The sequence below is a fragment of the Antechinus flavipes genome, chromosome 1 (assembly GCF_016432865.1).
Source record: "Antechinus flavipes isolate AdamAnt ecotype Samford, QLD, Australia chromosome 1, AdamAnt_v2, whole genome shotgun sequence".
NCBI classification, from domain to species: Eukaryota; Metazoa; Chordata; class Mammalia; order Dasyuromorphia; family Dasyuridae; genus Antechinus; species Antechinus flavipes.
In genome coordinates, this window is record NC_067398.1 from 426,827,823 (window position 1) to 426,899,911 (window position 72,089).

Here is a 72,089-nt window from a genome sequence, read left to right on the forward strand (position 1 = left end):
TCTTTTTTTAATTTAATTTTATTTTATAATAACTTTATATTGACAGAATCCATGCCAGGGTAATTTTTTTACAACATTATCCTTTGCACTTGCTTCTGTTCTAATTTTTCCCCTCCCTCTCTCCACCCCCTCCCCTAGATGGCAAGCAGTCCTATATATGTTAGATGTGTTGCAGTATATTCTAGATACAATATATTTGCAGAACCAAACAGTTCTCTTGTTGCACAGGGAGAATTGGATTCAGAAGGTAAAAATAACCTGGGAAGAAAAACAAAATGCAAATAGTTCACATTCGTTTCCCAGTGTTCTTTCTTTGGGTGTAGCTGCTTCTGTCCATCATTTATCAATTGACACTGAGTTAGGTCTCTTTGTCAAAGAAATCCACTTCCTTCAGAATACATCTTCATACAATATCGTTGTCAAAGTGTATAATGATCTCCTGGTTCTGCTCATTTCACTTAGCATCAGTTCAGGTAAGTCTCTCCAAGCCTCTCTGTATTCATCCTGCTGGTCATTTCGTACTGAACAATAATATTCCATAACATTCATATACCACAATTTACCCAGCCATTCTCCAATTGATGGACATCCATTCATTTTCCAGTTTCTAGCCACTACAAACAGGGCTAAGGCTAATGTTTCTAATACAATATTGAATAATAATAGTGATAGTGGGCAACCTTGCTTCACTCCAGATCTTACTGGGAAAGGTTCCAGTTTTTCCCCATTGCATATAATGCTTACTGATGATTTTAAATATATGCTCCTGATTATTTTAAGGAAAAGTTCATTTATTCCTATACTCTCAAGTGTTTTTATTAGGAATGGATGTTGGATTTTATTAAATGCTTTTTCTGCATCTATTGAGATGATCGTATAGTTTTTGTTTGTTTGGTTATTGATATAGTCAATTATGCTAATAGTTTTCCTAATATTGAACCAGCCCTGCATTCCTGGTATAAATCCTACTTGGTCATAGTGTATTATCCTGGGGATGATTTTCTATAATCTTTTTGCTAATATTTTATTTAAGATTTTAGCATCAGTATTCATTAGGGAGATTGGTCTATAATTTTCTTTCTCTTTTTGCAACCTACCTGGTTTAGGTATCAGTACCATGTCTGTGTCGTAAAAGGAGTTTGGTAGGACTCCTTCGATTCCTATTTTTTCAAATAGTTTATTTAGCATTGGAGTTAATTGTTCTTTAAATGTTTGTTAGAATTCACATGTAAATCCACCTGGTCCTGGGGATTTTTTCTTTGGGAGTTGGTTAATAACTTGTTCTATTTCTTTTTCTGAGATGGGACTGTTTAGGATATTGACTTCTTCCTCTATTAGTCTGGGCAAGCTATATTTTTGGAGGTATTCTTCTATTTCATTTAAGTTGTCAAATTTATTGGCATAAAGTTGGGCAAAGTAACTCCTAATTATTGCTCTAATTTCCTCTTCGCTCTAATTTCCTTAGTGGCGAGTTCTCCCTTTTCATTTTTAAGACTAACAATTTGATTTTCCTCTTTCCTTTTTTTAATCAGATTTACTAAGGGTTTGTCTGTTTTGTTGGTTTTTCCATAGAACCAACTCTTAGTTTTAGTAATTAATTCAATAGTTTTTTACTTTCAATTTTATTGATCTCTCCTTTTAGTTTTAGAATTTCAAGTTTAGTGTTTGACTGGGGGGTTTTAATTTGTTCCTTTCCTAGCATTTTTAGTTGCAAGCCCAATTCATTGACCTTCCCTTTCTCTATTTTATACAAATAGGCCTCTAGAGATATTAAATTTCCCCTTATTATCGCTTTGGCTATATCCTATACATTTTGGTATGATGTCTCATTATTATCGTTTTCTTGGATGAAGTTATTAATTATGTCTATGATTTGCTGTTTCAACCAATCATTCTTTAGTATGAGATTATTTAGTTTCCAATTATTTTTTGGTCTACTTCCCCCTGGCTTTTTGTTGAATGTAATTTTCATTGCATCGTGGTCTGAAAAGGATGCATTTACTATTTCTGCCTTACTGCATTTGAATTTGAGGTTTTTATGTCCTACTATATGGTCAATTTTTGTATAGGTTCCATGAACTGCTGAGAAGAAAGTGTACTCCTTTCTATCTCAATTTTGTTTTCTTCAGGGATCTATTATATCTAACTTTTCTAGTATTCTATTTACCTCTTTGACTTCTTTCTTATTTATTTTGTGGTTTGATTTATCTAATTCTGAGAGTGCAAGGTTGAGATCTTCCACTATTATAGTTTTGCTATCTATTTCTTCTTGCAGCTCTTTTAATTTCTCTTTTAAGAATTTAGATGCTACACCACTTGGTGCATATATGTTTAATATTGATATTGCTTCATTATCTATGCTACCCTTTAGCAAGATATAGTGCCTTTACTTATCTCTTTTAATTAGATCAATTTTTCTTTTGCTTGATCTGAGATCAGGATGGCTAGCCCTGCTTTTTTGACTTCACCTGAAGCATAGTAGATGCTGCTCCAACCTTTACCTTTACTCTGCCTGTATCTTCCTGCTTTAGGTGTGTTTCCTGTAAACAACATATTGTAGGAGTCTGGCTTTTAATCCATTCTGCTAACCGCTTCCTTTTTATGGGGGAGTTTACCCCATTCACATTTATGGTTAAAATTACCAATTCTGTATTACTTGCCATCTTGTTAACTCCTGTTTATGCTTTTCTCCCTTCTTTCCTCCTTACCCCACTTCCCAGTATTAAGCTTGTGAGCACCACTTGCTTCTCACAGCCCTCCCTTTTTAGTATCCCTCCCCCCCATCTTAGAGTTCCTCCCCCATCTTACTCTTTTCCCTCACAGTGTCCATATTCCCTTCCACTTAGCTTACTCCTGACTTTTTCACTTTTCCCTTCTCACTTTTCAATGAGGTGGGAGAAGTTTCACCATAAATTGCATATGTTTAAAATTTTTCTCTTAAAGCCAATTTTGATGGCAGTAAGATACCCACTATATTCATCCTCCTCCATTCTTTCTCTCAGATATAATAGGTTTCCTTTGCCTCTTCATGAGATGTAGTACCCCCACTTTACCCTTTTTCTGGTACAATGTCCTTTCTACCTCTAGTTTCTAGAACAAGGTATACATGTATTCTTTATACATCTTTATAGCAGAAATATAGTTCCCAAATTTCTTTTTACCTTTTTAGGTTTCTCTTGAGTTCCATATTTGTAGGTCAAACTTTTTGTTCAGTTCTGTTTTTTTCATCAAAAATAGGTGATATTTGCTTATTTTGTTGAATGACTATCTTCTTCCTTGGAAAAAAGATGTTCATTCTGGCTGGGTAAGTTATTTTTGGTTGCATACCAAGTTCCTTAGCCTTTCGAAATACCATATTCCAGGTCCTTCAATCTTTTAATGTGGATGCTGCTAGATCCTGGGTGATCCTTATTGTGGCTCCTCTATATTTGAATTGGGTTTTTCTAGTCACTTACAGTATTTTTTCCTTCATCTGAGGGTTCTGGCATTTGGCCACTATATTTCTTGGTGTTTTGATTTTAGGATCCCTTTCAGTAGGTGATCGATGAATTCTTTCAATATCTATTTTATCCTCTGTTTCTATAACTTCTGAGCAGTTCTCTTTGATAATTTCCTGGAAAATAGTGTCCAGGCTCTTTTTTTCATCATATTTTTCTGGGAATCGAATAATTCTCAGATTGTCTCTCCTGCATCTATTTTCTAGGTCTGTTGTTTTCCTAAGAAGTTATTTCACATTTTTTTCCATTGTTTGATTTTTTTGGATTTGCTTGACTGATTCTTCTAGTTTCCTCGAGTCATTCAATTCCATTTGTTCGATTCTGATTTTCAATGAAGTATTTTCTTCACTTACTCTTTTAAAATATCTTTTTCTAATTGTCCAATTGAGTTGTTTTGTTCTATGGAATTTTTTTCCATTTCACCAATTTTATTTTTTAGAGAGCTATTTTCTATTTCCAGTTCGCTAATCCTATTTTTCAAGGATTTGATTTCTTTATCCACTCTGTCTTTAAATGAGTGGGATGACTTCTCCAGACTCTCTTCCCAAGCCTCCCTCTCCTTTTCTCATTTTTCTTCTAACTCTCTTGTGAGAGCCTTTTTAATTTCTTCTATGAGATTCATCTGTGCTGAGGAACAGATGATCTCCTCCTTTGAGGATTCACCTGGAGACAGTCTGTTTTTAGTCTCCTCAGCTTTAGAGTCTACTCTCTATCCATATAGAAGCTATCAAGGGTTAAGGTCCTTTTCAATTTTTTGCTCATTTTGTCAGAGAAGAATCAAAGACAAACTAGCAAAGAAAAAAAAAAAACAAATGGAATCTGCTTTTTTGGGGGGAGTGGTTGGGTGGTGTAACAAAGCTTTCTCTACAGACTGTGGGGAGAAGCAGCGAGGCACTAGCAGGACAGCAATGGCTGTGCTGCACTTGCGCTCTGAGACTTTGAGAGCATGCTGAGACACTGTGGGGAGGGGTGGTCAGGTCCCAAGACACTCCAGCTATTTGGGGTTGTATTCTTCACTCCTGTGTTTTTAGCTTCTCTGCTGGGCTACTACTGACTTGATGCCAGGGCAAAGTATCCAATCCTGTTGCAAATCTCCCCCTGCAAAGATGGCTGAGATCACACCCCACCCCTCTCCAGTCTTCTGACTGTAAGCTGCCTCCCGGGCTCTTGCTGCTGCTGGCTGCCCTCAGCCTGCACCCCATCTAAAATCATCCCTGTCCTTGAGCAAAAGCAGACCTTTCCTGGCAAATTTCAAGGATGTCTTCTCTTAGTAACTATTTGTGTGGTTTTTTTTTCAGTCAAGCATTAACTCAGAGGCTTGTAATGAAATGAATTCTGCGAGAAAACACGGAGCTTACACAGATGTGTGCCTCTTCTCCACCATCTTGATCAGAAGTCCAAGTGATCTCATTTGATATGCAAAGGTCAGCTTTACAAATTATATCACATATGACTTGGTGACTTTGCTTCATTTCCTTTTTTAGTTAAGGTAATTAATTTTAATACTAGGTGACCTTCAAAAGTTCTTTTTTTTCTTTTGTCCTGAGATAACTGGGGTTAAATAACTTGCCCAGGGTCACACAGGAAGGAAGTGTCTGAGACCATATTTTGGACTCAGATCCTCCTCAATTCAGGACTGGTGCTCTATCTACTTCGCCAGCTCGCTGGCCCTAAAACTTTCAATTTCAGCTCTGTAACCATACCCTGACAAGCCTAAATTAAAACATGGAGGTTATTGTGATATGGGTATGTTGTGATATGCCAGTGGCTGTTGGGGGTCTAATTCAGACCTATCGAATGGATCTCTTCATGTGAAAGGATGATGATTGAGGACAAGGAGACTGAGAGGCAGTTGCATTCTCTGACTTCTCTTCTCTTCCCTTTCCCCCCCAAATTATTTCATTCCCAATCCATAAGTAACACCTGTGTCATTAAAGGCTGCTTTACAACTTCTTCAAGTTTATGATTCACAGCTGTGGAGGCTCTTGGAGAATTGATCTGCCCCTTCATCTAGGTATGGTCCTTAACAATTCCAGGTTTTTTTTTTTTTTAATTTTGTTTTGTTTTGTTTTTAATGGGACTGTAATTATTTTTCCCTACAGCATGGTCAGTAAGTTTATGCATTGGTTATTATCTAAGTCCACATGCTAAGGTATCTGAGTCTGCATGCTAGGGAGTGCAAACAGCATTATAGCAGATGTTAAAGCTTGTGAGATGTCACGTATGCAAACTTTCAAACAGAGAGGAGGACTATAGTTAGAACAAGCATTTTTGATAAGTGTCTCCTCAGTCTCCTGGCTTGGCCTTTTTATGTGTTGGCTCATTTTATTACCCTGACTAAAAAAATCTTACCAAGTGTCTTCTCCCTTTCCTTCCCAGCAGGTTACCAAAGGAACTCCGGGAGAATCCTACTCACGTGATATCTTGGAAGGATCCTACTCATGAATAGCTCTCAAGTGCTGTTGCTTCTTTGTTTCTTGTGTTTCTTATGCTTCATGTGTCCCATGTTCAGGCGTCATAATGTAGTGTGCTTTCTTGAGCCCCTACACTTGGGTGCCAAATATACCCTGGACTAGCTCTCTGGAGCATCTCAGGACCAGCCTTGGTTCCAGTGGAGGAGTGAAGAAGGCAGGAGACTCATAAGGAGGATCAAAGATGGAGTCCTTATTTCAAGTCCTTAAATGCCTTAATATGATTACATCATTATACCACACTAAGCATGTGCCAACTAGAGAACTATTATATCATCACAGCACACTGTGCAAGTGCTGACTATGAGCATCCTGCTATTGATATGTAAATGCATCTCCTTACTGTAAGTATCCTTTGTTTCAAGTAGAATACAAGTGATCACACCCTCCTTGACTTATCAGGAAGGGTGAGAGGCACCAAAGGGAGATGGGGAGCCAAACCAGATATTGTCAGCAGGTTCCCTCGGGGCTGAAGGGTCTTATACCTTACCCACAGTTCCCCCACTATCTGCAGCTCTCTACATCTCCCACTTTCTTTGGTTTTAATTGAAACAGGTGTACATAAATCCATCAGCATGGGAAGTATTACACAAGCAAGTAGTAATTTAACAAACAATATGAGTCAACATGGTATTATAAAAGATTTCCATGAGTCCTAGAAGGAGTACATAAATAACAATCACACATACACCTCCTTCAACAGCCAAGAGGTAGTTCAACACTAATCTGTTGTACATCACTTCACATATCAAGGAATCCAATGATTCCTTCAGTTTTGAAGTCCTGCAATAGTTTCCTTAACAATTTTTGATGTTCATGAGTAAATTGTCATACACATTGGGTTAATAGCCATGCTCCTTCAGTGGTACATGTAGTCAGAGATTGAACAAACCAATGTTTCCTAGGTCTTCTCCTCCATTTCAAGGGTCTTCTCCATCTCTTTCCAATGGACAAGGCAGCACCTTGTTGTTGGCACCTATCTGATTCCTTCTCCAGCTGTAGAGATGCAAACAAATAAACCCTCTCCCCCAAGCAGTTAACCTATTTGGTCCCTTCCATCCACCATTTTCTGGATCTCTCCACATTACCTGGTGATTATTTAAAGATAGTGGAGCTCCTTGCACTGGACACTGCCCTTCCAGCATTATGAAACCTATCTCCCAAAGCTAGTGCATTTTCATCAAAAATCAAAAAAAAAATAATACTATAAAAGGCTAAGTTTAAAAGTTCCCTGGGGTTACCTGTGGGTTCCCATTTCTTTTGTTTTTGGAGGAATATCTTGATGTCTCTGTTTCTCCTCTCTACAATTGACTGTTCTTAAGGATTAAAGGGTATGCCATGGTGTGTAAAATGTTATACAGTGCACAAAAGTGTGCAAAATATTTAGAAGTGTATGCAGGTCCATTATCTGTTTTTCTTGCTTGTGGCACATCCATAATTGCAAATGCTTGTATAAGGAATTCAGTGACAGCTTCTGAGGCAGTCTCTTTTGCTGCTGGTATTGTAAAAGTGAATCCTGTAAAGATGTGTACTGCAATATGGATAAAAGACAGATGACCAAAAGGTTTATAATAGGTCATATACATTTGCCAAATTTCATTGGATCTCAAACTACAAGAGTTCTTCCCTGGAGGGAATGTAGGAGCATGGTAAGGAAGGCAAGCTGTATAGGCTTTTACTATGCTCCTAGATTCCTCTTTTGTTATCCCAAATTGCAAATGTAAAGCTCAAGCAGCCTGGAGAGTGGATATGCAAGATACATATCTTACCTGAATGCTTTCTCACTTGCTCTTGAAGTTCCTTCAAAAGCTGATATATATTGGAAGCTACAAATTTTATTTGGGTTGTGGCAATTCTTTGTACCACACCTTCTGAATAGGCTAAATACAATATTATATTTACATCTCCTGGACAATAAATAAGATCTAGCATGATTGTATACAATTCATTCTGCTGGGTGAACTGGAAGTAAATTCTAACTAATCTCTTTTTAGTTAAGTCATGAAAATATACAGCATAAATGTTATGTTTGGATGCATCTGTAAAGGTAGTTGGTCCTTTAAGAGGAACCTTAGAAAGCTTGTCTCCAAGAATCCATCGCCAATTATGTAATAGCTGTGTTATCTTTAATGGAGACCCATGTGTAAAATTTGGAGCTGTGGCCAAAAAAATTTGCCACTCTAGGATGGTTTCACAGTGTACATTAATTTGTGCATTGGTATAAAAGGTGTATATCTTATCAGGTCTTATCCGAGATAATTGTACTACTCACTTAATGGCCTTTAATAAGATTCTAGCCACAAGGACTAGGTAAGGAGTAAAGATTTGTTCTGGTTGTGCTGGGAGGGTCACACACTCAATCATTGATGAAGGATTGCTGTGGGTATCTCTTTTGTAGCAAAAACTGATATTTCCAAAGGTTTTTGGGTGACTCTTCCAACTACATTGGATAAAGCCAGTTCAACTTCTCTCAAAGCATTTTGAGCTTCTTTTGTAAGCTGGAGTAATAAGTCTAAAGCAATGTCTCTCCTTAAAATTTCATATAATCATTATAACTAATAGGTAGTCAAGCCTAACATTGAAAACATCCATTGGATATTTCCTATCAATTTCTAAAAGTCATTTAAGGTGTTCAAATTTTCTGTTGTTAAAGAAGGCTTTTGTACTGTAAGTACCTTAGGATATACTTCATATCCTAAATATTGAAAAGAGGTGTGCCTTTGAATTTATTCTGGGGCTATATACAATTGATAACTCAATATTTCTATGGTCTTTTATAGACATCCTTCTAACAGGTGCACACCCCAAGATATGACCCATGTAATGTAATAACATAACTTTTGGAAATGTTTTTGTTACAGGAGTAAGAGCAGCAGTCACATACATTTGACACATAATAGGTGGTATTTTTCATTCCCTGTGGCAAAACTGTCTATTCAAATCTTTTATAAGGCTTAGCTAAATTAACACTGGGCATTGAAAGGGCAAATCTTTTCATAATCTCTTATCCAGAGGGATAGAATAAAATGTCTATAACCCAAAGAGCCCATTTTTTAGGCAAATGAATAGAAGATTGAAGTCCAGGCTGAAGAGTTCCCATAATTTCCATCTGTTTATTTACTTTGCTCAAATCAGTCAACATCTTCCATTTTCCAAATTTCTTTTTTTTTTTTATAGCAAATACAGGGGAATTCCAAAGACTTAGAGAAATGTCCTTGGTCGAGTTGCTCCTGTACTATATCTAATAAGGCCTGATTTTTTTTTCACTTGTTAAGGGTCACTGGTCTACCCAAAGTGGTGTATTAATTTTCCATTGAATGGGAACAGGTGAGAGTGTTGGCAGACCTTCAATAGCAGCCCTGTCTAAAAAGCCAAAGTATTCAATTGTAATCCTAACTGTTGTAAGATGTCCCTTCCCCACAGATTAATGGGCCTTTTTTAACTACAAAAGGAGTAAAAACTCGTGTTTTATCTTCAAATTTCCATCTCAAAGGGGCAGCATTAAGTTCAGCTACTATTGTTTCTCCTATAACAGACATATGCGTGTCTGCCATAATCTTTGGCCAATGACTAAGCCAAATGGCACCTCTAATGATTGTACAATCTGCCCCCATGTCTACTAAACCTTTCAATAGTATACCATAAATCCACAACAAGTTTTGTCCAGGTTCTAAACAAGTCTTTGCTATAGATAAAATGTCATAAGCCAAATTCTCTAATAGCATCTAACATAAGACAATGTAGACCCATAAAGAGTGCAAGCCTTTTTTCAGATTTTTGAGAATTTCCAGATTCAAAGGATTGTTTTTTCTCCTGACTTGACCTGAAGAATCAAGCTCTTCAATTACAGGGTATGCTTCTATTCTCAAACAAGATGTATCTTGTCCTTCCTCTTTATCGTTAACTAATGCCTATTGTAATAGTGACATGGAGTATGGGCAAAACTGCTGCATGGGTGGTGCTGATAGTGTCATTGCCCTTCCCACTCCTTCTCCTCCCTCTGCCCATGAAAGCAAAAGTCAGGGAATAAGGGTCAGGAGATGGGAAGACCCTAAAGGTGTCCATGCTTGAGTATAGGTGGAACTGAGCTGTGAAAGTAAGAAGCACCACCCCTTATGCTCATCAGCACTGTCCTTAAGGTACTTAACTTTTTTACTGCCCAACTGGCCATGTCTTCCAGCTATGTTGTCATTACCATCCCTCTCCTGCTCTTTCTCCTCACAATTCCTTGTCTGGCCATCCACATTACAATCTTTCCTTGTTTTAAAACTTGTGGAATTCTTTAAAGCCAATTGTATTATATTGTACATAAGGAATGTTTCCTCCAGAATTGAATCAGGACCCACAGCTTTGTAATATCCAATTATTTCCTCTCCCACTATTTTCCACATCTCTGGCTCCAATTTTTCTTCCTTAGAGAGCCAAGAAGACATGCACTCTAATATATTTAAGAGCCCAGTGATCTGCTTTTGAATTACCAACACACTTAGCTTCTTTATTAACCTAACTACACAGGCTTCATACTTCCCTTGGGGTGTGGAAGGCTCTTTTCTTAGTATTTGCCCCATTTGGGCTGAAAAAATGAAAGTGACTAATTTAGCCCTTACCAAATTGTCCTGCTTGTCTATTTTTATACTTACCCTACTTCCGATCATGGGAACTTTTCCACTGAACTCGCTAATCATGTCAGTTGAGATGCTGAGTGTATGGTCTCACGTCTAGAGCCTCACATCTAGGGCTCCATGTTTCAGCACCAATATGTAGTGTCCTGCTTTCTAGTGCCCTACATTAGGTGCCAAAATGTAGCGTCCTTCTGGAGGTCTCTGTTTGGGCACCAAAATATAGGGACACAGGAGCCAACTGCTAGTGGCTGCTGTTGGTCTAACTCAGATCTATAGGATGGATTTCTTTATGTGAGAGGATAATGATGATACAAGGAGATTGAAAGGCACTTATGTTCTCTGACCTCTCTCCTCTTCCCTCTTGCTTCCAATTTATTTCATTCCCAATCCACAGGGAACAGTTGCATTAGTGAAAGCTGCTTTGCAACTCCTTCAAGTGTTATGATTCACAGCTGTGGAGGCTCTCAGAGAATTGATCTTCCCCTTCACTTAGGCATGATTCTTAACAGGAGGTAATCATATAGTAGTGCATATAATACTAGGTATGAAATCCAAAAGATCTGAGCTCAGATTAGACCTCAGACAGTGACTGTTATTAAGGTATTTTTAATAGTTCTTCTATCTTTTGCTGTGGATTTTTGCATGAGACATTGTATTGATATCTTTAATTGATGAAGTAATCTCTTCTTCTGCAAATGGTATGGTTACTGATCTAGAACCAGATATCCTGAAAAAGGAAGTCAAGTAAGCCTTAGAAAATATTGTTTATAATAAGACAGGTAAAAGTGATGGAATTTCACCTGAGCTATTTCAAATCCTAAAAGATGATGCTGTTAAAGTGTTGCATTCAGTATGCCAATAAATTTGGAAAATGCAACAGTAGCCACTGGATTGGAAAAGATCAGTTTAAACTCCAATCTAAAAAAGGACAATGACATGAATCTTCAGATTATCAAACAATTGCATGAATCTCACATAACAGCAAGATAATGCTGAATTTTTTCAAGTGAGACAATTTGTAAACTGAGAATTATCAGAAAAGCAGCTTGGTTTTTCAAAGAGGCAGAGGAACTAGAGCCATAATTCAATAGATTATGGAGAAAGAAAGGGAATTTAAAACTATCTCCTGCTTTAACAGCTTTATCAATAAAATAAGGCAAATCTTCAAAGAAATTAGAGTAACAAAACATCTTATTGTATTCTGAGAAACCAGTATGTAAGTCAAAAAGTATCAGAATCAGGGTATAGCTAAGATGGCATAGAGTAGAAAGATCTTTGTCTGAACTCTTCCTGGTTTCCTTCTGATCAATACCAGATTAAGTCTTTGAACAGATTTTGGAGTGACAGAATTCATAAATATTTGAAGTGTAACAAATTTCCATCAGAAGATATTTTGAAAGAACTTCTGTAAAGGTCTGTCTCAATTAGACAATGGGGGAAACAAAGTGTTGCAAGCCAGGACAGATATAGCACAGTACAGTATAGGGGCAGCCAGGGTAGAGAGGCTTCCAAGCCCTGGGGAATATAATGGAAACTCACAGCCAAAATACAGCAGTGTTTGCTACTCTGTCCTGGTTCAGAAGCCAGTGGATCAACAGACTAGCTGTGAAACTTGCAAAACAACTACAGAAATCAAATAGTGAGTCCCTGAACCCCAGCAAAATATGAGACTTGGCCACACCTATCCAGCACAAGAAGGAAGCCCTCACCAGGGCAGTGTGAACTTGTTGTCACCTGTAGAGGAACTTTGGGACAATCTCCTCGTTGCCCTAAGGGCAGACCTCAACTTTTAAAAATGAGTATAAAAGCTTTTATGAAGACAGGAAATAATAGACCTCAAACCTTGAGGACAACATAGGCAAATCATTTCCAGATGAAGTCTCAAGGATAAGTTGGTCTCCATCTCACAAGGATTTCTTGGAAGAATTAAAAAAGAATCTTATAAGAGAGCCAAAGAAAATGGGGAAAGGAAATAAAAGTTCTAGAAAAGAAAACACAGAAATTGTCTGAAGAAAATCACTCCTTAAAGATTAGTTTTGGCAAAATGGAAAAAGAAAACAACTTCTTGAAAAACAGAATTTCTTAAATGGGAAAAAAACCCAATGAACAACACAACTCACTTAAACGTTCAAGTAGCCAAATGCAAAAGGAGACAAAAAAGCTAACTGAAGAAAATAATTCATTAAAAAAATCTAAATTGAACAAGTGGATGTGAATGACTTGATGAGACATCAAGACTCAAACAAAATGAAAAAAAAAATGAAAAAGTAAAATACCTCATAGTTAAAAACTACTGACTTGGAATGTATATACAGGAGAGATGATCTAAGAAATATTGGCCTACCTGAAAACTGTTATGAATAAAAGGACCTAGACAACATCTTTCAAAAAAAAATCAAGGAAAACTTCCTTGATGTCCAAGAACCAGATGGTAGAACAGCCATTGAAAGAATCCACCAATCATCTCCAAAAAGGGAACACAAAATAATAAGTTCACGGAATAGTGTAGCTAAATTCCAGAATCATCATATAAAAAAGAAAATATTGCAAACAGCCAAAGAGAAATAATTCAAATATCAAGGAGCCACAATCAGAATTACCCAGGACTCACAGTTTCCACTTTAAAAGATCAATGATTAACTAATTATGTATTATTATCATTAATTTATAATAATAATATGATATTACAAAGGGCAAAGGAACTTGGACTGCAGCCCAAGAATCAATTAACTAGCAGCATTAAGCATTATTTTTCAGGGGAAAAGATGGACATTTAATGAAACAGGGGATTTTCATTTATTTTTGATGAAAAAACCAGAGATGAACAGAAAATTTAATCATCAAATACAGAACTCAAAAGAAGCATAAAATGTTAAAAAGAGAATAAAAAACTATGCTTTTTGAAGGTTAAAATGCAACCTCATATGGGAAAATTATTTAACTCTTTAGAAGTATATCTTTACTAGGGACATACTTAGAGAGTATGAGTTTAATTTGATTTTACTGTGATAATATAAAAAGAAGTTGGGGTAGAAAGGGGATTGTACTAAAGAAAAAAGAATGGGAGATAAATGTCACAAATTATATCACATGAAGTGGCAAAAAATACTTATTACAATTGAGGGAAAGAAGGGAGGGGATAAACATTGTGTGAAGTTTAATCTCATGTGATTTAGCTTAAAGAGAGACTATCAGACGTATTTAGCTTAATATAGAAAGATATTTCATTCTATATGGATGTAAGAGGAGAAGGGAAAGTAAAGCGGGAATTACTAAAAGGATCCTACTTGGTCATGTTGTGTTATCTTGGTGATAACACAACTATATATATATATGTATATATATATAATATTCATTTCTATACATTATTATAACATCAAATGTTAATACTAACCATATACTCATCAAGTGGTATAGCATCCACATTCCTAAAGAAGAAGTTAAGGTAATGCAAAAAGAAATAGACAGCAAAACTATACTAGTGAAGGATCTCAACCTTGCTCTGTCAGAACTAGATAAATCTAACCACAAAATAAATAATAAAGATATTGAGGAGGTAAAAAAAATTTTTAGAAAAGTTAGATATGATAGACCATTTGAGAAAATGAAATGGAGACAGAAAGGAATATACATTTTATTTTTCTCAGTGATACATGAAACATACACTCAAATTGACCATATATAAGGGCATGATCTTTTTCAGATCATGATGCAACAAAAATTACTTATTATACTAAAAACCAATTGGAAATTTTAAAAACTAACTGTAAATGACTGGGTCAAAAACAATTCACAGAAATAATCAGTAATTCAACAAAGAGAAGGAAAATAATGAGACAATATAACAAAACCTCTGGGACACAGCCAAACCAGTTATTAGAGGAAATTTTATATCTCTAAATAGCTACATGAATAAAATAGAAAAAGAGACCAATAAACTGGGTTTGCAATTAAAAAACTAGAAAAAGAACAAATTAAAAACCTTCAATTAAATACCAAATTTCAAATTCTGAAAATAAAATCAAATATTAATAATAACATTGAAAGTAAGAAAACTATTGAACAAAAAAATCTAACAATTTGTTTTAAGAAAAATTAACAAAATAGATAAGTTTTTGGTTAATTTGATTAGAAAAAAGAAAGAAAAAAATCACCAGCATGGAAACTTAAAAGAGTGAATTTATCACTAATGAAGAGGAAATTAAAGCAATAATTTGGAGCTATTTTGCCCAATTGTATGACAATAAATGTGATAATCTAAGTGAAAAGGATGAATATTTACAAAAATATAGATTGCTTAGATTAATAGAGGATGAAACGTGTTACTTAAATAATCCTATTATAGGAAAAAGAAATTGAACAAGCTATTAATCAACTCCTTAAGAAAAAATCTTTAGGACCAGATGGATTTGTATATGAATTTACCAAATATTTAAAGAACAATTAATTGTAATACTATGCACACTATATGGAAAAACAGGTAAAGAAGGAGTTTTACTGCATTCTTTTTATTACACAGATGTAGTACTGATACCTTAACCAGGTAGGGTCAAAACAGAGAAAGGAAATTGTAGACTTCCATAATGAATATTGATGTCAAAAACCTCAAAATACAATATTTGCAAAGAGATTATAGCAAATTATCACCAAGATAACACATCATGACCAAGTAGGATTTATACCAGTTTTGCAGGGCTCATTCAATATTAGGAAAAAAACTATTAGCATAGTTCACTATATCAATAACCACTCCAACAGAAATCATATGCTTATCTCACTACATGCAGAAAAAGCATTTTAAAAAATCCAATACCCATTCCTATTGAAAACACAAGATAATAAGAATAAATGGAGTTTTCCTTAAAATGATCAGTAGCATTTATTTAAAATCACTAGCAAGCATCATCTATGTTAGGGAATAAACTAGATCCATTCCCAGGAAGATCAGGGGTGAAATAAGATTGTCTTATCACCATTACTATTCCATATTGTATTAGAAATATGAACTTTAGCAATAAGTAAAGAAGAAGAAATTAAAGCAGAGTAGGCAATGATGAAACCAAATTATCGCTCTCCTCAGTTGATATAACAGTATACTAAGAGAATCCTAAAGAATCAACTAAAAATCTATTAGAAGCAATTCAAAATTTTAGCAAAGTTGCAGGATATAAAATAAATCCACACATTTCCATGTTTTAGCTACAAAGTGTTGTAGCAAGAGTTACCAAGAAAAATTCTAATTAAAATACTGTAGATAATATATAATAATTAAGAGTCTTCTTTCAATACAAAATCAGGAACCATGTGAACATGATTACAAAACATGATTCACACAAATAAAGTCAAATATAATCAATTAAAGAATATCAAGTGCTCATACATAGGCTGAGCTAATATAATAAAAATGACAATTCTACCTAAATTAATCTATGTATCCAGTGCCATACCAAACAAACTCCAAGAAATTATTTTACAGAGCTAAAAATATATAATAACAAAGTTTATTTGGAAGAACAAAAGATCAAGAACTTCAAGGCTAAGAAATAGAGTAGTCAATCAGTGGAATAAATTAGATTCACAAGACATAATATTCAAAAACTGTAGCTATCTAATGTTTGATAAACCCAAAGACCCCAGCTTCTGGGATAAGAACTTACTATTTGACAAAAATTGTTGGGAAAATTGAAAATTAGTATGGCAGGAACTACCCAGTGATTCAGATTTAACACCATATACTAAAATAAGAGCAAAATAGGCTCATGTTTGAGAAATAAATAGTGATACTATAAGCAAATTAGAAGAATGAACAATACTCAGATCTGTGGAGAAGGAAGGAATTTGTGGTCAAAGAAGATCTAGAGTACATTATGAAATGCAAAATGGATAATTTTGATCATATTAAGTTAAAAGATTTTGTACAAATAAAACCAATCTAGAAGGGAAGCAGTCAACTAGGAAAATATTTTGTACATCCAAGGGTTCTGATAAACTCTTCATTTCTAATATATATAGATAACTGACTGAAATTTATAAGAACACTAGCCATTCTCTGATAGATGATCAAAGGATATGAATAGACAATTTTCAGACAAAAAAATAAAAACCATTTCTCATATGAAAAAGTGCTCTAAATCATGATTCATCAGAGAAGTGCAAATTAAGAAAACTCTGATGTACAACTACTCAGATCGGCTAAGAGGAAAATGAAATGAAAAATGTTGAAGTGTGTAGGAAAACCTGGTGCATTAATACATTGTTGGTGAAATTGTGAATTAACCCAACCATTCTGGAGAGCAATATTTAACTATGCCCAAAGGGCTATCAAACTATGCAAACCTTTGATAAAGCAGCATTTCTACTGGCCCTTTATCCCAAAGAAATAAAAAAAGGAAAAAAATCCACATGTGCAAAAATGTTTCTTGCAGCCCTTTTTGTAGTATTAAAGAACTGGAAACTGAGTTTATTAGTCTCATTAGCTGGAGAATGATTTAATAAATTATGGCATATGAATGTTATTGAATATTATTGTTCTATTAGAAACAATAAGCAGGATGATTTCAGAGAAGCCTGAAAAGACTTGCATGAACTGATATTAAGTGAAATAAGTAGACCCAGGAGAATATTGTACACTATGGCAATAAGATTATACAATGATCAATTCTGATAAAAGTATCTCTTTCAACAGCAAGGTGATTCAGGACTGTTCCAATGATCTTGTAATGGAGAGAGCCATTTTCTCAAAGAGAGGACTATGGGTACTAAGAGAGAATCACAACATAGTATTTTCACATTTTTTGTTGTTTGCTTCCATTTTGTTTTATTTTTTGAATTTTTAAATATTTTTATTTTTAATACACAATGTTTATGAATCATGTTGGAAGAGAAAAATCTGAACAAAAGTGAAAAACCACAGGTGAGAGGGAAAAAAAATAAACAGAAAAATGAAGTGAACATAATATGTGTTGATTTACATTCAATCTCCATAGTTCTTTTTTTTCTGGATGCAGATTATATTTTCCATACAACATTTATTGGAATTGCCTTGAAACAATGAAGCCCTGAAAAGAATCAAGTCCTTCATGGTTGATCATCACACAATCTTGTTGTTACTGTAGTATTCTTCGTTCTGCTTGTTTTGCTGATTATCAGTTTATGGAAACCTTTTCAGGCCTTTCTAAAATCAGCTTGTCCCTCATTTTTTAATAGAATAATAACATTCATTCCATTACCTTTATATACCCCAACTTATTCAGCTATCCCCCATCTAATGTGCATATATTCATTTTCCAATTCTTTGCTATCAAAATAAGAGCTGCTACAAATATTTTGCGCATATGAGTCCTTTCCCCTTCTTTATAATTTCCTTGGAAAACAGACCCATAAGTGACACTGCTGGGTCAAAGTGTATGTACAGTTTTTTAGTCCTTTAGGTACAGTTCCAATTTGTTCTCCAGGATAGTTGTGTGATTTCACAACTCCACTAACAATGGATTAGAATTCCAGTTTTCTCACATCTTCTCCAACTTTTATCATTATTTTTTCCTATCATCTTAGTGAATCTCAGAGATGTGCAGTACTACTTCAGAGTTGTTTTAATTTTAATTTCTCTAATTAATATTGATTAATAAATTTTTTCATATGAATATAGGTGACTTTAACTTCATCATCTGAAAATTATTTACGTCTTTTGACCAATTGGTTGTTTTTTCAATGAGTTATTTTACATTTTCTCCCATTTTTCATTCTTTTTATTTTGTTTGATTTTTCATAGGGTCATTAGCTAGGAATAATTCTCGTTTTTAATGTGTGATTTTCTTTAGTTAGCATTTGTAATCTTTTTCCTTTTGATTAATTTTGCTTTTCAAGGTGTTTTCTTCAGTGGATTTTTTTTTTTTTTGCATTTGGTCTATTTTATTTTTTTTTAAGGAACTGCCTTCCTTTCCTAAGCTGTTGGCTTTCTCTTGCACACCTCTCATTTCTTCTTCTCTCTCTCTTATTTCACTTTTAAAGTCTTTTATGAGCACTTCCAAGTAGTTTTGAGGTTAATTTATATCACTCTTTGAGATTGCCTCTGTGGACATTTTGTTCTCATCTGAGTTGGTGTTTGATCTCCCCTTTCACCATAGTAAATTTCTTATGGTCAAGGTGGTTTTCTGGTTTTTGTTATATTCTTTCCTTTTCTTTTTATATTTCCTCTTTTTTAAATTTTATGGTCGAGGTCTACTCCTAGGGGAAGGGGGGCACTTTCCCAAGCTTTCCATGCATCTCAGCTTGGCTTTGAGCATAGACAACTCTTGTGATTGCAGGGGTAGCTTTGCCTGCCCTTTTCAGAAAACAACTTGATTCCCCAGAATTTGCCTTATGAACTGGCATTGTTTGGCCTTTGAGCCAGGACCCAGGGTCTCAGTTGCTGATTTGCCACGATCAAAACCCTCACTGACTTTTCCAGATGCTTTCTGAACTGGACTAAACACTCTTTTCACCCCAGTGAGACTGACTTTTCTTAAATTTTTTCTAATTTATTTTGAACTGGAGAGAGGCTTTTTATTTCATCAAAATCTCTTCAGAGACTTGATTTCATGAGTTTTTTTTTTTTTTTTTTTTTTTTTTTTTTGGAAACTGGGAGAGCTCCAGGAGTTTCTTGGCTTTAATTTCAATTTCTGCTCCACTCTAGAAGTCCTTGACAACATAGTTTTGAAAATATATTTTTAAACCTCCCCCCCACAACAATCCAGTGAACTGGGGAGTTAATTTTCCAGATGAGGAAGCTAAAACTCAGAGAATTTTAATGACTTACCTGAAATCACCTGTCTACTGTCAGTGTCAGTGGTTGAGACTCTAAGGCCAATGTTCTTTCAATTACATTGAACCAAACTGCTTCTTAGACACATTCTATATATGAGATACTGTTAATATTATTCTAAAATGCATCAAAAGTCTACAAATTATTACTAATTAAAAATATGAAGTATATAAATATAAAAGATGTCATCAGAGTAAGGTTTATTTAGAAAAGGAGATGAGAAGACTATCAGGAAAGAAGTAAGAGATGATCAGCTCTCACCATGTCAGGGAATCTTATGTAAGATTCCAAGAATGTTGGATGGAGTAGAACATCAATGTAGAGTACAGAAAAATGGATGCATTGTTATCTGTATGATGGAATGGATTACCAACATGAGATTGAATCCTAAAACATAATGAAAATAGAATATTAAGAACATACATTTAATTTAAATATCAAAACACATAATTGTACTTGCACTTCAACCATTCATATATTTCCTCTTCATTCATATAGTAAATAGCTATCCTATCAAGAAGTGTGGTGAAGTCTCCCCTAACAGTTTTGAGAGATTTCATTATTAAATTTTCAGTATGAGCACTTACACCTTCAAGTTAGGGCTCACTTTACAGATTTATTGATTATCTAGAATTGATAAAGTGTTAATAACATTAAGTTTAAATATTTATATACACATTTTATTTTCAAAGAGACTGGTTGTTAAATATTTATCAGCTCTATAATTATTCTTTGTGTTCAGTAGGAGGTTGGTAGGAGACTCAGGGGATGAAGTTGTCTTGTTACAAGAATGGAGAGCTGATGGCTGAAAGATAACAATAATCAATATTATTCATTAGTAGTTGTAGCAATAATGATAATACTAACATTTACATAATACTTTAATGTTCCAAGTACTTTACACCCATTATCTCATTTGAACTTTCAAACATTCTCATTCCTAACTGATAACAAACAGTAGGAAGAACGATTATAAAAAAAAAAAAAAAAAACAAAAACTGAGATCTTTACAAATAGTTTTAATGCCTTATTGATAATATCCTATCGGAATTGGGTAACTAATCATAAATGCAGCAGGAGTGACATTATATACATGCCCTTGTTACATGTTCATTTGGCATTGTGTATATTTAGGAGATAATTTCCACTTTGCTTTGTATTCTCATTACCATTTTGATAAATCTGTATTGGACTAACAGTCCTAAAACTAGACTTTATAACACTAAGCACAAAATTACTTTCACAGCTTCCATTGGTATAACTTGCAGCACTATGGACACCATGCTGAGTTTTTATCCTCAAATCTCTCTAAAACAGACTAGAATAACTTCTGTCATAATTTTCCCTGTCTCTAATGGTATTAATCCTGTTCCTTCAAAGAAAGTTCATGTTTACTGAAAATTTGATGTTTTTTTTTTCCTTTTAAACTGGTTAGATAACCTATTTCTCCTCCCCCCAAAGAAGAAAATTTCTGATTTGAGAATTTATCTCATGTTAAATACATCTTCTTTCTTCTGTATGAAACTTAAGGGCATATTTTCCTCACATGCATTGCTGGAAACAATGCTACACGATAGAGGATATCATAATGTTAAGTAATTTAGATAATTCATTGAAATGGGAATATAGACCTTGTGTGTGTGTTTGTATGTGTCTCTATGTGTAACAACATAGATGGCATAGATATTTTCAATTAGATTCAAGTGATTTGCCAACGTAAAAGAACAATGGACCTGGAATTAAGAAATCTGTCATCTAATACTGTCTTCAAGAAAGAGAGACAGAGTCAGAAACAGAGAGAGACAGAGAGAGAGAAACATAAAGAGAGATAGAGAAGCAGAGACAGAGACAGAGACTGATACAGAGAGACAGAGAGAAAGAGACACATAGAGAGAAAAGAATGAATTTGGAATTGAGATCCAGCTTGTGTCTTGATAATAGATAGATTAGATAGATAGATAGATAGATAGATAGATAGATAGATTTCATTTAGATATACATATTTAGTTGGACAGATTTCTTTTATAAACATATATTTTACATTTGATTTTATATAGACTTAACTACATAAAATGTAGTTGTATATAAAATCTAAGTCTACATATAGCTATATTATAGGAGGCCAGAAGAATGAATGGGATAAGCAGTTTCAGAAGTAAAGAATAATTTATATTTACATATGAAAATAATATTTTCAAACTGCTTTACATATGTTGGTATGTTGGTACATCACAACAATCTTGCAAAACAGGTACTACAATGTAGGTGATTAAGGCTAAGTATTAATAGAGGCAAAGAATATCCTCCCTCACCTAATTAAAAATATTCTTAAGTAATTAATCTAGGAAGGAAAAATCCTCGGGTTTTCTGGCCAAAATAGAGATGGTTGCTATTTACAGTCAATCTGAGTCAATTTGGATCCAAAGATCAAATGGGACTTGGTTTCGTACCTATTGATATCTAATCAAAGAAAATCAGAGTAGTTTGGATTTAAGGAATACTGCTTAAGAAAGAAATCTAGATAATAAACCCCAGGATATCTTGGCAGGATTCAGAGATGGCTCTGGAGGGAAAAGTGAGGCAAATGATCTTGCATAGCTTTTCCTCACTTAAATTCAATTCTTTTGCATGCCATGGCATCACTTCCTTGTTGTCATGAGCCTCTTCAAGATGGAAGGAAAAGGGGGACTTCCAGTTAAGATGGCGGAGAGGAGGCACACAGCTGCATAAGCTCCATGCTTTCTCTCACTATCCACTTCATTACAAGCCTCTGAATCAATGCTTGACTGAAAAAAAACCCACATATAGTTACCAAGAGAAGCCATCCTTAAGATTCGCCAAGAAAGGTCTGACTTTACTGGAGAGCTGGGACGGTTTTAGATCGAGCGCAGGCGGCGGGCAGCAGCAGTGAGAGCACGGGAGCAGACTGGAGAGGGGGTGGGGAGTGATCGCAGCCGTCTATGCAGGGAGAGCTTCGCTACAGGTTTGGATACTTTGCTCCGGCAGCAAGTCAGCAGCCCAGCAGAGAAGCTAAAAACACCGGGGCTGAAGAATACAACCCCAAACAGCTGGAGTCTCCCGGGACCTGGCCGTCCCCTCTTTCCCCCCCACAGTGACTCAGCACGCTCTGGGATCTCAGAGCCCACGCGCACACAGTCCTGCTAGTGCCTCGCTGCTGCCCCCTGCAGTCTGTAGAGGAAGCTCAATAACATACCCAACCCCTCCCCCAAAGAAAGACTCCAGTTTTCTCTGTTTTTCTTTGCTAGTTTGTCTCTGATTAATAGACAGAATGAGCAAGAAGCTGAAGAGGACTTTAACCCTTGACAGCTTCTATACAGATAGAGAGCAGACTCTAAATCCTGAGGAGACTAAAAACAGACAGTCTCCAGGTGAATCCCCAAAGGAGGAGATCATCTGTTCCTCAGCACAGATGAACCTCATAGAAGTGATTAAAAAGGCTCTCACAAGGGAGCTAGAAGAAAAATGGGGAAAGCAGAGTGAGGCTTGGCAAAAGGAGAGGGAAGCTTGGGAAAAGGAGAGGGAGACTTGGCAAAAGAGCCTGGAGAAAGTTAAAGAGAGAGTGGATAAAGAAGTAAAATCCTTGAAAAATAGGATTAGTGAACTGGAAACAGAAAACAGCTCTCTAAAAAACAAAATTGGCGAAATGGAAAAAAATTCCACAGAACAAAAGAACTCAATTGGACAATTAGAAAAAGATTTTTAAAAAGTGAGTGAAGAGAATACTTCACTGAAAATCAGACTTGAACAAGTGGAATTGAATGACTCGAGGAGACAAGAAGAATCAGTCAAGCAAATCCAAAAAAATCAAACAATGGAGAAAAATGTGAAATACCTTCTGGGGAAGACAACAGACCTGGAAAACAGATCCAGGAGAGACAATCTGAGAATCATTGGACTTCCAGAAAAACATGATGAAAAAAAGAGCCTGGACACTATTTTCCAGGAAATTATCAAAGAGAACTGCCCAGAAGTCATAGGAACAGAGGAAAAAATAAACATTGAAAGGATTCATCGATCACCCACTGAAAGGGATCCTAAAATCAAAACACCAAGGAATATAGTGGCCAAATGCCAGAACCCTCAGATGAAGGAAAAAATATTGCAAGCAGCTAGAAAAACCCAATTCAAGTATCAAGGAGCCACAATAAGGATCACCCAGGATCTGGCAGCATCCACATTAAAAGATCGAAGGGCCTGGAATATGATATTCCGAAAGGCTAAGGAACTTGGTATGCAACAAAAAATAACTTACCCAGCGAGAATGAGCATCTTTTTCCAGGGAAGAAGATGGACATTCAACGAAGTAAGCGAATTTCATCTATTTCTGATGAAAAAACCAGAACTTAACAAAAAGTTTGATCTACAAATATAGAACTCAAGAGAAATCTAAAAAGGTAAAGATTAATCTTGGGAACTATATTTTGACTATATAGACGTATAAAGAATACATGTATACCTTGTTCTAGAAATTGATGTGGAAAGGACATTGTATCAGAAAAAGGGTAAAGTGGGGGTAGTACATCTCAGGAAGAGGCATAGGAAACTTATTATATCTGAGAGAAAGAATGGAGGGGGATGAATATAGTGGGTATCTTACTGCCTTCAGAATTGGCTTTAAGTGAAAAATCTTAAGACATATTCAATCTATGGTGAAACTTCTCCCACCTCATTGAAAAGTGAGAAGGGAAAAGTGAAAAGGGAAGGAATAAGCTAAGAGGAAGGGAATACGGGAACTGGGAGAGAAAGGGGTAAGATAGGGGGAGGAACTCTAAGGCGGGGGGAGGGATACTAAAAAGGAAGGGCTGTGAGAAGCAAGTGGTGCTCACAAGCTTAATATTGGGAAGGGGGGGAAAGGGGAAAGAAGGGAGAAAAGCATAAACCGGGGTTAACAAGATGGCAAGTAATACAGAATTGGTCATTCTAACCATAAACGTGAACGGGGTAAACTCCCCCATAAAGAGGAAGCGGTTAGCAGAATGGATTAAAAGCCAGAATCCTACAATATGCTGTTTACAGGAAACACACCTGAAGCGGGGAGATACATGCAGATTAAAGGTAAAAGGTTGGAGCAAAATCTACTATGCTTCAGGTGAAGTCAAAAAAGCAGGGTTAGCCATCCTGATCTCAGATCAAGCTAAAGCAAAAATTGATCTAATTAAAAGAGATAAGGAAGGGCACTATATCTTGCTAAAGGGTAGCATGGATAATGAAGCACTATCTATATTAAACATATATGCACCAAGTGGGGTAGCATCTAAATTCTTAAAAGAGAAACTAAGAGAGCTGCAAGAAGAAATAGACAGTAAAACAATAATAGTGGGAGATCTTAACCTTGCACTCTCAGAATTAGATAAATCAAACCACAAAATAAATAAGAAAGAAGTCAAAGAGGTAAATAGAATACTAGAAAAGTTAGATATGATAGATCTCTGGAGAAAATGTAATGGAGACAGAAAGGAATACACTTTCTTTTCAGCAGTTCATGGAACCTATACAAAAATTGACCATATATTAGGACATAAAAACCTCAAACTCAAATGCAGTAAGGCAGAAATAGTAAATGCATCCTTTTCAGACACGATGCAATGAAAATTACATTCAACAAAAAACCAGGGGGAAGTAGACCAAAAAATAATTGGAAACTAAATAATCTCATACTAAAGAATGATTGAGTGAAACAGCACATCATAGACATAATTAATAACTTCACCCAAGAAAATGATAATAATGAGACATCATACCAAAATGTATGGGATGCAGCCAAAGCGGTAATAAGGGGAAATTTCATATCTCTAGAGGCCTATTTGTATAAAATAGAGAAAGAGAAGGTCAATGAATTGGGTTTGCAATTAAAAATGCTAGAAAAGGAACAAATTAAAAACCCCCAGTCAAACACTAAACTTGAAATTCTAAAAATAAAAGGTGAGATCAATAAAATTGAAAGTAAAAAAACTATTGAATTGATTAATAAAACTAAGAGTTGGTTCTATGAAAAAACCAACAAAATAGACAAACCCTTAGTAAATCTGATTAAAAAAGGAAAGAGGAAAATCAAATTGTTAGTCTTAAAAATGAAAAGGGAGAACTCACCACTAACGAAGAGGAAATTAGAGCAATAATTAGGAGTTACTTTGCCCAACTTTATGCCAATAAATTCGACAACTTAAATGAAATAGAAAAATACCTCCAAAAATATAGCTTGCCCAAACTAACAGAGGAAGAAGTAAATATCCTAAACAGTCCCATCTCAGAAAAAGAAATAGAACAAACTATCAATCAACTCCCTAAGAAAAAATCCCCAGGACCAGATGGATTTACATGTGAATTCTACCAAACATTTAAAGAACAATTAACTCCAATGTTATATAAACTATTTGAAAAAATAGGGATTGAAGGAGTCCTACCAAACTCCTTTTATGACACAGACATGGTACTGATACCTAAACCAGGTAGGCTGAAAACAGAGAAAGAAAATTATAGACCAATCTCCCTAATGAATATTGATGCTAAAATCTTAAATAAAATATTAGCAAAAAGATTACAGAAAATCGTCACCAGGATAATACACTATGACCAAGTAGGATTTATACCAGGAATGCAGGGCTGGTTCAATATTAGGAAAACTATTAGCATAATTGACTATATCAATAACCAAACAAACAAAAACCATATGATCATCTCAATAGATGCAGAAAAAGCATTTGATAAAATCCAACATTCATTCCTAATAAAAACACTTGAGAGCATAGGAATAAATGGACTTTTCCTTAAAATAGTCAGGAGCATATATTTAAAACCATCAGTAAGCATCATATGCAATGGGGAAAAACTGGAACCTTTCCCAGTAAGATCTGGAGTGAAGCAAGGTTGCCCACTATCACCATTATTATTTAATATCGTATTAGAAACACTAGCCTCGGCAATAAGAGTCGAGAAAGATATTAAAGGAATTAGAGTAGGCAATGAGGAAACCAAACTATCACTCTTTGCAGATGATATGATGGTATACCTAGAGAACCCCAGAGATTCTACTAAAAAGCTATTGGAAATAATTCATAATTTTAGCAAAGTAGCTGGCTACAAAATAAATCCCCATAAATCCTCAGCATTTTTATACATCACCAACAAAACCCAACAGCAAGAGATACAAAGAGAAATTCCATTCAGAATAACTGTTGATACCATAAAATATTTGGGAATCTATCTACCAAAGGAAAGTCAGGAATTATATGAGCAAAATTATAAAAAAGTCTCCACACAAATAAAGTCAGACTTAAATAATTGGAAAAATATTAAGTGCTCTTGGATCGGCCGAGCGAACATAATAAAGATGACAATACTCCCTAAACTAATCTATTTATTTAGTGCTATACCAATCAGACTTCCAAGAAAATATTTTATTGATCTAGAAAAAATAACAACAAAATTCATATGGAACAATAAAAAGTCGAGAATCTCAAGGGAATTAATGAAAAAAAAATCAAATGAAGGTGGCCTAGCTGTACCTGATCTAAAATTATATTATAAAGCAGCAGTCACCAAAACCATTTGGTATTGGCTAAGAAATAGATTAGTGGATCAGTGGAAAAGGCTAGGTTCACAAGACAGAATAGTCAATTATAGCAATCTAGTGTTTGACAAACCCAAAGCCCCTAACTTCTGGGAAAAGAATTCATTATTTGATAAAAACTGCTGGGATAATTGGAAATTAGTATGGCAGAAATTAGGCATGGACCCACACTTAACACCATATACCAAGATAAGATCAAAATGGGTCTATGACCTAGGCATAAAGAACGAGATTATAAATAAATTAGAGGAACATAGAATAGTTTATCTCTCAGACTTGTGGAGGAGAAAGAAATTTGTGACCAAAGATGAACTAGAGACCATTACTGATCACAGAATAGAAAATTTCGATTACATCAAATTAAAAAGCCTTTGTACAAAAAAAAAAACTAATGCAAACAAGATTAGAAGGGAAGCAACAAACTGGGAAAACATTTTCACAGTTAAAGGTTCTGATAAAGGCCTCATTTCCAAAATATATAGAGAACTGACTCAAATTTATAAGAAATCAAGCCATTCTCCAATTGATAAATGGTCAAAGGATATGAACAGACAATTTTCAGAGGATGAAATTGAAACTATTACCACTCATATGAAAGAGTGTTCCAAATCATTATTGATCAGAGAAATGCAAATTAAGACAACTCTGAGATACCACTACACACCTGTCAGATTGGTAAGATGACAGGAAAAAATAATGATGAATGTTGGAGGGGATGCGGGAAAACTGGGACACTATTGCATTGTTGGTGGAGTTGTGAAAGAATCCAACCATTCTGGAGAGCAATCTGGAATTATGCCCAAAAAATTATCAAATTGTGCATACCCTTTGATCCAGCAGTGTTTCTATTGGGCTTATATCCCAAAGAAATACTAAAGAAGGGAAAGGGACCTGTATGTGCCAAAATGTTTGTAGCAGCCCTGTTTGTAGTGGCTAGAAACTGGAAAATGAATGGATGCCCATCAATTGGAGAATGGCTGGGTAAATTGTGGTATATGAATGTTATGGAATATTATTGTTCTGTAAGAAATGACCAGCAGGATGAATACAGAGAGGACTGGCGAGACTTACATGAACTGATGCTAAGTGAAATGAGCAGAACCAGGAGATCATTATACACTTCGACAATGATATTGTATGAGGACATATTTTGATGGAAGTGGATTTCTTTGACAAAGAGACCTGAGTTTCAATTGATAAATGACGGACAAAAGCAGCTACACCCAAAGAAAGAACACTGGGAAACGAATGTGAACTATCTGCATTTTTGTTTTTCTTCCCGGGTTATTTATACCTTCTGAATCCAATTCTCCCTATGCAACAAGAGAACTGTTCGGTTCTGCAAACATATATTGTATCTAGGATATACTGCAACATATCCAACATATAAAGGAATGCTTGCCATCTAGGGGAGGGGATGGAGGGAGGGAGGGAAAAAAAATCGGAACAGAAACGAGTGTCAATATAAAGTAATTATTAAATAAAAATTAAAAAAAAAGAAGGAAGGAAAAACAACAACAACAAAAATGTGTTTTGTGCAAGGTTTAGGTAGGTTGGACAACTCAGGGAGCATTCCATTTAGTCCTAAGGAAATGTGCCTCCCAAGTGGCCAACAGCCCATAATATCTTATGTTATTATGACACCAATTTTACAGATGAGAAAACTATTTTTTGGAAAGATTAGATTATTTGCTTTTAGCAAGGGAGATAGTTAATGTCAGTTCAAACCCTATGGTTTGAATTCAAGTTTTCATGACTCCAAGTATCTGATTCTTTCATCTCATGTTGCATTGAGAGAATTTTCAGCATGATGAATCACAACTTGTAAGTGAATTGTTGTATTATGGCCATATGTTTCTACTCTTAGAGCAGCTCTTTCCTTTGATAACACAAGGTTCTTTTTTGGTCCCTTTCTAAACTCCATTAGAATAGATGTTGATAGATCACAGAGAGATTTTTTCCAAGAAAATTAGATAAACTCAGTGTCCCAGCCAATATTGCCATTCTCAGTAAGTTTCAATAAAAAGGTTCTGACTGAGCTCTACTAAATATCTAATCACATTTACCTCTGGTTCCACAAGGGGCATAATTCCTGTTATTGGACATATTATATATTAAAATACATTTTGACTGCAAATACAGTGTGCAAGTCTTGGTTAACAAATTCATTTTGAATACATTTGGAGAGGTTGTAGAATATGTTGCTCATTTGCAATATCTTAAAAACATTCTTAGTCAGTTTTATTGAGGACTCCTTCCCCAGATGGCATAGGGATGATTTTATATCTTAAAAATTATAACTTATTTTATATCTATCTTTGTAATGGGCTGAGGCTTGAGTTGATGCACTGAGGTCCCAAGCACATGAGGCTAAATAGTAATTGGACCATACTCTATTAATAGATAAGCTTGGAGAGAGAATGGCCCCCACCCACTCTTTGTGCAAGTCCTGATGTGTTGTATAGGAAATGACGATTTTGGTGAGTGGAGGCAGGGGAGTGGAAAAGGAAGGGGAGGAGAGACTTTTGGGATTGCCATGGTTGGCTTAGCTCACATCTCTCTCTGTTAGCTGATTTGTTTCTCTTCTTCTTTTTGCTGCTTTCGACAACTTTTTCTGTTTGTTAAGTGTCTGAGGCTGGATTTGAACTCAGGTCCTCTTGACTTCAAGGATAGTGCTCTTTCCACTGAGCCATCTCCTCCCCTTCCATTCACCACTTTCTGGGTCTCTCCACATCACCTGGCGATTATCTAAAGATAGTGGAGCTGCTCGCACTGGACACTGCCCTTCCGGTGGGTTATAAAACCTGTCTGCCGGAGCCAGTGCATCTTTGTCAAAAATCAAGAAGTTAATAGTATAAAGTGCTAGATTTAGAAGCTCTCTAGGGTTACCTGTGGCAAAACTGTCCATTCATATCTTTTATAAGGCTCAGCTAAGTTAACGCTGGGCACTGAAAAGGCAAATCTTTTCATATCCTCCTTATCCAGAGGGATAGAATAGAAACAATCCTTAATATCGATGACCCAAAGAGGCCACTCTCTTTCAATGGTGAGCACAATCAGCAACAGAACCACCGGCGCGCCGGGACCGGGTCTTCTCGGAGTCGGGTTGCTTGGGAATGCAGCCCAAAGCGGGTGGTAAACTCCATCTAAGGCTAAATACCGGCACGAGACCGATAGTCAACATATCTTAAGATAAGACTTATCTAAAAATTAAACCCATAACTGATGCACTGTGATGTAAGTACAGAGAAATTCTCTCATGGCCTTGTATTCAATATGAGATTGATCAGAAGACAATAACAGGACTAGAATAGGTTCTATCACAATGGGTCAGGTTAAGAAGTTATGATACTTCTGATTAATAATATTTAGAGCTGAAAGTAGACTTGGAGACCATTTAGTCCAACTTACTATATAAAATGATTTTCCTGAGAAAATAGTAGAGGAGATGATTGCAAATCTCATCTTTTGGCTCCAAATCAGTATTTATTTCTTCAAAATATTCTATCTAGAGTCATGCTTTGGAGTCTCAAGATAGGTTAAGGAGAATTAAGTGGTGACTCAAATTAATTGCATGAATAAATTCTGGCAATTGGGTTACTCTTTGTTGTTGTTGCTGTTTGTTTGTTTTATGAGCTCATGTTCATCAGTTCCAAGAGTTACTTGAAAGTGTAGTCAAGGACATGAAGAGTAGAACTCTCTTCAACTCACTTCAACAGCCCAAATATGGGCTCATAATTTTCTTTGCCCCATCAACTAGTTAGAATGCTTAAGTATTATAGAGTTTACATCTACACAGTAAAGTAGCTTCCCATTTCTTCACATCATCCCCTTTCATGTCTGAGTGCAGGTAGAGATTTGCTATGCATCTCAGACTTAACAACTGCATTAGTTAGAAAGTATCTGGAGTTTGCAACTCTAAATACTTATAACATCAGAATTCATTCATCTGAGTAGATTTTTAAGTGCTACCTCCTTCAACCTATCCATCTACCTGCCTTACCACCCTTTTTTCCCCATAATTTCATTTTTTAATTATCCATCATCCTGGTAAGTTCCCAGATCATAACATTCTGCCCTAGCTACCAATTCCCTATGTTCCCTATGTGCTCTATATAGTTCAATAAGAATTAAGCTCAGAGGGGACAGAGACTATCTTTGTATCTCCAACATTTGTGCTTCTTGCCACATATTAAATGAGATTTTACAAACAAGCACACGCGCATGCATGTGTGTTCACACACACACACACACACACACACACACACACAATCTATTCATTTGCAATGAAGAAAGTGAACTGAAACTGTCAACCAACCAGTCAACTCATTCCACTTAAAGTAATAAACTACTTTAGGTGAGAACAAGTCAATTTACTCAATCAATCAAAAGCATTTAATGATGCTCAAATAATCTAGTTAATCATGTTGGAAAGGAGATGAGTGTTTCAAGCCATCTAATGAAATGAAATTGTTTTACATAGGAAGTACATTGTTAATGAGTGAAGAAGTCATGCCAGTGGAGCTCATATAAGCCATAAGTAAGCTCAGATTTAAGCCTTCAAGTATCAGAGTGACTCAGTGGTAGAAACAGCCAAATCACTGGGAGGTAATTGACTTGGAGAGTAATGTGAACTTTATAAACTTGGCAGATTTGTACCACTTTCTCCCATGGACCTTCTCCAAGTCTACACCTAACAGTGGCTTATAGGAACATCTATATCACCATTCAAGGATAAATTAGGTTCACTGAAAAAAAAAATCAGCATTATACTAGGAACGCAGCAGATACTTTTAATGTATCCTTGAAAAGTTCATGAATATCTCTCAAAGGAAGTAAAAATATATTTCCAGCAGAAGAACTTACAGGAACTACAAGTTACATATTTCTCCTTGAAACTCACCAAGATCAAACCTACTTTTTTTTCTCTGAACTCCCTCTGTATATACTTGTGGGAAAATGGTGTCCTTGGTTTTGCTATTGTTTGGAATTATTTGTGTGTATGTGTTGGGGGTGTATTTTTTTGTAATTTGTTTTTACCATATCACCCTAGTAAATATTAAATTTTAAAGGTGAATTAACTCAGGTTAATTGATATCAGTTAGTAATTGTTATGGTTGCAGATTGCCAGCATTTTTTGAGCAATAATATTTGAAAGGGGCACATTTATCTCAAAAAATAAACCAAAAACAAACAAACAAACAAACAAACAAACAAAAAAAAAAACTTAAGGGTGAAGTATTCCATCTTCCTTCTGGTACCACATCTGCCAATGAAAGTAGGGTGGAGATATAGTTTCAAAGTCTGTAGTATACATCCATTCATTAATTTGTTCATTTCTATGTATTTTCATGATTTCTCAATTAGTCTTTATCTACCCTACCTCTCAAATTTAATATTATCATAATAGCATAAGAAAAAAAATAAAACTAGAAAGAACCTTAGAAGTAAAATGATGAGAAATTTTAGGCCCAGAGAAGTTAAGTGACTAAGGCTAAGTGACATAAGAAATGGATATCTGAAGCGGAATCCAGGTCTCTCTGACTCTTATCTGGCATTTATTTACTTCATTACGCTGTCTCTTGTATAATATTTAAAATTTACTTGTGTGTATATGCATGCATATATGTATGCATTGCATAAGTATACTACACACATAAATGTGTATATTTGTTATATATATATATATATATACACATATATATATAATATATATTTGTACACATACATATATATGTTACATTGCATCATAAATGGACTATAATGTAATATAAAAAGTAAGTGCTTTGAGAATAGGAATTTTCTTTCTAAATTATTTTGTTGTCAAAATAACTACTTCATAGATTCTGGCACACAGGAGACACTTGCTCAGTCTTTTCAGTCATATCTGACTCTTCATGATCAGTCTGGGGTTCTCTTGACCAAGATACATAAATCTTTTGCTATTTCCTTCTGTAGATAATTTTAAAGATGAGGAAACTGAGACAAAAAGATTTAAGGGACTTTCATAAGGTAGTACAGCTAGTAAGTGCTGGAGGTCAGATTTGAACTTAGGAAGATGAGTCTTCCTCATTCTAGGCCTTGTATTCTTCCTTACTGAACCAATTTAGCAGACACAGTACATACATACTAAATGTTTCCTGAATGATTCAGTCAATCAATCAACCAACCAAACAATAAGTCTCTATAATGTGCTAGGAGCTGAGTATAGAAGCACAAAGAATAAGAAAATCCTCACTCTCTTGGAACTTATGACATATTTTTGATCAGTTCATATACTCTCTTCACATTTCTCTGGATTTCTCACATTTACTAAACTTTAAATGGTAAAAATAATAATTAAAAAGAGCTACCATTTATATCATGTTTCAAAGTTTGCAAAGTGGTTTAAGTTTGTATGTCATTTGATGCTATTGTCAGTCCATGAATGAATACAACTATTTTGGAAAGAAATTTGAAACGTGGCATAAAACATTACTAAAACATGTATGTCTCTTGACCTGATATGACTGGTAGGCCTCTACCCAAAAGATGATCAAATAAGTAAGAAAATATACTAAATGTACAAAATATTTATAGGAGCTCTTTTTCTGTGGGCAAAATCTTGGAAATGAAAATTATTCCAAACAATTAAGGAATGGCTGAATAATGAAATATATTAATATTATCACATAGTACTATCCTATAAGAACATAGATCATTTCAAAGAAACTTGAAAAATACATATGTATTGTGGAAGAGTGAGATGAACAGAAACAGAAAAAAATCTTATTATAACATGAATATTATAAAAACAAAACATTTCAAAAACTTTTACAAACTAATGAGAAATAAAATGAACAAAACCAAGAGGAAGAATCATATAAAAACAACTGCAAATGGCTGAATAAATTATGGTATGTGAATATTGTGGAATATTATTGTTCAGTAAGAAATGACCAACAGGATGATTTCAGAAAGGCCTGGGGAGACTTACACGAACTCATGCTGAATGAAATGAGCAGGACCAGGAGATCATTATATACTTCAACAACAATACTATATGATGATCAATTCTGATGGACCTGGCCATCTTCAGCAATGAGATGAACCAAATCAGTTCCAACAAAGCAATAATGAACTGAACCAGCTAGACCCAGTGAAAGAACTCTGGGAGATTACTAAGAACCATTACATTGAATTCCCAAACCCTATATTTTTGCCTACCTGCTTTTTTTTTTCCTTCACAGGCTAATTGTACAATATTTCAGAGTCCAATTCTTTTTATACAGCAAAATAACAATTTGGACATGTATATATATTTTGTATTTAATTTATACTTTAATATATTTAACATGTATTGGTCATCCTGCCATCTGGTGTGGGGGAGGAGGAGAAAGAGGAGAAAAATTGGAACAAAAGGTTTGTCAAGTGTCAATGCTGTAAAATTACCCATGCATATAACTTGTAAGTAAAAAGCTATTTAAAAAAAAAAAAAACTGCAAGAAAAAAATTGAAAGCTGAGAAAACAGTGAGTAATACAATGATCATTTGCTGATCTCAGACAAATGAATATGTAATATACTATCTATCTCCTGACAAAGAAGAGATGGGTTTAGGTACAAAATGAAACATTTATATTTTAGATTACAATGTATAAACTTGTTTTGCTTAACTATGTATATTTATTAAAAGATTTTTTTTTCTTTTTACCCTCAGATAGTAAAAAGGGTAGACTGATAGAAAGATAACTAGATAGATACATACATACATATGTAATGTTCTGACTAGCTTTCTGGAGGTCCTCCAAAAGGGCCTTGGTTTCAGGAGAATAATCACCACGTGAATAGTCAGGAATAAAGTCCAAAGTCTTTATTATCTTTTTCACAGTCTGTCTCCTTCCCCTGGGGCCGGGGACAGCTTTCTGGAAGACCTTCAGATGAGCCTTGGTCTTAGTGGAGGAATGCAGAAGTCAAGAGAGCCACCAGAATAGTGGGAGATGGGATGTCTCCCTTCCAGTTTTTGGTGGCTCTTATATACCTTATTGTAATTACATCATTACAGCATACTAATTATGTGTGAACTTAGAGAGCCATTACGTCACCGTACTAAGTACTAAGTATATATGTGAACTAGAGAACCATTATCTCATCAATTCCTCTGAGTTTATATCTTGTTTCAAGGATACTTCTCCAGAGTTCTAGTCCATTACATACATACATAGATATAGACCTATATTTTACATAGCAAAGTGAGGGGTCTACATATGTGAAGACTACATAAATTGATTTCTTTTATATAGCACAGTTTGTTTAGCCACTCTCCAATCATAGACTCATACTTCCTATAAGACTTAATTTAGGTTTTACTCCCATGGGTAGAGAGAGAGGCATAAAGTTTAGGGCTCTTTATTTAACCCTTTGGAGTATATGCTCAGTTGTGAGTCAGAGGATGTAAATAAATTAGAAACTCTGAATTTCTCAAATTATTTTCAGGCAAGGCTAGATCAATTTGCAGTTCTACCAACATTTTCATTGATAAAACATAGTAAAAAAAAAAAAAGTCTCTTCTCAGAGCCATTCTACCTTTGAATCTTTCATTTATTTTTTGTTCCTCAATCTAGGCCAATTTAATGAATGCAATATACAACTTCAATTGCTTAGTTACAGTCAAATACAAGTAATACTTACTTTGTCCTGCATCGATTCCAATATCATTTGATGCTATCAATCCTTAAATTGAGTGATTTTTTTTTCCTTATGGGAATGGGAACTATATCCAATCTGGGGAAGAAAGGTCAATAATTATGTGCATACTATGTCTGACAATTTCTGACAATCAATATTTTTTTGGACAGAAGTGGTGACAGGAAATGTAGAACTTTAGATTTTAAAGAAAAAGAAAAGCAACATGAAATAAATAAACTAAAATAATATATACTATACTCATAAACCAATAAATAAATATGTTAGATAAATTTCTAATTAACTGCCATTTAATCAGATGCATCATGGATATATTAATTATGATTCCTCCGTCAAATGTACTATAATGACAGGAAAAGACAATGAAAGATAATTTTTGGAAAAGGTTTAAGAACCAGGAGAGTACAGGGCCCTACATATGTTTTACTAGTGTGTTTCATGTGTTTCAGTTAGTATAATCTATGCTTTTTTGCCCTTCCTATCAGTCATCAGTATTTAAATAGCTTTCAATAATAACAAACTGCTCACTGAATCCATTTCAGTATGATATTTTTATACCAATATCTTTTCAATGAACCAAGTTTTTATATCACTGTGTTTCCAGTGGTGCTCCATACCTACATAAAAATGGCACACTATGGTAGCAGAAGAATCAAAGCTCTGAATCACAGAACATCATAATTGGATATGATTTAAAGATTCATCTAGTCCAGACTATACTTGTATACTTAAACAAGCAAAAAAAAAATTATTTTCTTCCTAACTTTCAAGGTGAACAGATAGTTTGCAGTTCTGTTACTTGCTAGAAACTCATGATATTTTGGAATGGACATAACTGCTAGCTTACATCAATCCTCAATCTTCCACTTGGATACTTTTGCTCATTGATCTGAGTTGTGAGGACAAGTAAAACTGATTCAATCCAACTCTATGATGGTATCTCCAATAAATTTTCTTTTCATCCAGGCAAAATATTTCCAGTTTCTTTGTTCCATGAAATTGAAAGCAACCTAAAGGGTGATAAAATGATACATAGTAGGTGAAAAGATACATAAGGAATCATTAGCGATGGGATATGTGGATTGCTGTAAAAGCATTATAAATAATATGCATCATTCCAATAGAAGATGGGACATGTGCAAAAATGTTTGTGGCAGACCTTTTTGTAGTGGCAAGAAACTGAAAACTGAATGGATGCCCATGAATTGGAGAATGGCAGAATGAAGTATGGTATTTGAATGTTATGGGATATTATTGGTCTGTAAGAAACGACCAACAGGATGATTTCAGAGAAGCCTGAAGAAACTTAAATGAAATGTTGCTAAGTGAAATGAGCAGAACCAGGAGATCATCATACACAGCAACAGCAAGACTATATGATGATCAATTCTGATGGACATGGCTCTCTTCAACAATGAGATGATTCAAATCAATTCCAATTGTTCAATGATGAAGAGAGCTATCTATACCCAGAGAGAAGACTGTAGCAACTGAGTATGGTTCACAAACTAGGATTTTCACTCTTTTTGTTGTTTGTCTGCATTTTATTTTGCTTTGCTTTTTCTCTTGTGTGACACAATAATTGTATAAATATATATGCATATATTGAATTTAATATATATTCCTATCATGTTTTACATGTATTGGACTACTTGCCATGGAGGAAGGGAAAGATTGGAACACAGAGTTTTGCAAGGGCTAATGTTGAAGAATTGTCCATGCATGTTTTGAAAAACAAAAAGCTTTAATAAAAAAAAATAGAATGTAGGAGACTGAGGGTTGTCAGATGCATAGCTTAAATATTCTACATCTATTCCTAGAATATTAAAAGGTGAAAAAAACTCAAGTGGAGTGGAGTGGATTATTTATAATGGACCTATGGGAAAGTGTAGTAAAGTTAAGGTTATAGCTTGCAATTGGCATGGTAGAGGATGGCTATAATTATGCAATCACACAGTTTTAAAGATTTATCTTGAAAGTATAAGATACTTATACTATGGAAATATATGATTTTGATGGAAATATAATAATTTCAGAGATTAAAGTTACCTGAAAGGCTACTGAGTCCAACTCTGGGATTTTACAGATGAGGAAATTGTGTACCAAAAGTGATAAATAACTTGCCTTGATTTCACACAGCTAAGTACCTGAAGCAGAATCTGCACTCAGTACTTCTTGAATCCAACTCCAGAGATCTATCTGCTAAATGAAATAGTTCTTGCCTCCATTTATTTAAATATCATTTTCCGTTAGTGATAATATAACAATGTAGTAATGTGAATCACTGACAAGAGAATCATTTAAACAATTGGTTTTGTAAAATATTAAGTATATATTAAACCTGTTCATGTCAGGACTATAATTTGAATAAAATATAAGGTGATTATTTTCTTTTTCTTTTTCACTGAGGCAATTGGGGTCAGTTGACTTGCACAGGATCACACAGCTAGGAAGTATTAAGTGTTTTGAGCCAGATTTGAATTCAGGTCCTCCTGACTTCTGGGCTGGTGGTCTATCCACTGCACCACCTAGCTAACCCAAGGTGATTACTTTCACTGAATCAACAAGTCCTGCTGTATCTGGGGCCATCTCCTTTTGTCCTGATCTACATCTACTCATTGGACCCAGTTGACTCTGTTGGAGAGAATAAGACTAGTGACTATGCAAAGCCCTTCCTCACTTAAATCCATTTCACTTGCAAGTGAATCCTTCTTGATGTCATATTAACATCAAGAATGAAGAACAAATAACCTGTGAATAGTAGTAGCTACTCTAAGGAGGAATCAATTAGCCACTTCCAAATAGATAATGTAGCTCCTTCCTTCTATCTTTTCTCCTTCCTTCCTTCCTTTCTTTTTTTTCTTCCTTCCTTCCTTCCTTCTTTCCTTACATCTTTTCTCCATTCTCCCTTTGTCCATGTAGGAATCATACTTATCTATGGATGCTCTAACAAAAAAAATTTCAAATTTTGATTACTGCAACCTGGCAAAATATCATGAGGTTCATAGGCAAAAAATTGTTTTATTTTTATGGACCATGATTTAAGTCCAAATTACTGTAACTTTCATTTATTGGCCAATAATGGGTCTCAACCCAAGCCTCACCTGGTATCTGTTACTGTTTTTGTTTTGGACAGAAACACTGAGGGCCTTCTCCTCCCAGACTGATCTTATTTAATTTTATTTTTGATTAGATAAAAAAAGCCATTTTCTCTCATTTTTATCTTAATCACTGAATGGGCATTGTCTCAGATAAACTGAGATTTGGAAAGATCTTATCTTAAAAAGAACAAGTCTTCCTACTGTACCTGAGGGCAATCTCTAGCCCTTACTAGATCCAGATGGTTCTAGAGAAGAGAGTGAAGCTGGTGACATTCCACAGTCCTCCTTCATTTAAATCCAAGTTTTTTGCAAGTCATGACATCTCTTTCTTAATCTCATGGTCCTCTTCAAGAAGAGACAAATAATAATGACAAGTGCAAATAACTTTGCTTGCAAATATGGTTTATTTTACAGACAAAGAAATGGCTTTTAACAGCTTTCTGAAAGCTATGCTTCAACCACCTGCTGTTATATTTGTTTGCATTTTCTTGGAAAATTTGTTCTTTTATGACATTAAAACAGAGAGGCATGCAGGCAGCCTACTTGGAGCTAATGTCTAGAGATGTTTGCAAGGCACATTTCTTAATGAACACTCTAACTTCCTGTATGCTTCTTAGTAGTAACTAGGAACAATAGGAAGCTCTTGGTGTCTCAATTGTACTTCATCTTATTTTATCTTATTTTTTTATTAGTAGTATTAGCTGCCTTGCAGAAAAAGGAAATTTCTACCAATTTTGTTGAGGGTGCCTTGCTGGCAGGCTGTGTAACTCTTTGTGACTTCTGTAAACATGGATTTTCCTGTGAAATAGTGATTTCCTTTTATTTTACTTATGGGCCAATTTAAAAGGACTTGGGGACCATTAATGGCATTCCATTACATTCATCATCTACTTGGCAGTCATTTCTATTCCTGCAAATAAGATGATGCTTATCATAACCTTTTTTTCTATTTCTTCAGCTGCCATGTAGATATATTATGGCACCCAAAGTAGAGTGATAGTTTTAGAGACCTAAATTCCTATAGATATAGATATATGCAACTTTCTTCACACTTTATGATAGACATTGAAGTAAGATTTCCAAGAAGGTAAAACAGAATGATTAGACCAACACTTTATCAGCCCTTGTCTACTTGATCTATTTCTTAGAAACTATTAGGTTTGCTTCTACAGCATGATCCTAGTTTCCTTTTTTCTTTCCCATCAGCCCTAAATGAAACTCTGAATATGGATTTGGCAGGGAAATCAAGAAGGAACAGATTGGGAAAAATTATGTTTGAAGTCAATTCATTTGTTATATTTTAGGGCTAAATCCTAAGCTCCTTCTGCCCACACAACTCCCATAGGATAGCATCAAAAGAGTCCCAGACATAAAAGGAATATCTCCTGCATCATTTGGGAATAGTTTCTAAAATCCACATTTGATAGCATGCTGCTATTTATTAACTTTATAAATCTCATACGTAAAATTCTGTGTGTTTGTGTGTGTGTGTGTGTGTGTGTGTGTGTGTGTGCATATATGCGTGTGTGTGGTATGTAGGGTTCAGTTAGTAAAGGATAGCAACTAAAAGCAATAGCTTGCCAAAAATAATGTAAGTATACATAAATAAAGTCAATTTTAACAAAGAGGGAATTTTATGAAGATTGGCAAAATGTTATTTTTTTCATGAATTAATAGGAAACAGCAGCTTTTTTCAAGATTAATAACTGTAAATAAAAATGTTTTTAAATTGAATTTAGAAAAACCAAAATATTTCCTCCAATCCCACATTAACTTTGAGATTTAATGAAAAATAAGTCAAAGTAACACAAAAAGAATAAGTTATTTATCCTTTTACTAAAAATTATATTTCATTTCATTTTAACACATAAATATTTAAGGCACTAGAATAGACTACAGAGACATAAATACATATATAATTCACACTCTGTTTTCAAGCAATTTACAATCTAATAGGAGAAACAAATTTACAAATAACTAGAAGAAAACGAGAATATAAAATAAGTAGAGAAAAGGCCAAAGAAAAGTACTTTTTGAAATTTAAGCTAGAAAAGAATAGTGCAATGTTTAAGTTGGGGAGGCAAATAAAAATTTAGTATCTGACATCAGTGTTGAAGGAAGGGAAATATTTAATAAATGGAGAAATGATGGAGTTCTTGTAATATACTTGTTCATGCTAAATTCAACAGGCAAGAAGGAATTAATGAACATTTTTGACTAACATATTGGCATGATTAGAGAAGTTCATTAAGGTAAATATCTATGTAGGAGTTTAAAGATAGAATAGATAGTGTATAAAATGTTGGCAGTAAGAGCAATTATTAAGGTATTACAAAATAACATAAGAAAATAAATGAGAACATGCAATGGAAACAGATATTGCACTTAGAAATAACAAAAAATGGTAAATGAAGGATGCATCAAAGGTGACTCAGAGGTAGCAAGTAAGATTTACTGGTATTCTTATAGATATTGTTACCCTCTACAGAAATCAATGTCACAGGAAGAGACAGGTTTGGGGGGAAAGACAAAGATCTTGTTTAGTTCATGTTAAGATTGAGATGCCAATGGTACAAGCAAGTGAAGTTATTTATCAGACAGTTTAAAATTGGGAAATAAAAGTTTCCAGAAAGAGTAGATTATGAAAATAGTTATTTGAGAGTATTCTGCAAAGAGATAATCAATGAACTTTTAAAAGCAATAGAAATAAGGGGTGAGAAATTAGGGGCACTCATTTTAAAGAAGAAAGATGAGTATCTGCTAATAGAGACAGAAATGCCAGTGAAGTAGGAAAACCAAAATAATACAGTGTAATAAAAGTCAAAGTAAGAAAAAAATTTAAAAAATGATGAAATGAAGAAAATGAATAAATGCTTTACAAAAATCTTAGAAGATGGAGATAGAAAAAGGGAAATTGGATTCAGTAAAAAAAAAAAAAAAAAAAAAAAAAGGAGCCATTTATAATATTGGAGATTGCAATTGATTTAGAACAGGGTAAATGGAAACCAGATTGCTTTGTGGGTCAAGGGGTGAATATTTGATAATAGTTCAAAGTGTAGATATTTTCAAGATGTTAAAGGGAGAAAAAGAAAGATGATAGCATGAGATAATAGTAGATCCAAAAGAATCTTTGCTTAAGATAATGGAAATCTTAATAGGTTTATAGAATGAGAAGAAAATAGAGATATCAATATGAAGAAGAGAACTGTTATGGGATGATATTAAAAATAATAGTTAGAATTTATATAAATTCTTTAAACTTTTCCAAAAACTTTATATATAGTATTTGATCCTAACAACAAGCACACCAAAATGGTATTATTATAGATAAAGAAACATGTTTAAAGAAATCAAACAACTTACCCAAAATCAGAGATTCCTAACCCCAAATATAAATTTCTCTATTCTGCCCACTGGCCACAAACTGATCATACATAAAGAAAGGGAGATAACAGATAAATAGTGTAATGTCTGGGCTGGCTCTCTAGAGGACCTCCACATCAAGCAAAGTACTTGGTCTTAGGGAGGAGAAGTGAAGGAGACAGGAGAGTCCCCACGTGGCTGGTCCAAGATGGAATTTGGAGTCTGGAGTCTGAAATCTGGAGCCTGAAGTCTTCTGTGGCTAAGAGCTGTGGTTGGGAAAGAGAGAGCCTCTGTCTCTGGGACTCCCCTTAAATACCCCAGCATGATTACATCACCATACCACATTGGGCATGAAGAGCTGTAGAACATCACATCAACACATTAACCTAAGTATTTGCCAACTAGATTGATCACATCATTACATTACATCAAGTATGTGCTTTGAGAACCACCATTTTACACTATATAAGTAATTCACTACAAGCACACTGCTGTCTTAGATTCAAGTACACCTTTTCAGAGTTCTGGCCTACTATAGATAGATAGATATTTACACACACACACACACACACACACACACACACACACACATATATATGTATTTATGCATATTTATATGCATACACAAATTATTTTCCCAAATTATATCAATTTATCCTTGCCCACATTCAAGATTAACTACTATTTCCTATACCCAATGACTGGTTATATCTATTGATATAGCAATTTTTTTGTCCACAAAAGCTCAGAGATATTTATAAATTTGAATAATTCATTGGGAACTTCTTCTAGATAATATTCAAAGGTTTTATTGTAAACTACTTCTAGCGGTGTTCTCTGGAAACCTTCATTATGTATATTTGTAAGTCCACTTTATATATTGAATTCTGCCTTCTGGCTTAACTTCAAAACTCAAAATAAGGTGCAACTTCTGCAGGAAACCTTTCCCAGTCCTTAATTTTAGTATTTTTCCCCTAAAAAAAATTAATACATATTCCATATATATTTCATTTCTACATAACAGCATATTTTTAGCTGTTAGATTTAGGTTTCTTGAGGACAAGAATTTGTTTGGAAATTTTAAAGGTTTTATTGTTGTTGGTATTTTTTTTGGGGGGGGGAGAGTTGCTTGGTTTGTTTTGATTTGTTTTATGTTTCTTGAGTTCTCTGAACTTAGAACAGTTGCTGGCACATAATAGAAACTTAATAAAAATTAATTGACTGACATTCTTATTCCAAATATTATGGGCTAAAGATAATAATTAATTTATGGCAAAATTCCCCTAATCTGAAAGAAAATTTTTATTTTGATAACATTTAAACTTGAATATTAAACTGGGATTTTTGAAAATCTACATCAATTTTATCCACTGTTTTGTCTGTCTGTCTATCTATCTATATTTGCTCAAATATGAAGTTTCTCTATATCTGCCAAAACATCTCTTTAGTTAGGACGCAAGATGTTTTCATTTTGTGCTGAGTCCAATCTTACAATGAATGGATTTCAATTTGGTTATTGGTATTTTCACTCTAATAAAATCATTCTGTATAGACAACCAATATTCATTATTTTGTAAAACTAAACTTTGAACTGAAATGAACCTTAGTTTGAATGAATAAATTTTATAATTTTGTCTTTCTCTAAAATGAATCAGAAAATTACAGTCATATGCCATCATAGGTCACATAATCATAGTCTATCCAACCAGAAATGGAATTAAGAAGTAATCTAAGTCAACTTATAGAATAAAGTATAAATGTGTTCTACAGCTTTAAACATAATATTATAATGCTAAATGGGGAGTGTTGCTACATAATTTGAGATAATAAGTTTTATGGTATAAAATTATTCTATTATTTTTCCTTTCCATTTGCATTCCCCACTATGATTTTTCTCAGATATTTTTAAAATATAAAAAAAATCATGAGAAACAACCTAATGAGACTGCCCATTCAACATTTAGCTTTGTCTCTGATTTCTTTTTTGAAAATACACTTTTCTCTTTCTTTCACTAATAGCAAGCAATGCAGGATAGGTTAAGCATGTGTGATTATTTCAAACATATTTCCATTTTGTCATTCTACACAAGAAAAATCAGATCAAAAGGGGAAAAAAGAGCAACAAACAAATAAACAACAAAAAAGATGAAAATACTATACTTTGATCCACATTCAGTTTCCATATTTCTCTTTCTGGATGTAGATGGCTTTTTCCATCACAAGTTTATTGAAATTATCTTGAATCATCTGATTGTTGAAACTAGCCAACTTCATCACAGCTGATCATCACATAATCTTGTTGTTGTGTATTGTGTTTTCTTGGTTGTTCTCACTTCACTTAGCATCAGTTCATGTAAGTCTTTCCAGGCATCTCTGAAATCAGCCTTCTCATTACTTCTTATAAAATATTACATTTTAAAGGAATTATTTACCTTTTCCATTTAGTCAAATTTATTTTGTAAGGAGTTATATGGTTTTTCCATTTCATCAAATTTATTTTAAGGAGTTTTCTTCAAATAATTTCTGTTTTTTTTTCTTTTTTCAGACTCTTTTGCCAAATTCTCATTTCCTTTGTCCATTTTTCTTCTAACTCTCTCTTTTTTTTATGATAAATTTTTATTGACAGAACCCATGCCAGGGTAACTTTTTTTTTTTTTACAACATTATCCCTTGCACTTGCTTCTGTTCCGATTTTTCCCCTCCCTCCCTCCACCCCCTGTCCTAGATGGCAAGCAGTCCTATATATGTTAAATATGTTGCGGTATATCCTAGATACAATATATGTGTGCAGAACCAAACAGTTCTCTTGTTGCACAGGGAGAATTGGATTTAGAAGGCAAAAATAACCCGGGAAGAAAAACAAAAATGCAAATAGTTTACATTCATTTCCCAGTGTTCTTTCTTTGGGTGTAGCTGCTTCTGTCCATCATTTATCAATTGAAACTCAGTTAGGTCTCTTTGTCAAAGAAATCCACTTCCATCAAAATACATCCTCATACAGTATCGTTGTTGAAGTCTAACTCTCTTTTAAGATCCTTTTCAATTCTTCTAAGAGTGTCTTGTGAAATGCAACAGATTCATCTTACCCTTTAAGGCTTCATCTGGAGATGCTTTACCTTTAGGATCCTCAGAGATTGAGGTCTTTTCTTCTCTTTCTCCATAAAAGCTATTCAGTCAGAGTTCTTTTTGTTTTTTTGCTTTTTTGTTTTGTTTTGTTTTGTTTTTTTGAGGCTGAGGTTTGCTCTTACAGGAAAGGAGTAACAGCTGCTTTAGCTTGCCCTGGGGCCAGTGCTGCTAACTGACTTCAAGTTCTAAGTAGCTGTGGCCAGATAGTTTTTCTGGGGTTTGGAAGGTTACTATTTTTTTATATTTGCCTTGGATGTCTCACAGCTAATATGCTGATTCACTAGCTTGTAATCAGAACAGAATAGCCTAAGAGTCTCCCAGCAGACTTTCCCACACCAGACACTACAAAGCCCTGGCTCCCTGCCCTGGGCTCCTAGTGATGCAGCTGCACTTGTCAGCTTCTCCCCCTGCCCAATTGAAATAGACCTTTTCTGAATTTTTCCAAAGTATTTTCTTCTGGAAATTTATTGCACTCCAAGTATTTGTGAGCTTTTTTCACTCCAAAACCAGTTCAGATGCTTAAACTGAGTTGATCTGAGGAACAGTAACAGGAGCTCAGATAAAAACTTGTCTACTCTCTGTCATCTTGGCTATACCATCCTCCATTATATTTATATACCATAACTTATTCAGCAATTCTCCAATTGATGGGTATCCACTTAATTTCCAGTTCCTTACCATGCCAAGAAGAGCTGCTACAAACATTTTTTGTACATGTGGGTCCTTTTTCCCTTTTTCATGATCTCTTTGAGATACAAACCTAGTAGAAATACTGCTGGATCAAAGGATATGCACAGTTTGATAGTCCTTCAGGATAGTTCCAAATTGCCCTCTAGAATGGTGGGATCAGTTCACAAATCCACCAAAAATGCATTAGTGTCCCAGTTTTCCCATATCTCCTTCAACATTTATCATTATCTTTTCTTATCATCTTAGCCAATCTAAGAGGTGTGAGAGGGTACCTCAGAGTTGTTTTAATTTGCACATATCTATGTAATAGTGATTTAGAGCATTTTACATGACTAGAAATATCTTTAATTTCTTCATCTAAAACCTAGTCTTTTCTGTTATTTCAAAAGCTCTTCCTTTTTATAACAAAAATTAACCTCCCAGGTGATCTGGACATACTGGTTCTATTAGCTTTTTCTGTCCCAGTAAGAAAAATAAATCAACTCTAGACATAGAGCTCTAAAACTCTGATGACCTATGTGATGCCTAAGGAGTTCAGTTACAGAAAGAATCCTTATATTCCCACATATGCATAGCAGTTCTCTTTAAGACATCTCATGGAACACTAAGTACATTAATCAATCAAAAAGAATTTATTAAGCATTTAAAATATGCCATGCATTATTGTATATAAGCACTAGGGATACAAAGACAAGTCTTAAAGGATGTGCATACATAAGAGTATATATATATATATATATATATTATATATATATATATATATATATATATGTGTGTGTGTGTGTGTGTGTGTGTGTGTGTGTGTGTGTATGTGTGTGTGTATATATATATACACACACACACACATACACAAATATATATATATATATATATATGACATCTGCAAATCAAATGCAAAGTAACCTTTGTTGGAGAAAACATTATTAACTGAGAAGAATGAAAGTAAGTTAGGAAATTTTTCATGAAGAGTATGACACTTCAGCTGAGTCCTGAAGAAAATCAAGATGTCTAAGAGGTGGAAAACAGAAACCATTCTAAACAAGATGGATAATTGTTAAGTCTAAGCTAACTCTCTGGAGGCCTCAGGATCAGCCCGAGTCAAGATAAGTAAAAATACTTGGTCTTTAGAGGGAAAAGTGAAAGAAGCAGGCAAACTGCCAGGAGTTTTGCCAAAGACCTCTTCTCGATTCTGGAGTCCAGAATCTCCATCTTTCTCCTCCTTGTCCTGCTGTCAAGTGATCCTGGCCTGTCTTACCCCACCCTCTAATCCTTGCCTAAGATTATCTTAACACCAAACATTGAGCCAGCATCCACTGTGAGAAGAGCCATTTATCCTAACATATGCTAATAGAGTCATTGTCTCATGTAGAATAGGTAATTAGCCTTAAGTGCTCAGTTATCTGATTCAAGTATACCTTTTCATAGTTTCAGCCTTTACAGATAACTGTTACAAAGGTATGGATATAGGAGATGGAGCACAATATACCAGGAACAGGAAGAATGCTTCTATGTCTGAAATCTAGACAGTATGGAAGAGAATAATGTGTAAGTAGACTGAAAAGAATAGAAATGTATAAAATGTTAAGATCTTTAAATGTTAAATAGAGAAGCTATCATTTGATCCCAGGGAACATAGTAGTCACTTTCCTTTTAACAATCCTGTGAAAAGTACTAAAGTACTTGCAAAGACATTCCTGATACCTGTTACCTGAAATATTAATGAGTACAACATATAGCCCCTCACTCAAATAGCAGAATAGGGCTAAGAATAGTCTATGAAACACCCTAATTACAGTTGAAACCCACTTGTAAGTTGATGCCAATCAATTAATCAATTTTCTTTTGTCTTGACTATTCAATTAGTTAAGAAGCTGTCTCAGTGTGTCATCATCCTAACTTTATCTCCATCTAGACCAAAAGGATATGTCCATCACTTTACTAACTTTCAGATATATCTTACCTTAATATGCTGGTCTTATGACCATATTAAAGAGAAGACATCACTTACCTTTCTTGGTATCTCTGAAAATATTAAATCAACATAAGAAAATATGACTTTCTTCTTAATCAAAGGCTTATCAATAGACAATGAGAACTGAATTGTTCAGTTCAAATATCTGACTAAGAATCTTTCTCATAATAATGTGGCAGGTCCACTTTTAAAAAAGATATATGGAATGCCCTTTAGACATCCAATTCCATTCCTTGAATTATACATACTATAACTGATTTATTAATAATATAGGTACCTGTGCATTTGATTGGACATCCAAGTAACAAAGTTATGAATGAATTGTGAATCATAAAGAAAACCAAAGAGCATGAGGAGTAGCATAGATACCCTGAATAGAACCACTTATGACTGCAGTCAGTAGAGCCTAGCTATGTCTTTACTGATCATATCCACATGCCAACTATTTCTCTGAACTCTTCTAACACAGATGATTAGCTATCCTGGATGGTATGTCAATGGTTCACTTTTTCAGCATGAATTCATTAGCTTGTAGTTGCTGAAACAACAGCATGAAGAAAAATGGCTCACTCCAGAGTGTAAGGCTAAAAGTGTTATTTCAGAATAATATCCCTTAACATCAGCATGGCATGTGTGAAATAGTTTGAAGTGACATCTCACTCTCAAATTAGCCAAAGGTAGATAGAAAAAAAGTGGCTATCAGGTTTTTGATACATTTCTATTCACTGTTAAATAAGTGTACCCCATCCATTGTCTTTCTATTAGTAAGGAAAAAGAAGTGGAGTTAAAGAAATATACATATCACAAGCTTGTCCACAATCCCAAATCACTCTTCCTAATATAAGTCTTTTCTAAAATATCCTTATAGGTTGTTATAGTGTTGAATGAGAGCATTAGATCTGATCTATTTAATTGTACTTATAGACAATCTGATGCTACTTTAAAAATTTAATAATGTAGATATTTCTACTTTGAAGTAGTATGAGAAATTTTCTTTCATATGAAAAACAGCTAGATCTAAGCTGGACAAGGGAAAGCATCTGTTCAATTTGCTATGATCAATTGATCATTAATATGTAACTTTTTCAAAAAAGGAATATTTTAAGGAAAAAAAGTCATTTGCTAAACTTGCTAATGGTATTTTTTATGTCTTTCAATTATCTCCTAACTTGGTATATCTTTATAAGTCTCCTAAATTTGCACATCTCTCTCATATTTTACTTTGCATGAGTGTCATTTGATTTTGTATATTCACAAAATACTAAAATTGTGCAATTATAAACTCAGATGAAGAGGTTAACTAAGACATCTGGATAGTATGTTCAGGGTTTGATTTTTCTCTCAAGGCCAGATTTAATTATAATGTCTTGGTTCAGCCAGAAAATAAAGAGTACTGATTCATCTTTACAATGTAGGTAGGAGATATTATGTTCTATATAGAAGAATTTAGCACTCTGAAACAGAGAAGCAAGATTCAAAACATGATATTTTTATTTGCTAATCTTTGTCATCATTATTTACTAATGGTCTTAGTCAAATTACTTCATTAAGTTGGGTATAAGTTTCCTCATTTATAAAAATGAAAGGGTGAAACTAGTTGATCCCTGAATGTATTTCTGTGCCCAAATTCTATGATCTCTCTCCTTTCTGAGCAAAATTTTCCTCCTCTATCTAAAGAATTAATTAAAGCAGGATTAAAAATAAAATACATTTGGCATTCAAAGTAATTCATTACCTAACCCACCACTCATCATTTCACCAGTCTTCTTATATTTTATTCCCTTCAATATTTCTTCAATGCAGTAATACTAGTCTCCTTGTTATTCCATGAACAAATTACTTCATTTCTAGACTTCAGGCTTTTTTACCCCAGCTATTCTCTAATATCTAGAATGACTATCTTCCTCAGCTCTGCCTCCTAGTTTCTTTCAAGGTTTACCTAACACTCATCTTCTAAAGGAAGTTTTTTTCCTAATCTTGTTTAATTCAAATCTCTTACCTCATTTAATTACTTTTTATCTATCTTGTATATAATTTATTTGGAATTTGTTTTAGCTTGTTGTCTTTCCCATTAAACTGTGAACTTCTTGAGGACAGCCATTGCCTTTTGCTTTTTTATGTTTTCCCAGCCTATATAGGGCCTAGATCACAGTAAAATTTTAATTAATACTTATTGACCAATTGTATCTCTATGTAAGTGTATGTGGGTGTATGTACATATTCATGCACACATTATACACAAACACAATATTTGTACTATTTCACAGGATTATTGTTAGGAAAGTACTTGGAAACTCCCAAAGTAATATGTGATATACAATCACACATATATCATTTGGGAGTTTTGGGTACAATAGTGAAATAGTGCAAATATCATAATGCCATTTTGTAGTTGAAGACAGGTGAAATGACAACTATGGTCACAGAGCTAATAATTTTTTTGAAGTGAGACAAGTGCTTATCACTTGGCTCTAAGTCCTGCCCTCTTTATACTATACACCATGGTGCTTCTCATGAGGAAACTGAAGCTTTGCCCAATGACATTGATGAAGTTAAAAAGATGTACTTGATAGAAAATGAGCAAGGCTCAGTAAGACATTGCTTACAACTTCATGAGAAATGGTAACTACTTTGTTAGATGGAATGAGATGGAATTTTGTCAATAAATTAAAACCTGTGTTCTGGGAAGTAATGAGGAATCCAGTAACCCTCTAATTTTGTGACCATGGAGAGGATTTATGGATACGAAAGTCCTTGGTAGCTGATAAAGTCAAATTCCTTTCTACCTCTTCACATTTTCTTCTCCTGCCAATGAGAGTAATTTGGATCCTTTTCAGAAGTAGTTTTACCCTGGAACATTTTATCCAGATGCTGTCATAGTTAAGCATTGCATCAATTTGTTAACCAAATACTTCAAGCTGATGCTGATCAAATTATATCTCACATTGACCTACAATATCTAAGAGAACTTCTGTATATGTTGAAAGGCAACATATACAGTTTAGATGAATAAGTTTGTATGGGTTTCCATTTCCTAAAATGTAATTGATAAAAACCTTTAACTGTTCATTATGTCTTTTCCAACTTTTTTCAGCTATGTAAAGTTAATTTTTCAGTTACTGAAATCAAGACTTTTTAAATAATTGTCTACTCAAAACTGTTGGTGGAATAATCCAATTCAATTGAACAAGTATTTAGCAAGTGGTTTTGTTTGTGCTTCATTTTCAAAGAAATGACACCATAAGATGATATCTTAACTCCTTCATGAACTGCATTAACTGGATTTAAGTGAGGCAGTTGAACAAAGTTATCAGACTCATTCTCTCTTCCAGTCATAAAAGTCCAATGACAAGAGAAACGTCATAATCACCAGCTGTGATCTTGTCTGCTATAGTATATGTTATTTCAATGTGAGTTATTATTATTTTTATTACAATTAATACTACTTCTATTACTATTTGGGGATAGACTCAATAAGAATAATTGATCCCATTAGTAGAATTCAATATATGACCTTAGAGTCTTTGAAATATGATTAAGCTTTAATTGCAACATAGCACCTGCTTCAAGCTGCTTTCAAGAATATTAAAACAAATTATTCTTCACTCATTTTATCAGGAGATGTCTTTACAAGCTTGGGATAAACAGTCATCTTACTCACTGATAGGTTTGAGGCCTCTTGATTATCCTCAAATTGGTTTAGCCTCTCTGCAGAAATGCTTTTATCAGGGTTTGGCTTCTGTTCATGATACAGCTTCTTGGAACCACAGACAGGATTTGAATGACTAGTGGACAGTAAAGATGAATGAGCATCAGTCAAAAAGGCTCAGTAAGTCCTTAGACTACCAGTGACAGAACTCACTAAACACCCCATATGTCCCATTTATAAATATTTGCTACTTGCTAGGAACAGTTTTTGGTTATAGGACTACAAAGATAAAATACAATAAGCTATTCTACTTGAAGGATACAATACCACTTGGAGTATATATCATCCTTGCTTCAGATTTCAAATCAACAAAATGAAATTAACAATATCATCTACCTCCCAGGGTTGTTGTGAGAATTAAATGAAAAATAATTGTAAAAATCTTAGTACATTGTTTGGAGTATTGCAGTTGTTTAGTCATTTTTCTAGTCTTTGACCCTTTCAGATCCTGTTTGATGTTTTCTTGGCAAAGATACTAGAGAGATTTGCCATTTTCTTCTCCAAATCATTTAACACATGAAGAAACTGAGGCAATCAGTGTTAAGTGATTTACCTAGAGTCACATATCTAGTGTCTAAGGACATATTTAAACTCAAATCTTCCTGACTCTAGACTTAACACTATCTTCCTGCATCCTTTCTCCTCCACCATCACCTAATATAATACAAGTTAAGTCAATGTTAGATTGTTGTTGTTGCTGCTGTTGCTGTTTTTGTTATTGTTATTACTGTAATTACAGCAACTACTTCTATTATTTTGAGGTAGAATAAAGAACGCTTGTATAGTAGAATGGTTGAAAAGGACAATAAACAATAAGTTCCTAAGGCATTCATTGAAAGGTAAGGATTTGGAATATATGTTTTACAGGACACCACTGATTTGATGAGAATGCTCACTCATTGTCTAAGCTCAAGATATAGTAAATTCCTGGAGTACATTATCTATGTAAATGGAATTCCATTGAAAGGGTTGGTAGACTCAGGTGCAGATCATACAGTCATTAGAGATGACACTCTTCCCCCATGCTATAGTCCAATTAGATTGGTCTTATTAATACTCACATACAAAGCTACACTAGCTATTTTTTTTTATTTTTAATATATTTTTTAACACACAATGTTTTATGAATCATGTTGGGAGAAAAAATCCGAGCAAAAGGGAAAAACCAGTGAAGAGATTGAAAAGGAAAAAAGAAGTAAATATAGCATGTAATGATTTACATTCATTCTCCTGAGTTCTTTATCTGGATGCCAATCCCATTTTCCATGCAGATTCTATTGGATTTGCTTTGGATCACTGAACAACTAAGAAGAACCAAATCTTTCATAGTTGATTATTGTGCATTCTTGTTATTATTATGAACAGTGTATTACTGTTTCTGTTTGTTTTGTTCAGCATTAGTTCATGTAAATCTAGGTCTTTGAAAAAAATTGGATTGTTCATGATTTTTATAGAACAATAATATTCCATAACCTTTACATAGCATAACTATGTGCTGTGTGAATTTACAAATTCCAATTCATGCTACCACAAAAAGAGCTACTACAAACATTTTCCCCATGTGGTTCCTCTTCCTTCTTTTATGATAATCTTGGAATATAGGCTCAGTGATGGCACTGCTGGATCAAAGGGTATGCATAATTTTATAAGTCTTTGGGCATAATTCCAGACTGATCTCCAGAATGCTTGGATCATTTTACAACTCTACCAAAAATACATTAGTGTCTCAGTTTTCCTACATCCCTTCCAATATTTATTATTATCTTTTCCTGTGATCTTAACCAATCTGAGAGCTGTGAGATGGGTCATCAGAGTTGTTTTAATTTGCATTTCTCCAATCAGCAATTATTCAGAGCATTTTTCATATAACTACAGATGATTTTAATTTCATCATCTTAAAATTGTCTGTTCATACCCTTTGGAGATTTATCAATTGGGGAATGACTTGTATTCTTGTAAATTTGACATAGTTCTTTATATATTTTAGAAATGAAATATTTATCAGAAGCACTGGCTATAAAGATTTTTTCTCAGCTTTGTACTTCCCTTTTATCTTGTTTCTGTTGGTTTAGTATATGTAAAAAAATTTAATTTAATGTAATCAAAGTTGTCCATTTTATCTTTCACAATGTTCTTTAGTTCTTCTTTGATCATAAATTTCTACCTTCTCCAAAGATCTGATAAGATCCATTGTTCTCCTAATTTATTTATGGTATGATACCATAAGCCCAAATCATGTATCCATTTTGACCTTATTGGTATATGGTGTGAGATGTAACTCTAGGCCAAGGCTCTGACATATTTTCCAGTTTTCCCATCATTTTTTGTCAAATAGTGAATTGTTATTCCAGAAACTGGAGTTTCTTCAGTTTAGATAATACTAGATTGCCATAAGCCTTGGATATTGTCAGGTGTATCTACTCTATTCCACTGATCTATTGTAAAGGGCTGAAGCTCTTAAAAGGTGTGCTTGAATCAGACAACCAAGCATTTAAGTCTAATTACCTATTGGACAATAACTCTATTAGCATATACTTGGAAAAAGGCCCTTTTCACTATTCCATGCTGGCTTGCTCTTTTGATGATAATCACAGAAGAAAGAGAAGAAAAGTGTGGAGATTTGGGACTCTAGATCCTTGGTAAAATGCCTGACAGTTTTATCTTGCTCCTTTACTCCTCCCCTTAAAGACCAAGGACTTTTGCTAATTCTGACTCTGGCTGACCCTGAAGCCTCCAGGGAGCTAGTGAGGACTTCACAATCCACCACTATATAACTTAGCCAGTACAAAAGATTTTTATGACTGCTACTTTATAATAGAGTTTTATGTTTGGTACTATTAATCCATCATCCTTTGTAATCTTTCTTATTAATTCCTTTGATATTCCTGATCTTTAGTTCTTTCAGATGAATTTTATTATTATTGTTTCTATTTCTATAAAATAATATGTTGGTAGTTCGATTAATATGGCAAGGAACAAGTTGACCAATTTAGGCAGAACTTTTTTTTTTTATATTAGCTAGGCCCAACCATGAATAGCTGACATATTTACAATTGTTTAGCTTTGACTTTTTTTTGTATGAGAAGTGTTTTGTAATTGTGCTCATATAGTTCTTGGTTTCTCTTGGCAGGTAGACCCCCAATATTTCGTCTCTTTCTTTTCTTCTCTTTAATTTCTTGAAAATATCATCATTTTGCATGATTATCAAAAATTCACCCCTTGACCCACAAAGTAATCTGGTTTCCATTTACTATGTTCTAATGTAATAGCAATATCCAGTATTATAAATGGCTTCTTTATTACTGAATCCAATTTTTTCTAATCACCCTTTAATGCCATTTTCTTTGATGTTATCATATCAGAGTCCAATCACAACCAAACCATCAATCCATGTGATAACCTCGTCTGTCTGCCCTAGTGAAAGATACAGTTCTCAAAAGTTACAGATATATATATATATAGATATAGATATAGATATAGATATAGATATAGATATAGATATATAGATATATATAGATATATATATATATATAGATATATATTTCATTTAGGGATGTAAACAGTTTAATCTTTTAATCATATATATATATTTCCTCTAGTTACCTTTCGATGCTCCTCTTGAGTCCTGTGCTTTTAGATTAAATTTTCTGTTTAGTTCTTGTTTTTTTAAAAACCAGCGATCAAAAGTGTCTTAATTCGTTGAAGCTTCATTTACTCCCCTGAAAGATGATGCTGAATCCTGTTGAGTAGTAAATTCTTAATTGTAACCCTAGGTCCATTGCATTCCAGAATATGGTACTCCAGACTCTCTGATCCTTTATTGTAGAAGCTGCACAATTCTGGAAAATTCTGAGGTGCTCCTTGATATTGAATTATTTTTATCTGGCAGCTTGCAGAATTTGTTCCTTGAGATTATCATTTTGGAGGACAGACACAACAGTGTTCCTTAGGGTTTTCCTTGTGGGATGTCTTTCCAAAGATGATCAATGAATATTTGAATAAGTTTTAGCATTCTTTTTTTTTTTTTTTAGAAGTAGAATATACTTTAGAAAGTAGAAAAGTCGGGCTTTTTTTTTTGGTCATGTCCTTTAGTAGGCCAATAATTTTATCTCTTCTACATCTATTTCCAGGTTGGTTATTTTGACACTGAAGTATTTCACATGTTCTCCCATTTTTTTTCATTCTATTTAGTTTGACTTTCTTTTTGTCTCACAAGGTCATTAGCTTCCACATGATCTCTTCTAGTTTTTAATATATTATTTCCTTTACTTAGTTTTTTATTTTTTTATATTTTATTAAAGATTCTATTTACAAAGCATATGCAGGGATAATTTTTCAAGCATTGAACTTTGCATAACCTTTTCTTCCAAATATCCCCCTACTTCCTCCCACCTCCCTCCCTTAGCTAGCAGGTAGTTCAATATATGTTGAAAAACACGTTAGATCCAATATATGTATATATATCTTGTTGCAAAAAAAAAAAAAAAAAAAGATCAAGAAAGAAGAAAAACAAAACAAAATGCTTTTTGCAAAAGAAAATCAGATCAAGAAAGAAGAAAAAGAAAACAAAATGCAAGCAAATAACAACAGAGAGAATGAGAATGCTATGTTGTGCTTCACACTCTGTTCCCATGGTTCTCTCTCAGGGTGTAGATGGTTTTCTTCATAATTGCACACATGGAACTGGTTTGAATCTTCTCAATGTTGAAGAGAGCCATGACCATCACAATTCATCATCGTATAGTCTTGACGTTGCTATGTATAATGATCTCCTGGTTTTGATCATTTCACTTAGCATCACTTCATGTAGGCCTCTCCAAACCTCTCTGAAATCATCCAGCTGGTCATTTCTTATAGAACAGTAATATTCCACAGCATTTATATACCATATTTTATTCAGCCATTCTCCAAATGATGGATATCCACTTAGTTTCCACTTTCTTGACACCACAAAGAGGGATGTCACAAACATTTTTGCACATGTGAGTCCCTTTCCCTCTTTTAGGATCTCTTTGGCATATAATCCCAGTAGAAACACTGCTGTATCAAAGGGTATGCACAGTTTGATAACTTTTTTAGCACAGTTCCAATTTACTCTCCAGAATGGTTGGACACGTTCACAGTTCCACCAGCAATGTATCAGTGTCCCAGTTTTCCCATATTCCCTCCAACATTCGTCATTACCTTTTCCTGTCATCATTAGCCAATCTGAAAGGTGTGTAGTGGTATCACAGAGTTTTCTTAATTTGCAATTCTCTGATCAATAGTGATTTGGAGCACCTTTTCATGTGACTACAAATAGTTTCAATATCTTCATTTGAAATTGATGTCTGTTCATATCCTTTGACAATCTATCAATTGGAGAATTGCTTGAACTATTACAAATTTGAGTCAATTCTGTATATATTTTAGAAATGAGGCCTTTATCAGATCCTTTGGACTTAAATCTGTTTTTCCTGTTTATTGCTTCCCTTCTAATCTTGTCTGCATTAGTTTTGTTTATACAAAAATTTTTTAACTCAATATAGCCAAATTATGTATTTTATGATCAATAATGACCTCTAGTTCTTCTTGGTTCATAAATTCCTTCTTCCTCCACAAATCTGAGATGTAAACTATTCTATATTCTTCTAATTTGTTTATAGTATCATTCTTTATTTCTAGATCATGAACCCATTTTGACCTTATCTTGGTATATGGTGTTAGGCGTGGGTCTATGCCTAGAAACTGCCATAATAGTTTCCAATTTTCCCAGGAGTTTTTGTAAATAGTGAATTCTCATCCCAAAAGGTGGGGGCTTTAGGTTTGACAAATTCTAGATTGTTATACTCATTCTCTATTTTGTTCTGTGATCCTAACCTATTGCACTGACCAGCTTCTCTATTTCCTGGCTGGCACCAAATGGTTTTGATGATCATTGCTTTATAATATAGTTTTAGATCTGGTATAGGAAGGCCACCTTCATTTGCTTTATTCTTCATTAACTCCTTTGAAATTATTGACCTTTTGTTCTTCTAGATGAGTTTTCTTGTTATTTTTTTTCTAGTTCAGTAAAATAGTGTCTTGGGAGTTTGATTGGTATAGCACTAAATAAATAGATTAATTTAAGGAGTATTGTCATCTTTATTATATTTGCTTGGCCTATCCACGAACATGTATTGTCTCCATCATCTTGCCTTTGCCCCCAAAAGCCTTCACTTAGTTTTTATATCCCTTTTTTCCATTTGGTTAATTCTACTGTTAAAGTAGTTGTTTGTTTCAGAAATTTTTTTTCTTTGCCTTTCCAAGCTGTTGACTCTTTCATGCATACCTCTTCTTTCCTTTCTGACTTTTTCTTTCTTCTTCTTCTTCTTCTTCTTCTTCTTCTTCTTCTTCTTCTTCTTCTTCTTCTTCTTCTTCTTCTTCTTCTTCTTCTTCTTCTTCTTCTTCTTTTATATATTTTTCTCTTGACAATACATTGAACTTATACCAAAAAGACCATGTATTAGGGCATAAAAACCTCAAAATCAAATCCAGAAAGGCAAAAATAATAAATGCATATTTTCAGACTAAATTGTAATAAAAATTACATGTAATAAAGGGCCAGGTAAAAAAGAACTAAAAATAATTAGAAATTAAATAATCTAATTCTAAAGAATGAGTGGGTGAAACTACATATCATAGATAAAATCAATAGTTTCATCCAAGAAAATGATAATAATGAGATAGCATATGAAAATGTATGGGATGAAGCCAAAGCAATTCTTAGGGGAAGTTTTATATCTCTAGATACTTAATTGCATAAAATATATATAGACAAAATCAATGAATTGGGCATGCAAGTAAAAAGATGCAAAAAAAGAACAAATGAAAATCACCCAATTAAATATCAAATTTGAAATTATGAAAATAAAATGGGAGGATTAATAAAATTGAAAGTAAGAAAACCATTGAAGTAATAAATAAAACAAAGAATTGGTTTTATGGGAGAAAAAACACAAAATAGATTAACTTCCAGTTAATTTGTTTTGAAAAAGTAAAAAAAAAATCATATTGTTAGTATCAAAAACAAAAATGGTGAACTTTTCACTAACAAAAATGAAATAAGCACAATGATTAGGAGCTATTTTTCCCAATGGTATGCCAATAACTTTGATAATCTAAGTGAAATGGAAGAATACTTATAAGAATATAGATTTTCCAGATTAACAGAAGAGAAAGTAAATGACTTAAATAGTCCCCTTGTAGAAAAAGAAATTGAACAAGCTATTAGACAACTCCCTAAGAAAAAAATCTCCAGGACCAGGTGGATTTACATATGAATTCTACCAAACAGTTAAAGAACAATCAATTCCAATAATATGCACACTATTTGTAAAAATAGTGAAAGAAGGAATCATGCCAAATTCCTTTTATGGCACAGATATGGTGCTAACACCTAAACTAGGTAGGGTCAAAATAGAGAAAGAGAATTATAGACCAATTTCCCTAATGAATATTAATGCAAAAAAAACTTTAAATAAAATATCAGCAAAGGGATTATAGCAAGGTATTCCCATTATAATTCATGATGACCAAGAATTCCGGTCTGGTTCAATATTAGGAAAGCCATTAGCATAACTGATTATATCAATAATCAAGTTGACAAAAATCGTATAAAAAAATACAAACAAAGGGGCTCTAGCTTTACCAGATGTAAAACTATATAATAAAACATGAGTCATAAAAACTAGTTGAATAGGGAATATAGATGATCAATGAAATAGATTATACCGAGAAGATACAATAGTCAATTCATATAGTAATAGCTGATAAACACAAAGACCCCAGCTACTGAAATAAGAACTCACTATTTGAAAATTTTTTCTGAGAAAATTGGAAATTAGTATGGTAGAAACTAGGCATTGAACCACACTTAACACCCAACACCAAGATAAGGTTGAAATGGGTTCATGATTTGGACATAAAGAGTGATATTATAAGCAAATTAGAGCAAAAGTAGTCTACCTCTCAGAGAAGTGAAGAAGAAAGGAATTTGTGCCCAGAGAAGGTCTCTGGAATTGTAGAATACAAAAAAGATGATTTTGATTATATTAAGTTAAAAACGTTTTGAACAAACAAAATAAATGAGACAAGATTAGAACAAAAGCAATAAACTGGGGAAAAGTTTTCACATTCAAAGTTTCTTATAAAGGTCCCATTTCTTTCTTTTTTTATTAAAGCTTTTTTTTTAATTTTCAAAACATATGTGTGGATAATTTTTCAACATTGACCCTTGCAAAACCTTGTGCTCCAAATTTTCTCCTCCTTCCTCTCACCTCCTTCCCTAGATGGCAAGCAATGCAATATATGTTACAAATGTTAAAATATATGTTAAATCCAATATGTGTAAACATATTTATATAATTATCTTGCTACACAAGAAAAAATCAGATCAAACAGGAAAAAATGGGAAAGAAAACAAAATGCAAGAGAACAACAAAAAGAGTGAGAATGCAGTATTGTAATCCACACCCACTTCCCACAGTCCTCTCTCTGGGTGTAGATGGCTCTCTTCATCACAAAATCATTGGAACTGGCCTCAATCATCTCATTATTGGAAAGAGTCGATCAGAATTGGTTGTCATATAACATTGCTATTGTTGTGTACAATGGCACAATGATCAATTTCCTTAGCATCAGTTCATGTAACTCTCTCCACACTTCTCTAAAATCATCTTGCTGATTGTTTCATATAGAACAACAATATTGCATAACATTCATATACCATAATTTATTCAGCCATTCTCCAACTGATAGGCAACCACCCAGTTTCCAGTTTTTTTGCCACTAAAAAATGGGCTGCCACAAACAAGTATGGGTCCATTTCCCTCCTTTAAGATCTCTTCGAGATATAGGCCCAGCAGAAACACTGCTGGATCAAAGGTATAACAGTTTGATAACTTTTTGAGCATAGTCCCAAATTGTCTCCAAAATGGTTGGATCTGTTCACAATTCCACCAACAATGTGTTAGTGTTGCAGTTTTTCCACATCCCCTCCAACAATCATTATTATCTTTTCCTGTCATCTTAGCCAATCTGAGAGGTATGTAGTGGTATCTCAGAGCTGTCTTAATTTGCATTTCTCTGATCAATAGTGATTTGGAGCATCTTTTCATATAACTAGAAATCATTTCAATTTTTTCATCTAAAAATTATTCATAAGCTTTCACAATTTATCAATTGAGGCATGGCTTGAATTCTTATAAATTTTAGTCAATTCTATTTATATTTTAGAAAAGGTTGGTGAAGTTGTGAACTAATTTAATTATTCTAGAAAACAATTTGGAACTATGCCCAAAGAGCTATCAAGCTGTGCATACCTTTTGATCCATCAGTGTCTCTACTGGGCCTATATCCTGAAGAGATCATAAATGAGGAAAAGGGACCCACATGTGCAAAAATGTTTGTGGCAGCATTTTTTGCAGTAGCTTGAAACTAGAAACTGAGTGGATGCCCATCAGTTGAAGAATGGCTAAATAATTTATGGTAAAAATTCATTAAAGGGATATTTCATGAGCCCTAAATAAGCCACTGACTGGCAGATTAAATCTATAGAATAGTTTAGCAGACTAAAAAGAGTCAGCTATAGAAAGGAGAAAGATGTTGTTAAAGAAAAGACATTATGTTATGCAATAATATTATTTTATAAAAATGGTCAGCTAGTTGATTTCAGAGAGGCCTGGAGTGAATTACATGAATTAATGCTGAACAAAGTTAGTACAACTAAAAGAACATTGTACACATCAACAGCAAGGTTATACAATGATCAATTCAGAAAGGTGTGGCTCTTTTCAACAGTTAGGTAATTCAGGCCAGTTACAATATTCTTGTGATGAATACCACAATTTAAACCCAGAAAGAGGATTGTGTGTACTGAGTGTGGATCACAAAATAGTATTTTCACATTTTTGTTGTTGTTTGTTTGCATTTTGTTTTCTTTCTCACTTTTTTTTCCCTTTTGGATTGTGTAGCATGATAATTGTGGAAATATGTATAGAAGAATCGAATATGTTTAACATATATTTGATTCCTTGCCATCTAGAAAAGGTGTAGGAGGAAGTAAAGGAAAAAATGTAACAAGGATTACAAGGAAGAATGTTGAAAATTATTTGTGCATATGTTTTGAAAATAAGAAGCTTTAATAATTAAAAAAAATATGTGAGGGAATGTCTGACATCTATAGCAAGTTAAAATAAGATAAATACCAGGGAAAATATGTTCCACACTATTGCAAAAGTCTCAGATCAAATTATATTTCATGAAAAATTATGTGGGATGGCTAACTGATGGTGTATAAAAAAGTATTCAATGAAGTTGTTGTACATTTATATAAGGATCATCCAGTTAACATGAAGTGTCATGTGAATGTTAAATCTGGTAATGGAAATATTTAAAATGCTACTTACTCTTTAAATGTTTAAATATCCAGGTTATATTTTAAAGTATCATCTAAATGAGGAATGAGGAGATAGGGACTCAATACTGATTGCCACAATATGTCTCACATTGAACAAAAAAGATGCTTGTCTGAAGAAAGAAGTTTTAACAAAGTATTTGCAGACTTGTTCATTTAGTCATGAAATTTATTTTCCTTTCTTCATTTGTGCCTTTGTTGCTACCTTTAAAATTTATTCTCCCTTTACATCTGAACTCATTTTTCACTTTCAGAGAATCACAGATCAGTTAAATCATCCAAGTGTTAAGTCCCTATATTAAGAGCCATATCAGCATTCCTTCAAAAATTCAATACGGTTTTCTCCTTTTGGCAACAAAGTTCAGAGTTTCCTAAACCAAGCTTATGGTCTTTTTTACTCAGTCTTATATCTTCTTCCTTCTTCTTTCATTACTCCTGGAAAAAGCATCCCTATTTGATTGCAAAGTTTGAAACTTTGGTTATATTACTATCTCTTCTCCCTCTCATATATATAAGCAATTGCTAATTCCTGAAAAATCTCCTAAAATCTGTTTTCTTCTCTCTTATCCTGTTTCTGTCACCTAATACTCTTTATGACAATCACTGTGACTCTTTTAATAACCTCTTAACAATTCTTCACTCTTCCAATTTCTTCATTTTCAAATTCCTTCACCCTACTTAAAAATTTATCTTAATCACATATGGGTCATTTTTCTTATCATTTTAAAACAAACAAAACAAAAAAAAATACCTACCTAATAATAGCTAACATTTGAAAAGTACTTTACAAGGGGGAAGGTGGAGCCAATATGGTGGAGAGGACACAGGTTGCATTCTGAGCTCCCTTCTAATTTCACTTACTAATTACCTAATTCAACCTCAGAAATAGTGCTTGACTGATAAAATCCACAAATATTAGGAGTACAACAAATTACCAACCAAAGATAACTTGGAAGATCACCAGAAAAGGTATGTGTTGATCTGGCAGGAGGAGGCCAGCACAGGCAAGGAGGTAGAACACGGAGGCTAGCTCACAGTGAGTGGACCAAGGGTGGGGTGGAGTCTCTGCAAGTGGAGAATTTGCAGGGAAAACTCTACACAGGTTGGCTGCTCTGTTTGGTTGCAAAGCAGTAGATCAGCAGAGAAGTTACACAAAAGCCAATGATGGAGTGTACCCCAAAACCCCAGAGCTTAACAATACCTGGCTTCACCCACCCAGCAACAGAAGTAACTCAGCAGTGACCACAGTAGCTGCACAGCCTAAGTCCACAATGCAGAGGTCTGCCCAGGGCAGGGATACTTCCACTGCTTATCCACTTGTCCCAGAGCAGCTGCTGTTCTACACAGTGGGGGCTCTGCTCGGGACAGTAACACTTTTGCAGTAGCATGGCTACTCTTTGCAGCCCATTTACAGGAGAGCTACTATATATATATAATATATATATATATATATATATATATATATATATATATATATATATATATATGTATATATGTGTATATCCCATATATATGTGTATATCCTATATCCCTGTTCTGTAGAGGAAGCTAAGAACCTCTTTGCCCTAAAGGCAGACCCTAAGAACTTTTTAAAAAAATGAGTAATAAAGCCAAACATACACTAACTATAGAGAGCTTCTATACAGAAAAAGAGCAGATTTCCCATCCTGAGGAGACTAGTAGCAGTCAATCTCCAGACAAAATCCCAAAGTAGGATGTAACCTGGCCCCCATTACACAAAGCCCTCCTAGAAGAAATTGGAAAAGATTTTAAAAGAGAAAGAAGAAAAATGGGGAAAAGAAAGAGAAGCTGTGCAAGAGAGTATGGAAAAGGCAAATAATTCATTAAAAGAAAGATTTGATAAAGTGGAAAAAGAAAACAACTTTTTAATATGTGAAATAGAAAAGGTAGAGAACTCCCAAGAAAGTAGGATTTGTGAATTGGGAAAAGAAAATAATTCATTAAAAAATTAGTGAAATGGAAAAGAATTCTACAGAGAAAACAATTCATTTAAAAACTCAGTTGGACATATACAAAAAGAAGTAAAAAAAACTAATGAAAATAACTCAATAAAAATCAGAACTGAACAAATAGAAATGAATGATTTATTGAGACATCAAGTATCAGTCAGGCAAAAACCAAAAAAAAAAAAAAAGTTAAATATCTACTTGGAAAAATAACAGACCTAGAAAATAGATCTAGGATAGATAATCTGAGGATTATTGGACTTCATGAAAATTATGATGAAAAAAAGATCCTAGACACTATTTTACAAGAAATCATCAAAGAGAACTGCCTAGGGTAATAGAATCAGAAGGTAAAATAGGCATTGAAAGAATTCATTGAACACCTTCTGAAAGAGACCCCAAAATAAAAGCTCCAAGGAATATTGTGGCTAAATTTCAGAACTATCAGACTAAGGAAAAAATATTACAAGCAGCCAGAAAAAAAATTCAAATACTGAGGAGCCACAATAAGATTCACTCAGGATGTAGCAGCTTCCACATTAAAGGACTGAAGAGCTTGGAATCTGATATTCCATAAGGCAAAAGAACTTGGAGTGCAGCCAAGAATAAAATACCCAGCTAAGCTAAGCATTTTCTTCCAGGAAAGTAGATGGACCTTCAAAGAAACAGGTGAAATCCGATCATTCCTAATGACAAAATCAGAGCTAAACCAAAAAAAAAAAAAAAAAAAATCTCCAAATATGGGACTCAAGGAAAGCATAAAAGATAAAAAGAATGCTTGAAAACTGTATTTCTGTTATGGGCATACATAAAGAGTGCATGTATAATTTGATTTTACTATTATAATATGAAAAAAGGGAAGTGGAAATGGAAAGGGGATTGTATCAGAAAATGGGAAAAGGGGAGATTAAAAAAAGGGAAATTACATCCCATGAAGAGGCAAAGGAAACCTATCATATCTGAGGGAATTAAGGGAAAGGAAGGAACATTGTGTGAATATTATCCTTATCAAATTTGGCTCCAAGAGAAAATATTAGACTTATTTGGTTTACAGAGAAACTTCTCTCACCTCATTAAAAAGTGGGAGATGAAAAGGGAAAAGGAAAAGAGTAGATTAAATAGAAGGAAATACAGAAAAACAAGGGAAAGGTATAAGAAAGGGGGAGTGACTCAAAGGGGGTGGGAGGGATTCTAAAGAAGGAGAGGTGGGTGAGGCAAGTGGTACCCATGAGTTTAATACTGGGGAGGGGGGAAAGGGGGAAAGAAAAAGAAAATTATAATCTAGGGATAATAAGATGGCAGAAAATGTAAAATTAGTAGTTTTAACAAGAAATGTGAATGGGATGAACTCTCCCATAAAGTGGAGGCAGATAGCAGAATGGATTAAAAGCCAGAATCCTACAATATGTTGTTTTTATGAAACACATTTAGAGCTGGGTGACACATACAGAGTAAAGGTAAAAGACTGGAGCAGAATCTATTGTACTTCAGGTGGTTAAAAAAAAAAAAAAGCAGGGATAGCCATCTTTATCTCAGATCAAGCAAAAGCAAAAATTAATCTAATTAAAAGAGATAAGGAAGGAAACTATATCTTGCTAAAGGGTAGCATAAACAATGAAGTAATATCAATATTAAACATATATGCACCAAGTGGTATACCATCTAAATTTCTAAAGGAGAAGTTAAGAGAGTTGCAAGAAGAAATAGACAGTAAAACTATGATAGTGGGAGATCTCAATCTGCATTCTCAGAATTAGATAAATCAAATCACAAAACAAATAAGGAAGAAGTTAAAGAAGTAAATAGGATATTAGAAAAAATAGGTATGATAGATCTTTGGAGAAAACTGAATGGTGACAGAAAGGAATATACTTTCTTCTCAGCACTTCATGGAACCTATAAAAAAATTGACCATATTAGGACATAAAAACCTCAAAATTAAATGCAGAAAGGCAGAAATATTAAATGTATTCTTTTTCAGATCACGATGCAATAAAAATTGCATTTAACAAAAAGATGGGGGTAAATAGGCAAAAAATAATTGGAAACTAAATAATCTCATCCTAAAGAATGAATGGATGAAATAGAAAATCATAGACACAATTAATAATTTCACCCAAGAGAATGACAACAATGAGACAACATATCATAATTTGTGGGATGCAGCCAAAGCAGTAATAAGGGGAAATTTTATATCTCTAGAGGCTTATTTGAATAAAATAGAGAAAGAGAAGTTCAATGAATTAGATGTACAACTTAAAAAGGAGAAAAAGAGCAAATTTAAAAACCCCAATTAAATACTAAACTTGAAATTCTAAAATTAAAAGGAGAAATTAATAAAATTGAAAGTAAAAATAAACTATTGAATTAATAAATAAAACTAAGAGTTGGTTTTATGAAAAAAAAAAAACAACAACAACAACAACAAAATACATAAACCTTTGGTGAATTTGATTAGAAAAAGGAAAGAGGAAAATCAAATTGTTAGTCTTAAAAATGAAAAGGAGAACTTTCCACCAATGAAAAGGAAACTAGAGCAATAATTAGGAGTTATTTTGCCCAACTTTATGCCAATAAATTTGAAAACGTAAGTGAAATGAAAGACTACCTTCAAAAATATAGGCTACCCAGATTAACAGAGGAGGAAGTAAACTGTTTAAATAGTCCCATTTCAGAAAAAGAAATAGAACAAGCTATTAATCATCTCCCTACAAAAAAGTCCCCAGGACCAGATGGATTTACATGTGAATTCTACCAAACATTTAAAGAACAATTAACTCCAATGTTATATGAACTATTTGAAAAAATAGGGAATAAAGAAGTCCTACAAAATTCCTTTTATTACACAGACATGGTACTGATACCTAAACCAGGTAGGTTGAAAACAGAGAAAGAAAATTATAGCCCAATCTCCCTAATGAATATTGATGCAAAATCTTAAATAAAATATTAGCAAAAAGATTATAGAAAATCTTGCCCAGGATAATACACCATAACCAAGTAGGATTTATCCCAGGAATGCAGGAATGCATATTAGGAAAACTATTAGCATAATTGATTATATCAATAACCAAATTAACAAAAAAAATGATTATCTCAATAAATGCAGAAAAAGTATTTGATTAAATCCAACATCTATTCCTATTAAAAACACTAGAGAATATAAGAATAAATGGACTTTTCCTTAAAATGGTCAGTAGCATCTATTTAAAATCATCAGCAAGCATCATATGTAATGGGAATAAACTGGAACCATTCCCAAAATCAGATCAGTAATGAAACAAGGTTGCCCACTATCACTATTACTATTCAATATTGTATTAGAAATGCTAGCTTTGGCAATAAGAGTTGAGAAAGAGATTAAAGGAATTAGAGTAGGTAATGAGGAAACCAAATTATCACTCTTTGCAGATGATATGATGGTATACTTAGAGAATCTACTAAAAACCTATTAGACATAATCCAAAACTTTAACAAAGTTTCAGCATACAAAATAAACCCACATTAGTCATGAGCATTTTTATATATCACTAACAAAAGCCAACAGTTAGAGTTACAAAGAGAAATTCCATTTAAAGTAACTACCAATAGTATAACATATTTGGGAATCTATCTGCCAAGAGAAAGTCAGGAATTATATGAGCAATATTTACAAAAAAAATTCCACACAAATAAAGTCAGATCTATGCAATTAGAAAAACATTAAGTGCTCTTTGATAGGGCAAGCAAATATATTAAAGGTGACAATACTACCTAAACTAATCTATTTATTTAGTGCTATACCAATCAGATTCCCCAAAAACCTATTTTAATGAACTAGAAAAAATAACAACAAAATTCATTTGGAAGAACAAATGGTCAAGACATTCAAGGGAACAAATAAAAAAAAAATCAAATGAAGGTGGCCTAACTGTACCAGATCTAAAACTATATTATAAAGCAGTGGTCACCAAAACCATTTAAGATTGGCTAAGAAATAGACCAGCTTCACAGAACAAAATAGTCAATAACTTTAATAATCTAGTGTTTGACAAACCCCAAAACCCCAGCTTTTGGGATAAGACTTCACTGTTTGACAAAAATTTCTGGAAAATTGGAATTTAGTATGGCAGAAACTAGGCATTGACCCACACTTAACACCATACACCAACATAAGGTCAAAATGAGTTCTTGATCTAGGCATAAATAATGAGATTATAAATAATTTTTTAAAAAATCATAGGAGTTTACCTCTCAGACCTGTGGAGGAGGAAGGAATTTGTGACTAAAGAAGAACTCAATATCTTATTGCTAACAAAATAGAAAACTTTGGTTACTAAACAGCTTTTGTACAAACAAAACTCATGCAGACAAGATTGGAAGGGAAGCAATTAACTGGGAAAATATTTTTACAGTCAAAGGTTCTGATAAAGGCCTCATTTTCAAAATATATAGAGAATTTCCTCTAATTTATAAGAAATCAAAACATTTCTCAATTGATAAATTGTCAAAGGATGTGAACAATTTTCTGATGAAGAAATAGAAACTATTTTTAGCCATATGAAAAGATGCTCCAAATCATTATTAATCAAAGAAATGCAAATTAAGATAACTCAGATACAACTACACACCTGTCATGTTGGCTAGGATGACAGGAAATGATTATGCTGAATATTGGAGGGGATGTGGGAAAACTGAGACATTGATGCATTGTTGGTGGAATTGTGAATGAATCCAACCATTCTGGAGAGCAATTTGGAACTGTGCTCAAACAGTTATCAAATTGTACATATCCTTTGATCCAGCAGTGTTACTGCTGGATTTACATCTCAAAGAAATCTTAAAGAAGGGAAAGGGAATTAAATGTGCACAAATATTTCTGACAACCCTTTTTGCAGTGGCCAGAAGCTGGAAACTGAATGGATGCCCATCAATTGGAGAATGGCTGAATAAGTTGTAGTATATGAATGTTATGGAATATCATTGTTCTGTAAGAAATAACTAGCAGGATGATTTCAGAAAGGCCTGGAGAATCTTACATGAACTGATGCTGAGTGAAATGAGCAGAATGAGGAGATCATTATATACTTCAGCAACAATACTATATGATGATCACTTCTGATGAACATGGCTCTCTCCAACAATGAGCTGAACCAAATGAGTTTCATTTGTTCAATAATGAAGAGAACCAGCTACACCCAGTGAAAGAACTATGGGAAATGAGTATAAACCACAACATAACATTTCGACTCCCTCTGTTTTTGTCTCCTTGCATTTTTGATTTCCTTCTAAGGTTATTTTTACCTTTTGTCTAGTCCAATTTTTCTTGTGCAGTAAAATAACTGTATGGATATGTAAACATATATTGTATTTAACATATACTTTAAAATATTTAACATATATGGGCCTACCTGCCATCTAGGGATGGGGTGGGGTGAAGGAGGGCAAAAATTGGAACAGAAGGTTTTGTCTGGGTCAATGCTGAAAAATTACCCATGCATATATCTTGTAAATAAAAAGATATAATAATAGTAAAAGTACTTCACAAATATTACTTAATTTTATCCTCACAACACTGCTGGGAGGTAGGTACACACATTACATTCATTTTACAGATGAGAAAATTGAGAGTAACAACCCAAAGCTAGTTTGGATCTGAAGCAAGAGTTGAATTTAGGTCATCCTCATTGGAGGACCAGTCCTCTAATGTAGCTGCCTATAAAATAATATTAAAATATTTTACTTCCCAATCTGATTCCACTTTATTTTATATTATTACACACCAGCAAACTGGAAGATTCATCATTTTTTGGACACACACATACATACACATTCCCATACTTTCTAACTTCTATGCGGTTTTGTATGGTTATCCAAAATAGAAATATCACTCCCTTTACCACACCATTGTCTATTATGACTTAAATGAAATGCTGATTCTTTCAGAAGACCATATTTTATTTTTTCTCTTTGTCAAAAGGGACAATTATTTAGTAAAAGAGACTACAGATGAAATGAAGAGATAAAATAGGCACCAGGAGTGTTAAGTATGAAAGGTTTGGGAGAACAGTAGTGTTACCAAGGAAAGGACTTTCAAAGAATCTATTAAAGGGATATTCCATTAGGCCTAAGTAAGCTATTGAATGGCTGATTAAATCTATAGAGGAGTTTAGAAGACTAAACAGAGCCAGGTATAGAAAGGAGAAAGATGTTATTCAAGAAAAGACATTATAAGGCAGACAAAGAAAATATTTCACAGTGGACTTAGTCCTAACAAAAAAAAAAAAAAAAAAAAAAACAACTCACCTGCCATATTGACTTGAACTAGTTGGTAATTTGGTTGTTGTTTTTTTTAATTAGGCTTAATGTTAAACTGGTAAAAAAAAAAATAACAAACAAACAAACAAACAAAAAAACAAGAAACAAACAAGAAACCTCTTGTCAATCAATTCGCAACCTTACCTCTTTAAGTATTCATCACCTAAGGGAAAATTCTTGGGGGAAAGTAACAACACATTCACACTGACTACCCAACAACAATCACTTATAATGAAGACAGTTGAATTGGTAATGAGAGCTTAACAAATATCTGAACACAACAAATAGAGAATTCAGCTACAAGAAAAATTTGAAAACGCCCCATTTTTTATAGTCTGTATCATTGATACCAAACCCTTTAAAGAAGATTGGGAGGGGAAAATGGAAATTTTTAGTAAGTGTCTTTTCTGGATCTTGAACTGGGTGAGTACTGATGAGGCAAGGATTCATGCAGTCATAGAAGCATTTACCAGGTCACATCTCCACAGAGACTGATTCCCAGGATGATAAGTATAGAATTGTTATTGGAAGTAGGGATCTGACTACAGATATTTTAAAATGATGGTTCTTGTCTGACAGAAGGTGTTAATCCAACTGGTGCTTGATTTACCTGGAATATACCACCTCTTGTCTTTCCTCAAGACACTTTCCTACATTAACCAGACTGATATGCTTTCCTTGTGAATGGTGATTGGTACTTGACAAGAATGGCTAGTCACTTTTCCACAAGCATTTCCCCCCTGGATGATGACTGTGTAAAGGAATAGTGTTAGGAATTGATTTATAACTTTTTTTTAACTTTTCTAGCATCAATGGAATTAGCAAAGGTACAAGACTGGATTCTGTCAAGTGCAAAATTGTGGTTTGCTTAGATCCTCTTGAATTCTATTAGGATGACAAATATCTAGAGATGGAGCTTCTTTGTAACCTAGGTATGAGTCTTCATAGCACAAACAAGGAATGGACTGCCTCACAAAAAGGTTTTAGTAAATTCCTATCATGATAAATAAATTAAGCAGAGCTTCAGGGATGATGGTCATTTTCTTATACCCCATCTGAAGAGAGTATAAAAGCCCATATTTCTTAAATGTCTTTTCTAGAATCTTGACACTGTCATAACATAAAAATGGAAATCAGAAAGGAAGACACTAAAGCTGAGTACTAATGCTCAAATAAGATGAAATGCTCAAAATACAAAAAGGCCAATGCCTATTCCCACCCCCAAACAACTCAAAATGAATAAAAAGAAATCTTAGGCTAAACTTGAGCTGATTTCCCAAGAAGATGTTAAAGATTTATATAGTAACAAAAACTTTATAATTTCTTTAAATTCAATTTTTCTTTCTTCTCTCTATTGTCAAAAATTAGTAATAAATATTTATTAATGCCTCTTTGTGCGCCAAGCACTGTGGTAGATGCTAGAGATCCAATTCAAATTAATAAAATGAAACCTGCTCAGAAGAGATTCACATTCTAAGGGGAGAGAAAATAAGGAGCAGGTGGAAGGAGGAGAGGGAAAGAAAGAGAGGGAAGGAGGGAGGAAAGGAAAGAGGGAGAGGGAGAGGGAGAAGTAAAAGGAGAAAGAGAAGGAGAGGGAGAAGAAAGGAGGGATGGAAGGAAGGAGAAAGAGAGAAAAAGGGAGGGAAGGAAGGAAGGAAGGAGGAAAAGAGGGAAAGAGAGAAGGAGAGAAGCAGAGAGGGAGGAGGGATGGAGAGGGAGAGGGAGAGAACAAAAGAGAACTATTTCTTAATTGGAAACCAA